The 72089-nt window shown below is 35.0% G+C and overlaps 1 protein-coding gene and 1 non-coding gene across 2 annotated transcripts; both read left to right on the top strand.

Moving 5' to 3' along the window:
• The first annotated feature begins 22313 nt into the window (after positions 1–22313).
• Positions 22314–22420, top strand: LOC141663145 (small nucleolar RNA R71). Its single transcript, XR_012551229.1, has one exon. It is a non-coding gene; the product is annotated as a small nucleolar RNA R71 (small nucleolar RNA).
• Positions 22421–35453: 13033 nt separating this feature from the next.
• Positions 35454–40916, top strand: LOC141724550 (autophagy-related protein 18b). Its single transcript, XM_074526726.1, has 11 exons — positions 35454–35844; positions 35923–35996; positions 36411–36484; positions 36583–36692; positions 37356–37447; positions 38399–38511; positions 38633–38752; positions 39119–39264; positions 39605–39718; positions 40118–40183; positions 40487–40916. Exons 1-11 carry the CDS (start codon positions 35786–35788, stop codon positions 40608–40610), a joined length of 1092 nt encoding a protein of 363 aa, XP_074382827.1. The 5' UTR covers positions 35454–35785; the 3' UTR covers positions 40611–40916.
• The last annotated feature ends 31173 nt before the right edge of the window (positions 40917–72089 follow it).

Here is a 72089-nt window from a genome sequence, read left to right as displayed (position 1 = left end):
CATTGAGCTTCACTTTTCATGAGAGAATACCTTTCATAAACTTTGCATAACTAGGCATCTGTTCAAGAGCTTTAGCGAAAGGTATGTTGATATGAAGTTTCTTGAACACCTCAAGAAACTTAGCAAACTGCTTATCCAACTTTTTCTTTTGCAGCCTCTTAGGAAAAGGAGGTGAAAGATAGACCTATTTCTCCTATTTATTACCCTCGGAAGGAGTGTGTTCCACAGTTTTCTTCCTTGGTTCCACTTCTGCATATCTTCTTTAGCCACATCTTAAGATTCTGGAACTTGAACTTTTTCTTGGCTTCCTTCTTGCTTGTAACTTTTGTATCACTAGGAAGTGTACCAGGTTGTCGATTCAGCAAGGCATTGGTAATTTGCCCAATTTGATTCTCCAAGGTCTTGATAGAAACCTCTTGGCTCTTGCACATGAGCCTCAACTCCTCCAATTCAGTTTTTTCATTAGATTGTTGCAGTTGGAGTTGTTGTCTTGGTTTATATTGTGGTTGTTGAAAACCAGGAGGGTGAATTGCTTTTCTGCATACTGCTGATAAGGCGACTGCACCACACTCTGAGTGTTGCTCCAGCTGAAGTTAGGATGATTGCGGTTGTTGGGATGATTGGTGGCTGGAACTGGTTGCTGCAACCTCTGAAAGTTGCTCACGAACTGAGCTGATTCACTAGAAATAGCACACTGCTCCGTCTCATGCGCACCAGCACAAAGCTCACAGACACTAGTGATCTGATTAACTCCATAATTGGCCAAAGAATCCACCTTCATCATCAAAGCCTTAAGCTGAGCAGCTATAGCAGTAGATGCATCTAGCTCCATAATTCCTGCTACCTTGCCTTGAGTTAGTCTCTGAGAAGGGTTCTGGTATTCATTAGCAACCATCAGTTTAATCAAATCATAAGCTTCATCTTAGCTCTTAGCCCATAAGGCTCCACCTGATGCTGCATCAAGCATGGGTCTAGACTGTGCTCCCAAGCCATTATAAAAGCAGTTAATAATCATCCAGTTAGGCATCCTATGACGAGGACACTTTCTAAGCATCTCCTTATAATGATCCCAAGCTTCACATAAAGACTCTCCCGATTGCTGCGCAAATTGAGTAAGAGAATCCTTATTGCAGCTGTCTTCGCCATAGGGAAGAATTTAGTAAGAAACTTTTAAGGAAGATCTACCCATTTGGTGATAGAGCCTAGTGGTAGAGAATGCAACCAACTCTTAGCTTTATCCCTCAGAGAGAATGGGAAAAGCCTTAGCTTTATAGCATCTTCAAACACGTTGAATTTGAAAGTGTCACAGATCTTGATGAAATCTCTAATATGCATATTGGGATCTTCCGTCGGAGAACCCCAAACTGAACTGAGTTTTGCACCATCTGAATCGTGCTAACCTTGATTTCAAAAGTGTTAGCCGCGATGGCTGGTCTGACAATGCTAGAATGAATATCATTGATCTTCGGTTTAGAGTAATCCATCAAAGACTTCGGATTCGCTTCTGGTTCTCCCATAACAATAAGAGCTTCTTCTTCAACTTCTCCTCAACAAAAACTTCTTCAACTACTTCCTCCGCTTTATCCGGTATTCTCTTACGAGATCGAGAACGCGTTAGCATACATGCTCGCTAGAGTACCTGAAAAAGCAACAAACAAACAAGTAAGTAAAATATCCGAGTCAGTGAACTTTAACGACCACTGATGTCAAGCACATAAATTAAAAATTAACACCGAGTCCCCGGCAGCGGCGCCAAAAACTTGTTGGAATGAAAATACGTGCTAAATTTACATGCAAGTATATGTGTTCACAAGTACTATAGAATTCTTTCTAGTTCATTCCCACAGAGACTGGTTTAGGTTAAGTTCAATTTATGCACTTATGCAACAATGATATGGTTATTATTCAATGCTAAGATGATTAACAAGTTGAGATTGTTTATAACTAAGATATTAACTAACATAAAATTAACTAAGAAAATTGAGGTTGATTTACTATATGAGACAAACATGGGATTCTAACTTAATTACTACTTCATTCAAAGTCACTATTTTTAACCTTAGGATGCAATGATGATGACAACTAATCAGATAACACGAAACTAGTAAACACCAACTTTTGATGTACGAATACTACCAAACATCCAAAAAAGAAATAGAAGCTGAATAGACACCAAATATGTTGAGACCCTATATGTTTATAGAATTTGACAACATAAAGGTTTAATGCACAAATTATCTATCGTGATTATATGGGGCAAGTAAGATGGTTAAAATTACCTATGAATCATACATAACAAATACATGAACCTATGCTAGCATGGCAAGTTCTAAACCCCTATATTCACTTTTGTTTCAATAGAGATTAACACACTATCTTATAAATTCACGACGCTCATAAGACGAATAAGCACAACGAATACTTGGATATCATACAATCACCACACACTAAGATATCGAAACAAATTAACTATTAAAATCCATAAGTAAATCCGTTAGAACCCCATGATAACGATTAGTTCATAACCAAACTCATCATCACCGTGGGTTCCGATGAAAGCATGGTATAATAAAGTAAGTCTTTATAAACTGAATAAAATCATACAGTACGTCAGCAAGAGTAATAGGTTCAACAAACAAGATAACAAGCATCCAAGATTACAACTCAATTAAAGAATCACAAGTAAAAACAAGCTTTTCTTCTCCTTCGTTGTATTTGTGCTCCTAGGTCTTCTCGCGGTCTTCTCCTTAGTCTCCGTTGTGAAAAATGTTTCTTCATTATCTTTAAGTAGTAGCCCAAAACAATCCAGAAGTCTAGCAAATCAAAATTTTAGTAGCAACAGGATTTTGAAAAGCCGACCTGGTGCGGCCGCACGCTATCCCAGCGCGAATGCGCTGACAAACTGTAAACCGAGCGTGACCACTCGATACTTGGGCGCGGCCGCCCTATGTCTCTGGAAAAAATATTTTCTTTGCTTTCTTTTGTTGGTTTCTTCACGCATTCAACCAAGACTTCTTCCCTACACTCTTCCAAGCATAAAAACATTATAAAACCCTTCCTGCTTCCGACTATGCCCTGAAATGCAAAACACTACAAAAACACATCAAATACACAAACAACTTGAGTACAAAACACCAATTAGAGCCTTTATTGAGTGTTCTAAGTGGATATAAATTCCACTTAATAGAACAATCAAGAAAGTAACTTATTTCCCCCATCATACTCATTTCATATTCACTCTACATAAGCTTAGAGAATCTTTGGGAAAACTTTTCATTGGTAGAGCCAAAGATAATATCATCCACATAGATTTGTACTAGGATCATATCATCACCATGCTTCTTGTAGAAGAGAGTTTTGTCAATGGTATCTCTAGTGAATCCATGCTTAATCAAAAATTCTGATATTATGTCATATCAAGCTCTAGGTGCTTGTTTAAGTCCATAGAGAGCCTTGAGTAGCTTGTATACAAAATTTAGAAATTCTGGATCTTCAAAGCCAGGTGGCTGTTGCACATAAACCTCTTCTTTCAACTCACCATTAAGGAATGTACTCTTCACATCCATTTGATATACCTTGAAATTTGAATATGCAGCAAATGCCAGTAAAATCCTTATTGCTTCAAGTCTTGCAACTGGAGCAAAAGTTTCATCAAAATCAATTCCTTCCTCCTGTGAGTAGCCTTTTGCAACAAGTCTTGCTTTATTTCTGGTAAAAATTCCATTTTCATCCATCTTGTTCTTGAACACCCATTTTGTTCCAATTATACTTCTATTCTTTGGTGCAGGAACCAATTTCCTAACTTTGTTTCTTTCAAACTGATTTAGCTCTTCTTGCATTGCAAATATCCAATCAGGATCAAGAAGGGCTTCTTCAGTTTTCTTTGGCTCACTTTATGACATAAAATATGCATGAAGGCATTCATTTGCAGTTGCACTTCTAGCCCTCACTCCAGCAGTTGCATCACTAATAATTGCTTCTCTAGTGTGACTTCTATCCCACTTCCTTGTGTGAGTTTATTGACTTGTGTTTTCTGCTTTTACTTTATCATTGGCATGACTTCCAGAATTTTCTCCTCATTCTCCCCCTGAGTTTGTGCTATCAAATTTAGGTATTTGAGATGAGCTTCTATTTTCATGATTCACTTGTTCAGTAGACTTTTCTTCAATCCTGTGATTCGTGTTGATTTTAGCTTCATCATCAGAATCACTATCAATGTTGAGATTTTCAAACTTAAGGGTTTCAGCTTCATCTTCATCAAGGCATTCCAAGCCTAAATACTTGTCATCATTCAAAAGTGACATATGTGCACTCCATAATTTTCTTATTTTCAATCACATAGACTTTATATGCAGTTCTTTCCAATAAATATCCCAGAAAAATTGCCTAAAAAACTTTAGAGTCAAATTTTCCCACATATTCAGAGTTGTCCTTCAACACATAGCACTTGCTTCCAAACACATGAAGATGCTTCATAGTAGATTTTATTTTAGTCAAGATTGAGTAAGGTGACTTGCTAAGATTCTTGTTAATGAGATATCTATTTTAAGTATAGCATGCAGTGTTCACAGCTTCGTCCCAAAAACTAGTTGGCAATTTTTGATCTTGTAGCATTGTTCTAGCAGCCTCTACTAGTGTTCTATTCTTTCTCTCAACTACCCCATTTTACTGAAGTGTTCTAGCAGTTGAGAACTCTTGAACAATGCCCTTGTCTTTGCAGAATTCAGTTAAGGTTGTATTCTTGAATTCAGTTCCATTATCACTCCTCAACCTTTTCACACAGTTCTGATCTTTAGCCTGCTTCTCAATCTTCTTGATGTGTTCAATTATGATGTGTGAAGTTTCATCTTTAGAGGGCATAAATTCTACCCATGTATATCTTGAGTAGTCATCCACCATCACAAGTACATATCTTTTTCTTGAAATTGATTGGACATTAACTGGTCCAAATAAGTTCATGTGAATAAGTTGCAAAGGTGCACTTATAGAATTCACTGTTTTACTCTTGTGACTTGATCTTTTCATTTTCCCTTTCTGACATGCATCACAGACTTCATCTTGTGCAAACTCCAAATTAGGCATGTCTCTCACTCACTCCCTTTTGACCAGAGTGTTAATTGCCTTGAAATTCAAGTGAGACGATTTCTTATGTCATAGCTTGCTTTGTTCTATAGATGCCTTGGTGTAGAAGTAACAGATTTCATCCTTATTTTCTGAGTCCAAGTCTACAACAAATAAGATTCCTTTCCTTACTCCTTTCAGAGCAATTTCACCAGTTTTCTTGCTGATAAACGTGTATTCTTCATTGTTGAATAAAACTTTAAAACCTTTGTCTGCAAATTGGCTAACACTTAAAAGATTCACTTTAAGACCAGCTACCAGTGCTGCATCATCAATGATAACATTTCCAGAAATCAATTTTCCTTATCCCATTGTGAAGCCTTTACTGTTGTCTCCAAAAGTCACTAATGGACCAGCCTTCTCCTCAAACTGTGATAGCAGGGCCATATCACCTCTCATATGTCTTGAGCATCTAATGTCTATGATCCATATGACTTTCTTCTTTTTTTCCCTGCACATAATGAGTTTAAGTGTATTTAGCAACCCAAGCAGTGTTGGGTACTTTCTTCTTGTTAACAGAGTGAGCAGAATCAGAATGAGTTGTTTCAGATAAAATAGAATTCATTGACTGTTGTGCATTCTCTCTTTTTGATATAGACCCAATTTTTACTTCTTTGAGGTCTACTCTCAGCTTGTGGCAACTTTTCATCACTTTCAAGTTGCAAGGGATGCAATCAAACTTGTCACAGAATGAGTAGGGATCATTTGCATTTGCTCCATTGTACTTGCATGCTCCTTCTACTGGCTTGCTAACAGCCTTTTTACAAAGGTGAGATAGATGATTCACAGAGCCATATTTTTTACATTGTTTCCTTGGAGCATCTGCAACATAAGCAAAATTATTGCTTTTGTTTATCCCAATCTAGCCATTTCTAATTTTATTTTTCTTTCATGCATCTCCGGTTTTCATTTCCTTGACAGGTGTCTTGGAATCTTGGTTGACCATCAGCTTCTTTTCAGTTTTGGAAGTTGGAGTTGTTTCTACATTTTTCTCCTCATTGTCTTCATCAACAATTTCTTGCTTAATGATCAACTCTTTTTCACTGAAATCTATCTCACATGCTTTGAACATAGGTGAATCAACCTTTTTCAGCATAGCTGGAACATCTTCATTTTCTGTTGCTTTTCCTTTTCCACCTATATCTTTCTTCTTGTTATTCAAAGCATCATAATCAAGATCAATAACTATATTAGCACATGGCTTGTTCTTCTCATGGTATTGTCCTACCAACTCAAATGCATTCCCTGAAGGATTTCAACTTAACTTCATTCTTTTCCAACTTTTCCTTTAACACAGTTTCAATCTCATTTGCACATTTCAGCTTGTTTTTCAGATATTCATTTTCTTGCTTGACTGACTCAAGCTCCACAAACAGTAGATCCATCTTTTGCTTTTCACTCTCAAGCTTCTCATTTGCTTTTGTTAGCTTACTGACTTTCTTAGTAGCTACTACTAGGCTAGTGTGTATATGAAACATCTCCAGACTCATTTTTTCCACAGTCTCCTAATATTGACTAGCATTTCAATCAATAGTGGTTAGAGTTGGTACCTTTGTTTTTGAAGTAGATGCTTCTCCATGCTCAAAAGCCACGAGTGCATAGTTTCCAACCTCTTCATCTTCATCATCTATATCTGTGTCATCCCAACTTTTTCCTTCTGCAATATAAGCCTTTCTAGACTGCTTCTTCAAGGGAGCTTCATACTTTGCTTCTAGTTCAAGATATGCCTTGTCTTTCTTCATTGAAAGGATATCTTCGATATATTATTTATTTTGGTATTTGTACGATTAAACATAAAATTAAAAACATGTAGATCCTTTCCATTAGGACATGAATTTAATTGATACAAATCAAAGTCAAAAAATCAAACTAGCAAAATCATTTCTTTCAAACGTATAAAAGAGATATTCCATTCTTGCAAAATATCAAAATTATATCTTTAAGGAATATATCTCTAAGGCAATATGATCAAAGAAGAAACATCAAGATATGATATTTCTTAGATCTGTGTTGCAACAAGAATATGACAACATGCTCGAATAAGGAATATATCAGAAATATTCTTTAGAGGTCTCGTGCTATATCAAAAATATTTTACTCTTCGCTCCAAAATATATCTCTACATATATCAAAAGAGTTTTTATTCAAAGAGTATTAATATTCATGATTGGAATATTAATATCAAGTTCTGCAACTCATTTCTGTATACTTACAGTAATTTTCTCCCATTTCATAAAATCAGCATTTCTCGGAGAAAATTATTCAAAAATACTCAAACACATTTCCTATCATCCAAATATATATTATATATTAGGAAATATATTTTAAGTATTTATTCAAATCAAAACTTTAGTCAAAAGATTCATCTCCTTCATTTCAAGGCCAATGATATTTTTACTCGGAAGAAAAGGTTGATAGAAAAGTTTTATTTTAGATAAAATGCTTCCACATACTAGAATGACTTTAAATTTGGTATGGATAATTTAAATGGTATTTTATAATTATGGTAAAATTTTCGTAACATTTAGAGAATTTTTGTCCATATACAAAAATCGAGGCAGTTGGTCCTATAATTGACCACGTTTGACCTAGCTACCATTGACCAAAGTTGACCAAAACTTGCAGGACATCATTTTATATTATTTAAGTAATTATCATATTATATGGTATTTATTAAGGAGTTTTTAAGGTGGTCATAATTAATGGTGTTTAATCCTTAATTAAGTGATTAAACAATGATTAAAAGAAATATATATATATATATATATTCAAATATATCAGCTGATTTTTTGAACCCATAAATTTGTTTGTCTCATATGACAAGTTGCAAAGAAACACACTTTGCTTTCCATGTCATCAATCCAAGTGACATACATCATCCACCATCCATTTTCCTCAAGTCTCCACCATTCAATCCACCCAACTTCTCCTATAAATAAACCCCTACCACAACCCATTTTCTTCAAGCTAAAGAGCCAAAAAGTTGCTGGGATTTTTTTTAGAAGTGCCTCTCTTTATCTCTTTCAAATTATGTACACACACTTCTTCTCAAAAACCTTCCATCTCTTCTATATACTTACATATATACAAGGTTTTTGAAACCTAAGCTTAGCTTCACCTAACCAAGATTTATCCCACAAAGTGAGCTCATCCACTACCACTTCTCGTCCTCCCGAAGGGCTGCCTAAGTTCGACCAAAGTGCCAAAATCCGGCCGAACCTCCGGCAAATTTTTCCGGCGAACTTTTCCAACCGTTCTTCAAATGTGGTAACTTTTAGCTTCTTATTTGAGTTCTTTTTATTTGAGCTTTGTACTTAATTTCTCTAATTCATCTTAAGCTCTAATACAAGATCTCTTATAAACAAAGTTCTCAATAGAACTAAGATTCGAACTCGGAATTCGAATAAGTACTTGATCTTCGTAAAAATCATTTCAACAAGAAGATCTATAAAGATAAGTACTTAATCTCCAAGGGTGAGATTTTATTTGACACAAGTTCACGAGTTATCCAATTATTTTTACGCTATTTAATTGGATCTTGGCTAACAAATATTCGTGCACATAAAATAATTATCAAGCATAAGTTTAATCCTATCTTACATTTTTAGTGTTCCGGGGGATTATAGCTTGATCTATAAACACTTCGTAATTTGTCAAATATCAAAATAGATTAAGTTCACCAGTTAGCCAATTACTTTCACGTTATTTAATTGGATGTTGGCTAACACATATCTGTGCACATAAAATATTACGAAGCATAGTTTAATCCCTTTTAACATCTTTAGTGTTCCTTGGGATTCTAACTCGATCTATAAACACTTCGTAATCATCTGTTATTTAAAGACGAATCAAATCCACAAGTTAGCCAATTAATTTCACGCTCTTTAATTGGATCTTGGCTAACACGTATCGTGTATATAAATAATTATGAGACATATCGTATAAGCCCCTTCTAACATCTTTAGTGTTCCGTGGGGTTCTTATTCGATATATATAAACTACTCGTAATTATTCGTCTAAACTTTGAAAGCACGATCTTACGCCAATTACTTGAACTTCTCTTATTTGGATCTTGGCTAAGACTCATAAATCTTACAATTGCTTGAAGTTAAAAGTATACTTTGACTACATAATTGTCAAAACATAAGTATATTAAAATCCTTAAGCCTACGAACGTAAAGGATAAGTTACAATTTCGAGATTATAACTAAAGTATTCTTCGATCTATAAATACTTGATCGAAATAAGAAGAATACTAAATAAGTCATAAGCTATAAGTGCTTTATATAAAAGACTTCTCATATTACTCCACAAATTAATTCAATCTATTAAGGAGTAATCATAAAAATACTTGGACTGCTATTTATTATCTTAAGTCAAGTATTCTTATTTAGTTTTAATATTCGTATTTAAATATTATACTATCTTGCGGGCTAGTACCGTAACATACTAGTTCAAAACAAATCTTTCTCTACTTGTTTTGTTTCGTGAACTGTCTTATTAGTTTTGTAGTGAGGTGAAGTGACGTGAGGTGATTCTCGTTCTAAGACCCAAGTCCTTGTTAGGGCGAAAACACGCGCTAATATTCACGCAAGTATACGCGTTCGCAAGTAGTATAAGATATAAATCAGATTCGTTCCCACAGAGGCTGGTTTAGGTTAAGTTCAATTTATGCACCTATGCAACAATGTATGGTTATCGCTCAATGCTAAGACAAATAACAAATTGAGTTTTTATTAAACTAAGAGATTATACTAAATAACATTAACTAAGAGAATTGAAGTTGAATTACTATATATGACAAACATGGGATCCTAACTTCATTAAATACTTCATTCAATAGCCTTATTGTTTTTAACCTTAGCATGTGATGGTGATGACACTAATCAGATAACACGAAACTGATAAACGCCAACTTTCGTTGCACGAGTACCATTCTACCAAACATCCACAAAAGAGATAGAAGCTGAATAGGCACCAATTATATTGAGACTCTATATGTCTATAGAATTTGACAACATAACGGTTTAAGAACAAGTTATCTATCTTGATTACATAGGGCAAGTAAAACGGTTAGAGTTACCTACGAATCATGCATACACGTACATGAACCTATGCTAGCATGGCAAGTTCTAAACCTCTATATTCACTGTCGCTTCAATAGAGATTAACACGCTATCTTATATGTTAGCTACGCACATAAGACGAATAAGCACAACCATACTAGGATATCAATCAATCACCACACACCAAGATATTGAAACAATTAATTATTGAAATCCATAAGTAAATCCGCTAGAATCCCATGACAACGATTAGCCCATAATCGAACTCATCGTCACCATGGGTTCCAATGAAAGCATGGTATAAACAAGGTCTTAATAAACTAAATAATAATCAAAGTACGAATAAACGAGATCTAGGTCCAACAAGAACGAAAACGAGCATCCAAAGTTACAACTAATTCAAAGAATCACAAGTTGAAAACAAGATCTTCTTTTTCGGAGTTGTTCTGTGCTTCTAGGCCTTCTCCTTGGTATCCCAATCTTCCCGGATGATGAAAACCCTTTTTTTTAAGTATATATACGCCCCTAGTGGACCTGGACCCTTAAAATCGTCAAATTCTACTCAAAAAAGGCTTTTTCAGCGAAATCAGCGACCAGCCGCGCCCTGAGCGGCCGCTCAGCTCTCTGAGCGGGCGCTCAGCTCTCTGAGCGGGCGCTCAACTACTGACTGGGAAAAATATTCTGATGAATCTTGTTTTGGCCATAACTTGAGTTCTACTCGTCAGAATTAGGTGATTCAACTGCCCACACGAAGCTATTGAGATTCTCTACAAATTGACAATGGCCTTGGCTTCCAATTCTGATCACTTTTAATAATATTTCCTTTAAAAGCTCTTTTCTTCATTTAACTGATACCTGAAATGCATTAACACAAAAACACATCAAAATACCAACAACTTGAGTCCAAAACACCAATTTAAGCTTGTAATAAAGCATTCCAAGTGGATATAAAATCCACTTATCACACCCCCAAACTTGAATCGATGCTTGTCCTCAAGCATAAACAGACTCAAAACTACAAAATAAACCTAATGCATGAATGCAACTATGTGAATGCAACTAAATGATAATGCAATCGATCCCCTCAGAATAACCATAACCAAATGAATAAGCCAATGCCTCTAAGAATGCAATAACTTGAAACAGAGTTTGAATAAATCCCACAAACCAACTCACAAACCAGAAACGTGCGTGTGTGAATGCTTAACAGAAATACTCTCGATACTAGATCAATAACCCTAACTTATCTATCATTGAAACAATCAAACGTTTATAAACAGAATAGACAATAAACGCATTATGACTCACAACACCTCCTTTCTACTAGAGTTATACAAGGATTCACACTATTATTGAACACATAGCAAAGATGCTTATTTGATCGTGCAATGAATGAGGTCCCAAAAGACTTATACAATAATACCCATGTAGCGAGCATTAGGTTAGCGGATCCCAGACTATAAAAGCCTTAGGTCACTAGGCACAAAGTCCCCTAGAACTTAATAACTCGAGTATTAAAGAGCTCACTCTTGATCAATTGTGCATAAACACATACTTTTTTTCTTTCTTTTTTTTCTTTTTTTCTCTTTTTTCTTTTTTTTTCAACAATTTCTGAATGAGTGCGTTTCGCTCCATCTCATTCAACCCTAGACTACTCATAAAAATATGAGCCGGCTACTAGCCATTTGACACCTAGCCTTACAACAACTAGCAATGAAATCCAAGTTTTTCTCCAGATAAAAAAAATCAGTGTTTTTACGTCATTACGAGAATATCACAAATTATAAATATAACCAAGTGATTAAATCTCAACAACAAACAAGTATGATCATGATCTAGATCAAAAGCAACCCTATAAGACTTTGTGAAAATATTTATTTCTGGCATGCAAATCAATTCATTAAGACTTAAACATCCCTCTATTCCTCATCACCACACTCAAATCAACATCAACTTACAAATATCATAGTTCATCTTAAGGGATCATGCTAAATATGCATGCAAATGCAACTATATGAAATCACATAAAAACAAACAAATATGTCCTAAATGAACAATAATACAAAAATATGAATGAACTACAACTAAACATGCAACATGAATCTATATGAATCTATATGGACACACACTACTAATCCTTACATTATCACCCCCAAACTTAAAATTTTCAATGTCCTCATTGAAGGTAATAATAAGTATTTCAGGCATACCTAGTCGTCGGAAAGATCACCCTCTTCGGGTGGAGGATCAGGTGGCCAATCAACCTCGCCACTAGTGTCCCGAACAACAGTACCGAAAGCATGTGTCAAATCTGCAGCAAAATGACGGTGAATGTCGTGCATGGCCTCCATACGCCTAGTTACTCGCCTGTACTGCTCATCACCAACACCAGTCCTATCAACTGTTGGATTTTTAACGTAGCGGGGCATGGTAAAACACTTTTACACATACAAAATCCAAATAAAAGCATATAAATCATGAATAAAAATTCGAGGGATCGAATCTAACCTTTAAAAATAATTCGGAGACAACGATCAGAGATCCTTAGCAGTTGCTCCTCAAGTGTGAAGCACTCCACCGGTATCCACCAAGAAAACGACTTTTAGGAGGAGGAGGAGGTGGAGAGAATTTGGTTTTCTGAAACTTTTGGGTTCTGGGGTTCGAATAAAATAGGGTCTATAATAGTGTATTTATAGGCAAAATTTTCAGCTGAAATTTTCCCATAAATATTATTATTATTATCCCATTTATTATTCTCATTAATAATTAAAACACCTTTTAATCATTAATCCTTTTTCTAAACACTTTAGAATTAATTCTCTCTCTTGATTTAATTTCCAAAAATTAAATCCTTAATTAATAATATTAAGAACTTTTCTTAATTAATTTATAATCAATTAAATCTCATTTAATCAATTATTAAATTTGCCAATTAATTATTTATTTCACAAATAAATAATTATTAGCCATTATTAATTAATTCCTCCACCATAAAATCATTCTCTTTTTATGGTGTGACCCTGTAGGTTCAATATTAAGCCGGTAGTAGAAATAAATAATAAAAAACTATTTTATCATTATTTATATAAATTCTCTAATTTATTAAATATGATTAATTAATTAATCACATTTATTCTACATCGTGAGTGATGCTTCTCAACATATCGCGACTATCCGGATAATATGAATTCACTGCTTAGAATACCAAGAACCTGTCAGTGAATAGTTACCGTACAATAAACTCCTTCTACCCTACAAAGTCCCGATTAAATACAAGGCATGGATCTCGTGTCAAGCCTATCTAATTCAATCACTTGCTTACCATCTATTATGCGTAGTTCTATGCAAATTAGAAACTCCTTTCTAATTTCATTTACTCTGGCCAGAGATTCCTGAACTAGCATAAGTGGATCAGCCTTGAACATTCGCTTCCTTCACTGGAAGGGGTAGATCCTTTATTAATCATACACTATCTTCGTGTACAAATTCCTATACCCAGAAGAGCCCTAATAATTGTCCCTGGAGACTAAGAACTAAACCAAAGCATAGTTCAGTGTACACAAGATGACTATGATGACCTCAAGTCTAAGGATACTTGTACAACTATCACTAAGCGAACAACTGCTGACACGTGAGTGAACTCCATCAGTTGTTCAGCTGGGCGAGTCATGTTCAGTGAACTTATTCCATAATAAGCACCTACATACTAGCTATAGTGTCACCACATAAATGTCTATGAGAACAGACATCCTTCATAATGAAGCAAGCATAGTATGTACCGATCTTTGCGGATTATTAATTACCAGTTAGTAATCCTATGACCAGGAACTATTTAAGTTTAGAGTTATCATCTTTTTAGGTCTCACTATTATGATCTCATCATAATCCATAAAAAGCTTTACTCTAAACTATGGTATATCTTATTTAAACACTTAAATAGATAAAGCCCGTAATAAAAACAAAACAAGTCTTTATTAATATCAATGAAATTGAAAACAGATTACATAAAAGTTATTCCTAAATCCTAATACATGATTGGACTTAGGACATATTCCTTTCAATCTCCCACTAGTACTAAAGCCAATCACTCTGGTATCTAATACCCATCTTGACGATCAAAGTGACTTTCATAAAATAGCTTTGTGAGTGGGTCTGCTATGTTGTTATGTGTGTCAACTCTAATTCAATACAATATAAGAAATGTTACCGCGCTCCCACTAACCCTTTTGTAGACGCATGGTTCATCTACGTTTTTGATAAAATCAAACTCTTTGATTATCTCATCAAAACGAATGTTCCATCTTTCGAGAAGCTTGCTTTAAACCACATTAATCGCAAGCAAAATCCGAACTGATTTTAACAGGGCTACATGTAAAAGGTTTCATCAAAGTCAATCCATTGCCTTTGTTTGAATCCTTTTCCCAAGAGCCTGGCCTTATAGGTCTCCACCTAGCCATCTGCTATAATCTATATTTTGTATACCGTATACATAGATTCCATTCTGGATTTTATGGCACTATGCCATTTCTCTGAGTCAACACTACTCATAGCCTCATTATAGGTCACAGGGTCGTCATCATCAAATGATTGACAACTCATTGTCATTCTCAATGACAAGGCCATATTTCCTCTCAGGTTGGCGAGACACTCTCCCTGACCTATGAATGGGCTGTTCCACAAAAGGTTGTTCAGTCAGAACAGGTGTTTCCACTTGATCCGTAGTAGTTTGTGCTTCTTGAACTTCATCAAGTTCAATTTTTCTCCCACTGTTTCCTTCAAGGATAAACTCCTTTTCCAAGAAGGTAGCATGTCTGGAGACAAACACCCGATGATCGGTGCAAAAGTAATACCCTAAAGTCTCTTTAGGATATCCCACAAAACTACATTTTACGGATCGATATTCCAGCTTATCTGGGTCAACTTACTTGACATAAGCTGGACATCCCCAAATCTTAACGTGTTTAAGACTCGGTTTCCTTTCTTTCCATATCTCATACGGAGTTTGAGGAACAGATTTGGAAAGCACCTTATTCAGTAAATATGCTGAGGTTTCCAATTCATAACCCCATAGGAATACTGGAAGATTTGCATAGCTCATCATGGACCGAACTATGTCTAACAAAGTTCGATTTCTCCTTTCAGATACCAATCTGAAGGAGTCCAGTGGGAGACTATACCATTTACTTAGAGATAATCTAGAAACACTCCATTAAAGTATTTACCACCTCGATCTGATCGAAGAGTTATAATACTATGTTTGGTTGTTTCTCCACTTCATACTTATATTCTTTGAACTTTTTAAAGGCCTCAGACTTGTGTTTCATCAAACACATATCCGAATCCAGATCTATCATCTATGAAAGTAATGAAGTATGAAAATCCACCCATGGCTTGCGTAGACATTGGTCCACATACATCTGTGTGTACCATTCCTAGCAAATTTGCAGCCCTCTCTCCATGTCCATTAAATGGAGACTGCAGTGCCACAACGAAGTGAGATTTTCATCATCCCTTTTCTTTTATTAGTTTGTTCAATCTGAAGTAAATTATGTCACATATATACAGACCATTATTTAAAGCACCGCGTCCATAAAGAATATTATCTCTAAGAATTACACATTCATTATTCTCAATAATAAATGAAAAATCCACCCAAGTCTAACATGGGAATAATATTCCTCACAATCGAGGGAACAAAATAACAATTATTTCAAACAATAGTCTTGCCCGTAGGCCTATGTAAATGAAATGATTCTACATCTTCAGCAGCAACTCTTGCTCCATTTCACATCAGTAGAATCACCTCCTCTTCCTCAAGAGTCCTACTTCTCCTTGGTCCCTGCAACAAATTGCAGATTTGAGAACCACAGGCGGTATCGAATACCCAAGTAGAAATGACATATTCACTTCTATCATGAACATACCTGAATCAGAAGCGGTAGTCTCACTACCCTTCTTCTTCAATTCTGCAAGGTAAACCTTGCAGTTCCTCTTCCAGTGCCCCACCTTGTTACAGTAAAATCAAACAACTTTGCTCTTGGGGTCTTCAGCTTTTGGTGGAACCGGCGTTTTCTCACCTACTTTCTTCTTCTTGGAAGAGTTCCTCTTCCTTTTCTTAGGATTGGAACCTTCACCAATTAGAAGAACAGAACTCTTCTTAGGGGGAAAATTCGATTCCGCAGTCTTCAACATGTTGTGGAGTTCAGGCAGGCTGACATCCAACTTATTCATGTGAAAGTTCACAACAAACTGCGAGAACGAACTCGGAAGCGATTGCAAGACCAAGTCTTGGCTCAGCTCCCCATCCATGGCAAAACCAAGTTGTCCAAGACGTTCAATCAAATTGATCATCTTAAGTACATGGTCATTCACAGATGATCCCTCAGACATCCTACAACCGAACAACTCCTTTGATATCTCATATCGAGCTGTCCTCCCCGCCACATCATACAACTCTTGTAGATGCATTAGGATAGTGTGGCATCCATATGCTCATGTTGCTTCTGTAGCTCAATGTTCATGGAAGCTAGCATGATGCATTGAGCAACATTTGCATCATCTATCCACTTACGATACACAACGTGTTCATCATTATGTGCATCACTAGCAGGTTCAGTAGGCTTAGGTGAGTCAATCACGTATTTCAGCTTCTCAATCCTGAGAACAATTCTCAAGTTTCAAAGCCAGTCAGCATAATTAGGACCAGTCAATTTGTGAGCATCTAGTATGCTCCTGAGTGATAGTGCAAAAGACATAACGTACAAAGTAAATCTGTAAATGATAAACACATAACAACATTTAGCAAATATTCGATTTCATTTTAAAACACTATATGAATCGGGTCTTTATTCATAAGTGGCTCCCACTAGTTTATCTAATTTATTCAACCCTCTACGTGAAAAATTAAGCATTCATAATGCTAGTGGGAATAGGGATCCTACATTCCATTACACGACCCCGGCTGTAGCATGAACCGCCATGTAATGTTCAATAGGCAGACAACTCTTGTCAATTACATCTCATGTTATTCCCTAATCAAACTTTAGCCTCTTGAATAATTGAGTCTCGGCTGTAGCACGACAAACTCAATATTCTAAGTCAAGTCTAACCCAACATTCCGTACAGTTGAATCAGTCCCCAAAGGCCCACGGCTGTAGCACGTACCGACCTTTAGATTCTTATTCAATGTACACATCTCTATGTAATAGACAAGTATTTCTTATTTCGAAATCAAAGCCCTCGGCTGTAGCACGAACCGACAATGATTCAAAAATAAGAACTACTTTTCTATCATGTTGGAAGGCTATGACCGACACAAGCCCGTTGTGTCATTGGCCAATTACTACTTGATATTATTTAATTTTAGAGGGATTATATTACGTTACAATCATAATCATATTATAAAGAGATTCTTCCTTTTAAATTAAATATTTCAAATCAATAATCAATAATCAGATGATTCCCAGATCGGGTGGAGCATTGTCAAGAGGCGTCACTTAATAACCCTTTCTTACAGATAGAAATCTGTTGTTGACAGAATCATCCTTTCTCTCATATCGAAAATTCATATTCAATTACGTGTTTCATAAACACAAGAATATCATGATTGTATTCATAATATTATTATTTAGGTTATGAAACAATTTCACTATACTAGGTTGTCTAACAAACGCCTTATGTTTATTCAAGTTCACCTAAATCTATCATCGCATGATAAACTAAGCATATATCACATATATAAACATGAATAAACATCAAGGTAGGCAATATACATCTCTATGTATCACATGAAGTATTTAAAAGCAATTTAAACAGTTAAAAAACAACTTTAAAACACTTCATGGAAATATAAACAGTTCAAAACTTTTATATAAACTAAAATTGATCACTCCATTAGATCCGTCTCGAAAAAATAAATCCAACGGTATATTGCACGCCTAAAACGGAGTTACGAAACTCCCAGAAAATCAATTTTAAAATCAACAGAGGGCTGTAACGCATTCCGGTGATGCGTTACACCCCTTTTAAGCCATTAAAGGGTGTAACGCATTCCGTGAATGCGCCACAGGTGTGTAACGCATTCCCGGAATGCGTTACACCCCTATTTTTTTTTATTCAGCAGCCGCCATTCTTCTCGATTAACGTGCGTGACATCTCCTGACAGCCGCCTGACATGTCTGTCTGTGCTTCCCCTTTTTTTTTTGTTTCCGTGCAACAACAAACAGACAATACACAGATGTATATACAAATAGACTAACAATTTATATATATATGTATAATTATTTAATTACGAATTTTAATTGAAACAACTTCAAAAATTCGTAATAAAAAATCTATACATCCTAAAATTATGAAAAAAATACCCAGACGATCTACAACACTTGTAGAACCCAGATCAACATTCAAAAATATTCTGAGAAACGATTTCTCATCAGACAAAATTAATCCATGATATAACTTGTAAAAATCATAATTAATTCATACAAGCACATAAAATTCTGAAATTTTTACCATAGATCTATATGCATACAACCTAGGCTCTGATACCATTGTTCGATTTTTAACACAGCGGGGCATGGTAAAACACTTTTACACATACAAAATCCAAATAAAAGCATATAAATCATGAATAAAAATTCGAGGGATCGAATCTAACCTTTAAAAATAATTCGGAGACAACGATCAGAGATCCTTAGCAGTTGCTCCTCAAGTGTGAAGCACTCCACCGGTATCCACCAAGAAAACGACTTTTAGGAGGAGGAGGAGGTGGAGAGAATTTGGTTTTCTGAAACTTTTGGGTTTCCGGGGTTCGAATAAAATAGGGTCTATAATAGTGTATTTATAGGCAAAATTTTCAGCTGAAATTTTCCCATAAATATTATTATTATCCCATTTATTATTCTCATTAATAATTAAAACACCTTTTAATCATTAATCCTTTTTCTAAACACTTTAGAATTAATTCTCTCTCTTGATTTAATTTCAAAAATTAAATCCTTAATTAATAATATTAAGAACTTTTCTTAATTAATTTATAATCAATTAAATCTCATTTAATCAATTATTAAATTTGCCAATTAATTATTTATTTCACAAATAAATAATTATTAGCCATTATTAATTAATTCCTCCACCATAAAATCATTCTCTTTTTATGGTGTGACCCTGTAGGTTCAATATTAAGCCGGTAGTAGAAATAAATAATAATAAAACTATTTTATCATTATTTATATAAATTCTCTAATTTATTAAATATGATTAATTAATTAATCACATTTATTCTACATCGTGAGTGATGCTTCTCAACATATCGCGACTATCCGGATAATATAAATTCACTGCTTAGAATACCAAGAACCTGTCAGTGAATAGTTACCGTACAATAAACTCCTTCTACCCTACAATGTCCCAATTAAATACAAGGCATGGATCTCGTGTCAAGCCTATCTAATTCAATCACTTGCTTACCATCTATTATGCGTAGTTCTATGCAAATTAGAAACTCCTTTCTAATTTCATTTACTCTGGCCAGAGATTCCTGAACTAACATATGTGGATCAGCCTTGAACATTCGCTTCCTTCACTGGAAGGGGTAGATCCTTTATTGATCATACACTATCTTTGTGTACAAATTCCTATACCCAGAAGAGCCCTAATAATTGTCCCTGGAGACTAAGAACTAAACCAAAGCATAGTTCAGTGTACACAAGATGACTATGATGACCTCAAGTCTAAGGATACTTGTACAACTATCACTAAGCGAACAACTGCTGACACGTGAGTGAACTCCATCAGTTGTTCAGCTGGGCGAGTCATGTTTAGTGAACTTATTCCATAATAAGCACCTACATACTAGCTATAGTGTCACCACACAAATGTCTATGAGAACAGACATCCTTCATAATGAAGCAAGCATAGTATGTACCGATCTTTGCGGATTATTAATTATCAGTTAGTAATCCTATGACCAGGAACTATTTAAGTTTAGAGTTATCATCTTTTTAGGTCTCACTATTATGATCTCATCATAATCCATAAAAAGTTTTACTCTAAACTATGGTATATCTTATTTAAACACTTAAATAGATAAAGCCCGTAATAAAAACAAAACAAGTCTTTATTAATATCAATGAAATTAAAAACAGATTACATAAAAGTTATTCCTAAATCCTAATACATGATTGGACTTAGGACATATTCCTTTCATCAACTACCTGCTGCACATGAGAAGAACCCTCTATAGGCACTGGAGGACCCGTTCGGCTACCCTCTACATCATCAAAGATATATCCCAACCCCTTGTCAGGGGGTGCACCTAAGAATGAATAACTCAAGTGATTTGGCAGTGGGTTGAGCTCAAGTGTAGGAGCATCTTCAATAGACGACTCGAGACGATCCTGAGAAATTTTCAGCTCTGCTAACCCAAGAGAATCGAATGGCACATCCAACTTCCTCTTCCACAGAGGTGCATTCAAAACCTGAATTTGCTCTACTTTAAAGCACTCCTCTTTAGCTGTGGGTAATTTTATTTCCTTGAACACATTGAAAGTGACCTTCTGATCATGAACCTTCATCGTAAGCTCTCCTTTTTGCACATCGATCATAGTTCGGCCTGTAGCCAAGAATGGTCTTCCCAAGATAATGGGAATCTTCTTATCTTCCTCGAAATCAAGAATTACAAAGTCAGCAGGGAAGAAGAGTTTATCCACCTTGACCAAGACATCCTCCACTATACCTCGTGGATAAGCGATGGAACGGTCAGCTAGTTGCAATGACATGTATGTTAGTTTCGGCTCAGGCAGACCAAGCTTCTTGAAGATAGATAAGGGCATCAGATTGATGCTAGCTCCTAAATCACATAAACACTTGTCGAACGACAAGTTTCCGATGGTGCAAGGAATAGTGAAGCTTCCAGGATCTTTAAGCTTCGGAGGCAACTTCTGTTGCAGCACAGCACTGCATTCCTCCGTTAGAGCAACGGTCTCTAAGTCATCGAGCTTCACTTTCCGAGAGAGAATACCTTTCATAAACCTCGCATAGCTAGGCATCTGCTCAAGAGCTTCAGCGAAAGGTATGTTGATATGAAGTTTCTTGAACACCTCCAAAAACTTCTCAAACTGCTTATCCGGATTTTTCTTCTGCAGCCTCTTTGGAAAAGGAGGTGGAGGATAGATCTGTTTCTCCCCTGTATTACCCTCAGGAGGAGTGTGTTCCACAGTAGTCTTCCTTGGTTCCACCTCTACTTCCTTCTGCACATCTTCTTCAGCCACAACTGCATTTTCTGAATCTTGAGATTTTTTAGGCTCTTCGTCTTGCTGAATTTGGGGGCTTGCGACCTTTCGAGACCTTAAGGTGATGGCATTCACATGTTCTTCAACTTCCCTCTTTCCTGGATTGGCTTCTGTATCACTAGGAAGCGTTCCTGGTGGTCGATTCAATAAGGCATTAGCAATTTGCCCTATTTGGTTCTCCAGAGTCTTGATAGAAACAGCTTGGCTTTGGCATATAAGAGCCTGGTTTTTGCACATAAGCCTCAACTCCTCTAATTCAGATTTTTCATTCGAAGATAGACCTGCATCATGAGTTTGTTGTTGAAGTTGGAGTTGTTGCTGAAAACCAAGAGAGTTGAACAGCTTATTTCCAAACGGCTGGAATGGCTGTTGCATCACATTCTGATTGTTGCTCCAGCTGAAGTTGGGATGATTCCAGTTGTCAAGATGATAAGTGTCTGGAACTGGTTGCTGCGATCTCTGAAAGTTGCTCACAAACTGAGCTGAGTCGCTAGATATAGCGCATTGCTCTGTCGCATGCGGACCTGCACACAGCTCACAAACACTAATTATCTGCTTAACACCATAGTTAGCCAGAGAATCGATCTTCATAGACAACGCCTTTAGTTGAGCAATGATAGCCGTAGCTGTATCCACCTCAAGTACTCCTGCTACCTTGCCCTGCGGATATCTCTGGGTTAGATACTGATATTCATTAGCAGCCATCAGTTCAATTAGATCATAAGCTTCCTTATAGCTCTTTGCCCATAATGCTCCGCCTGATGCTGCATCGAGTATGGGTCTGGACTGTGCTCCCAACCCATTGTAAAAATAAGTGATGATCATCCAATCAGGAATTCCATGATGAGGACACTTCCTAAGCATCTCCTTGTAGCACTCCCAAGCTTCACTTAGCGATTCTCCCGTTTGCTGCGCAAATTGAGTAATAGCGTTTCTGATTACAGCTGTCTTCTCCATAGGGAAGAATTTAGTAAGGAATTTCTGAGCAAGATCCTCCCAAGTAGTAATCGAACCAACTGGTAGAGAGTGTAACCAGCTCTTAGCCTTGTCCCTCAGAGAGAATGGGAACAGTCTCAGCTTCACAGCATCTTCAGAAACACCGTTGAACTTGAAGGTGTCACATATTTCAATGAAATCCCTAATGTGTGTATTGGGATCTTCCGTTGGAGAACCCCCAAACTGGACTGAAGTCTGTACCCATTGAATTATGCCAGGCTTGATCTTAAAGGTATTAGCTGTGATAGCTGGCCGGACAATACTAGATTGAATTTCATTGATCTTGGGTTGAGAAAAATCCATCAAGGCTTTCGTTCGTGCTGCTGGATCTCCCATTGTAATGAGTACCTGAAACACAAACAAATAAACTGTGAAAGTAAAAGAATCTGAGTCACTGAACTTTAACGACCACTGATGACAAGCACATAAACTAAAAATTAACACCGAGTCCCCGGCAGCGGCGCCAAAAACTTGTTAGGGCGAAAACACGCGCTAATATTCATGCAAGTATACGCGTTCGCAAGTAGTATAAGATATAAATCAGATTCGTTCCCACAGAGACTGGTTTAGGTTAAGTTCAATTTATGCACCTATGCAACAATGTATGGTTATCGCTCAATGCTAAAACAAATAACAAATTGGGTTTTTATTAAACTAAGAGATTATACTAAATAACATTAACTAAGAGAATTGAAGCTGAATTACTATATATGACAAACATGGGATCCTAACTTCATTAAATACTTCATTCAATAGCCTTATTGTTTTTAACCTTAGCATGTGATGGTGATGACACTAATCAGATAACACGAAACTGATAAACGCCAACTTTCGTTGCACGAGTACCATTCTACCAAACATCCACAAAAGAGATAGAAGCTGAATAGGCACCAATTATATTGAGACCCTATATGTCTATAGAATTTGACAACATAACGGTTTAAGAACAAGTTATCTATCTTGATTACATAGGGCAAGTAAAACGGTTAGAGTTACCTACGAATCATGCATACACGTACATGAACCTATGCTAGCATGGCAAGTTCTAAACCTCTATATTCACTGTCGCTTCAATAGAGATTAACACGCTATCTTATATGTTAGCTACGCACATAAGACGAATAAGCACAACCATACTAGGATATCAATCAATCACCACACACCAAGATATCGAAACAATTAATTATTGAAATCCATAAGTAAATCCGCTAGAATCCCATGACAACGATTAGCCCATAATCGAACTCATCGTCACCATGGGTTCCAATGAAAGCATGGTATAAACAAGGTCTTAATAAACTAAATAATAATCAAAGTACGAATAAACGAGATCTAGGTCCAATAAGAACGAAAACGAGCATCCAAAGTTACAACTAATTCAAAGAATCACAAGTTGAAAACAAGATCTTCTTTTTCGGAGTTGTTCTGTGCTTCTAGGCCTTCTCCTTGGTATCCCAATCTTCCCGGATGATGAAAACCCTTTTTTTTATGTATATATACGCCCCTAGTGGACCTGGACCCTTAAAATCGTCAAATTCTACTCAAAAAAGGCTTTTTCAGCGAAATCAGCGACCAGCCGCGCCCTGAGCGGCCGCTCAGCTCTCCTGAGCGGGCGCTCAGCTCTCTGAGCGGGCGCTCAGCTCTGCTGAGCGGGCGCTCAGCTACTGGATGGGAAAAATATTCTGATGAATCTTGTTTTGGCCATAACTTGAGTTCTACTCGTCAGAATTAGGCGATTCAACTGCCCACGCGAAGCTATTGAGATTCTCTACAACTTGAAAATGGCCTTGGCTTCCAATTCTGATCACTTTTAATCATATTTCCTTTAAAAGCTCTTTTCTTCATTTAACTGATACCTGAAATGCATTAACACAAAAACACATCAAAATACCCACAACTTGAGTCCAAAACACCAATTTAAGCTTGTAATAAAGCATTCCAAGTGGATATAAAATCCACTTATCAGTCCTAGACGTACTAACGGGGAGTTAGTAGTCTTTGCACCGTGAAGAAGAGGAAAGACCCAAGACCGGATCACTAAGATCCAAGACCGACAAAAACTAAGGAAGCCAAGTCCACACAAAGGTTCTACAACAACTTTGAAGATATAGCGGGGAGTTATTGTCTGAGATAAGTTGTGTAGGTATTACATTTATTTTGAGGTGGTGAGCCTTGTGTTACGCACCAAGACAAATACTTGTAAGAGTGTAAAGGCTTCTCCACCTACTAAAGGTGCGAGTTTATTATAAGGGAAAATCCTGAGTCCAGGAGAGGAGCTCGGAGACTGGAGTAGGGGTGAACAAATCTATTAGAGGTTGCGCCGTGTGGTATATTCTTTATTGCACTTTATCTTTCCGCACATATAAACTGCATAACCACTCGATAAAGTTTTAAAAAGGGATAAATTATTTTAAAATGCCATAATAATTTTTAAATTGGTAATTAAGCTATTCAACCCCCCTTCTAGCTTAATGTAGCCCTCTTACGGGACTTAACATTCACCTTTTTAGGCTTTCTGCATTCAGAAGCAAAGTGACCCAACTCATTATAGTTGAAGCACCTTATCTTTGATATGTCCACAGATCCTGTTTTGTAGCCACCTTTGCTAACTGAATTGTACTGAGCTTTCGGTTTCCAATTGTTACTGTTGGAAGACTGTCCCTTGCCTTTGAAAAACCTTGGCTTCTTGACTCTAATATTTAAAAATTTTCTATCCAAGTAAGCCATGGGTTGATCCAGTTGATCTAGTTCATCCAAGGTGTAATATTCATCTTCCTCCAGCTCCAACATAACTTGCTTCTAAGGTCCTTTGTTCTTTTGTTCCATAGATTAAATAACTGGAACTTGATCATCTTCACTTTCTTCTTTGTCATTAACAATCAAAGCACTTGAACCATCAACAACATGACCATGATGTGCTTTTAATGACTTCTTTTGCATCATTTCAAGTTCATAAGTTTTTCAAGATTCCATATAGAACTTCCAAAGTTATTCTGCTTAAATCTCTTCCTTCTCTAATGGCTGAAATTTTCTATTCAAGATGGTCAGGAAGAGCTAGCAAGAATTTTAGGTTAAGCTCCTTAGCTTCATAATATTTATCATGTAGCTGCAAGTCATTTATCAATTTATTGAACCTTTCAAAAACTTCAGTGATTCCTTCTTTTGGTTTTGCCATAAACCCCTCATACTGAGAAACAAGAATCCTTCTTTGGTTTGACCTAACCTCCTCTGTTCCTTCACATAAAATTTTTATTCTCTCCCAGATTTTTTTGGCTGTGTCACAGTTGACAGTGTTGTTGTACATTACATTGTCAAGTGACTCTATCAGAATCAGCTGTAAGCCACTATCTAGAGAAACTTTTCTTTTTCAGGTTCAGTATATTCTGAAGGATCTTTAGGGGCATAATATGCTGGAATCACCATCTCTCCATCTGTAGATTCCTCAACTCTTACCATGGGAGTGAAAGGCCTATTTTCGAGAATCTGAATATATAATGGATTGGCCATCCTGATAAACAACAGCATTTTCTTCTTCCGTAATGTATAGTTAGATCAGTTAAAGGTGGGGATCCTGATACTGCTTAGTTTCTGTGTATTCATTCTTCCAAGATCTTTGATCTGTTTGCTTTCAGATTTTGCTCTAATACCACTTGTTGGGTAATGAATACAACACAGGGGGGTGAATGTGTTTTGGACAATTTTAATGACTTTTTGAACTTTAAGAATGGTGAACAAAGTAATATGTATTGTAGAGATAATGTGCTTTAACAGAATAATTAAATCATGCACATGAACACACTTGTCTTTCAAAACTCACTTAATTTTATATTAGAATCAAGCTAGTGTTTTGCTACAAATTACTGGGTTCTTAGTATGTTAAGAACTCAGCTTCTCTCTTGAAAGTTACAAGATTTTTCAGATCTATTTGTTACAACTTAAAACAAAGCATCCAGTGTTTACTTTATAGAACATTAAACACTGGTTTTTGTACAGCATGTACTAAATCCTACTTTTGGATAACTAAATCTTTCTATTTATGGCTTAATGTATCTTTGTAAATCATGCATGCCTGTGACTTTACTTTTCCAGTTAATCTTGGCCTTTGATCTTGTACTCTTCAAGCTGCTTTTGTAGACTTTTCAAATCAGTGATTGATTTGTTTGTTGATTGATAATCTTGAATATTAAACTGATCTGTATTATGTACTTGAGCTTTACATCGAGATATCTAGTTAGTCATATAGAGAACTCGATATCTCAATAAGTATAATGACTTATCAAGATCTCTTATTACTCTACAGTTGTTTGACTTATCGAAGTCTCTGAGTTCTCTAAAAGAGAATTTGGCTTGCCGAGATCTCTCATCTTCAAGTCTTCATTTTGGCTTATAGTTATCTATGAGTTCTCTAGTGACAAGTTGACTTATCGATATCTCAGAGATCTCTAGTGATATTTTGACTTATCGATATCTCAGAGATCTCTAGTGATATTTTGACCTATCGATATCTCAGAGTTCTCTAGTGAAGAAATGACTTATCGATATCTCCAATCTTCATGTCTTCAATTTGGCTTGTCGATATCTCCGAATTCTCTAGTAGATTTTCTTGACTTCTCCATAAGTCATTCTGGAGTTCTCGAATGACTTCTCTATAACACTTAATCTGTGACTTGTAGACTTCTTGACTTAAAATATATTTCACAAAATAGATTTATTCAACTCCAAGCTTCTTCACACTTTCTCTGAGGCATGATCTTCATGATCTTCTTCCATATCTTATTCTTAGGCTTGAGACTGTTTACAGAAAAATACTCCAGTCTAGTCTATTTATATTTTTACAGACTTAAGTGTTACAATATAAAATGCAAACTTATATTATCATACAACTTACTTAGGGTTATCAATTTTATTTAGTCTTGTTGTAGTACAGGCATGTCTTGCACAACATATATTTATAAAATGGATTTTTAAATATCTTAAGGGCGCCATGAATCTTGGTTTATGGTGTATATCCAAGAGATTCAGACTTTAAGCTGATAGGATACTTAAATGTTGATTATGCAGGATAAAAAATAGACAGGAAAAGCACTTCGGGAAGCTGTCAATTTCTTGGTGGTAGATTAGTTTTTTGGTTTAGCAAGAAATAAAAGTCAATTTCCACTTCAACTATAGAAGATGAGTATATTGTTGCAAAAAGCTGTTGTGCACAGATTCTGTGAATGAAGAATCAATTATTGGATTATGGGTTAGAGTATTCTAAAATTACTATATATTGTGATCATCAAAGTGCTATTGCAATAACAGGAAATCTAGTACAACACTCAATGACAAAGCACATCAACATTAGGTACCGGTTCATAAGGGAACATGTGATGGAAGGTACAGTGGAATTGCACTTTGTGCCTACAGATCAACAATTATCAGATATCTCCACCAAACCACTTTGTGAAGCTACCTTTACAAGACTGATGAATGATTTGAAAATGTTCTCAGGATACTCAAATACTGATGAATCAATTATTTATAGTAACAGGTATATGTGATCAGAGTTTGGGACTTATTTCTTAGTATTAGTATTTCTTAAATTCTGATGACTGTATTAAACACCGATGCCATATATTCATGCTATCTGCTTTATAAAAGTTAAATATAGTGTTAAATTCTAATAGTTTACTCTCTACTTAGTTGCATCAATAAACTCTGATAATGTGATTAAATACCGATAAAAGTCAAACATTGATTGAATATTAAACACTGATCATTTTTAAATATATTCAAAATAGATTAAGTCAGTATTATAATTGATTTCGTGGTTTGTGTTTATATCATAAATTATTTTTAAAATAATTACAGTTGTGTGATTAGTGGCAAGATAAAAGGAAAAACTGTTCAGTACAATATAAACACCTCTTTGTGTAATCGTGCACACATTAAATGTTCATGTTTATTTGGTACATTAGTAATTTGTTGCACACACGATCATGCCACATATCCCACTAATTCGAACCGTTTGTCAGTAAAAAAGTGTAGAGATATACAAAATCAATTGTTGATTTTGTTTTTCACTTTATTTCTAATTTATCTTTGTCTCACCTCTTTTACTCTCTCTCTTTTCTCTATGATAAACTTTGAAACCCTAATCAGAGTTTAAGTTTTTCTTTGACAAACAGTAAACATGGCTTCACTAGTTGCAAGAAAAGATTTTATTCACAATGGGGCTAAATTTGTGCCCAACAACTATGTTGTTTTTCTTGAGCAGACTGGTGTAAATCCTTATTTTCACATCTTTCAGGATTTACTTTCTGCTAGTAAGGTGATATATGCTCTTACAAATTCCAAAGTTGATTCTGGCAGTAATGTTCTTGATTTTTGGAGAACTGGAGTATTTGATGATGGAGATCTCAACGGTTGAACCCCAAGCATAACTTTTGAGCACAATGGAGAAACAAAGGTAGTGACTCGTGAAATTGTCATGGAAGCTCTTCATATTCCAACCCATGGCTTTTATCCTGTCCCTGTAGATGATGGGGAGATGAGGCCATTTCTTACTCAAATTGGGGATGAAAAGGAATTAAAGTATTTAGGCCAACTAAAGAGGCCTGGGCTCAAGAAGGAGTGGAACTTCTACTTTGATTCTATCACAAGAGCATTCAATAACAAATGCATAAATTTTGATGCTCTACATATGATGTTGAAGGGTTTCGAGCATATAAACGCAACGAAAACAGTAATTAAAATCGTGAAAATCCAGAATTTTCGAAACCCACCGCAAGATCCATGCGAAAAATAGATATTTAATTTGTAGATCGGATTTTTTTACCTTAAGAAGCTTTACAAATTGGTTGAATAATGGAGATCCGAAGATTGTTCAATCACCACGCATCCCGCTCTCGCGATCTACGCTCTATCGATATCCACGCGAATGCTTGAACTCAAAGATTGGATGTGTACTACCACAAACTCGTTTCTTCTTGCTCTCTCCATCTTCTCTCTTGGTGGCTAGGGTTTTAATAAAAGTCTTATCTTAAAAATCAGCCACAAGAGATATTATATAGAGAGTAAAAAAAATAAATTATAACTCTTAACTAATTAGGAGTTATTATTAATTCAAAATTCCAATTTGTATAATAATTAAGTCATACTTAATTATTTAACAACTAAATTTCATAATTGATAATAGTAAATTCAAATATCATTATTTATCTAATTAATTAAGTCATACTTAATTAATATTATAAATAATTTGAATTATGTTAATATAATTTAAATCCAATTTAAATTAAATAATCCTTCAAGCATTTTTTGTGTGTGACCATATAGGTTATTATTACGTTAGAAACGAATTTTAAATCTAATTTAAAATTGTAAACAATGAGTGGCATCTAGTAATACATCATTGCTACCCAAGTAATGATAATTCAATCGGTGATCGATTTAACCTTTTGTGAATAATGTACAATGTAATATAATCTCTTTAACCACATATTATAGATTAAACTAGAGGAATGTAATGTGTCATCCTCATCAATGTTTAATCCAGGTTTCCTTGATCAATGAGTAGACTATCATATCAAATCAACATTTGAGTGTGGCCATGCATTTCATAGTCTAGCTCACACAAGAGGCCAATAATATTACTCTTAAAATTAGGAGGGTTAAATTATTTTTAGATCATTCATATTTCTCATACGATTCATAATATACCCAAAATACCTTTTTATCATACCCGGTCAAAGGTAACTTTTAATGTAATCAAAGTACATTAATTCTCGTTTTCAAGTTTAAGGACCATTACATCATTATCACAGTGAGAATTACTTATGACAGAATATACATGTAGAATCTCACATTGGGTCTGTCCAGCACCACGTACATTTACATATGTCTGTGCTTTTGACTTTAATATCACTATACCTATGATCAATGAGATGTGATCATCAGTCAACAAACACACCAGTCTTAATGCATTATTATTGTCCTTTAATAATAATACTTGACTAGGGACCTTTAGGAATATTGATACTATTCTCATAATCTCATTTCTAAGTCACGTACTTAGAGATATAGAATTCATATCATATTCTAAGGACATTTATTAATCTAACATTTATGTCGCAGTAAATTATGAATTAATAAATTATAAAAAGGAATAATCAATAAAACATAAATATTAATAATCCAAATGTCTTAAACTAAAGATCATAGTGTTGTCTCTAGGGCACAAACACTAACAATCTTCCACTTGCACTAGAGCCAATCACCCATGTATCTAATACTCATTGAACTAGTATGACCATCGTGCTTCTGCTGTGACAAAGCCTTAGTCAGTGGGTCTGCAACACTATCATTACTATGCACTTAACATTTATATCTCCTTGATCATTAATCTCATTAATAAGGTGATATCGCTTAAGGACATGCCTAAAAAGTCTCCTTGGTTGTTTCGAAAGCATCAATATATTCAGCTTCCATTATAGAATCATCAATGTTCTTGCTATGAACTATTCCAGCTAACATAACTTATATTTAGACAAAATACAAAATATACATAAACACATAATCATCCTTTTCTATCCAAAAATTAGGTTCAGAAACTAGCATAAGTGTAACCCTTTACAACTAGTTCCTTATCTTCTCTATACACCAAAAATAAATCTTTAGTCCTCTTTAGGTACCTAAGAATATTCTTGAAAACTATCCAGTGACCCTCACCTGGATTAGACTGGTATCTGCTCGTCATGCTCAAAGCATACGAAACATCAGGATAAATACATATTATTGTACGCATTCTCAATCTAATTACTGACGCATCTGAAATTTTCTCAAACGACCCTTATCATCTAATGATTTAGGGGCAATTATCTTTTGTGATCACTATCCCATGAGACATTGAAGCATGTCATTTCTTTGTCTCTTGCATCATAAAATGATGCAATACTTTATCTATGAATGTATTCCGACTAGGTCGATTAATCTCTTCAATCTATCTCTATAGATCTTGATCCCTAATATATAGGTAACATCGCCTAAGTCATTCATTGAGAAACTATTTCTCAACCAAGTCTTAACAATTTGTAGAGAAGGTATGTCATTCCATATATGTTTTATGTCATCTACATATAATACTAGGAATGTCACATGGCTCCCACTAACCTTCTTGCAAACACATGTTTCATCTTCATTTTGAATAAAGCCAAACTCTTTGACCGTTTCATCAAAATGAATATTCATTCTCCTTGGGGCTTGCTTCAATCTATAAATAGATAGAAGCAACTTACAAACCATCTTAGCAAACTTTGGATCGACAAAACCCTCAGGTTGTATCATATATACATCCTCTTCAAGGCTATCATATAAGAAAGAGGTTTTGACATCCATTTGCCAAATCTCATAGTCAAAGTAAGCAACTATTGCTAACAAAATCCTGATAGACTTGACCATAGCAACTGGTGAAAAATTCTCATCATAATGTATACCATGAATTTGTATTATGATTCCTTATTCATTTATAACATATAAACTAGATTGATTGTGTAGTTGTGCAGTATATAAGCACAAATTAGGTTAACACTATATGTGTCGTGCGTTATTTTATTATACACATAACCTAGCAGCTTTCAAGGATATTTGTTCACCTTTTGAGACAGTTGTGTAATCAATTTTTATTTATCAATATAAAAACCGTTCTTCATTGTTGAGTATTTATTTTGAATTGATTGTTAATACTGTATTCAACCCCCCTTCTACGGTATACTTAAAGTCCTAACAAGCTTTTAAGCTAATATTTTACAGAGGACTTCCTCACTGTATAATTCAGCTACAGACCAAGTTTCATAATTTTAAATAATATGTAAGAGCCTCATTTTGACTCTCAAATTCAGTACTATGTAGCACTTTTGGCTATATCGACTACTTTTACTAAATCAGACTTTTCTTTTAAACCGTAAATCGTCTCAGCATGATCTTGTATATGGTTACAAACTAGAAAACAAGCTCTTTACATTCATGGTCATTGGTGTTTAAAAATACCCATAGTTTGAAAAATTTCTTAAAAAAAGTCCTAAATGCGAGCGGACATTATAAAGGCTATACGCATAACGATTCCTGAATTTAACTACATTAAATCCATTAATCAACAACCCAATAATCAAATCAACCAAGTTTCTCTCAAGGCCAGTTTATAAACTCTTTTAAAACTTCATAAACATTAACTAATAACAATTAACAATTAACCATCAAGATTTAACAATCGAAACTCCATTCTCCAAGAATCATGTTATACTTGAACACATCTTGTAACTATGCTTAAAATTTAAGAAAATATAAAGGGTGGAGGAGGTTTATACCTTTCTTGAATCCTTAAACATACTAACAAGATCTTGTAAGCCTTGACTGTTAGGAGGTGTCCCATACCGTTTGTGGAAGGGGTAGTTTGCTAGTATATAAGTAGCCAGATAACTCCATTAGTATGAGGACTTTTGGGAGTTACCCAAAACCAAATTCATGCGGGCTCGGCTTAAAGTGGACAATATCATAATAATGAGAAGTTAGGCCTGATTAGCAAGCCCAACAAGTAGTATCAGAGTCGGGTTGTAACGGTCAATAACAATCTCTATGGACTCCCAGATGGATCTAGGGACCTAGGAAGAGGCAGATGGGCTAGCCAGTATGGGCTCAAGAAAAAGGCATGTGGGCCTTCCAATATGGGCCTAGGGGAGTCGGAAATCCACAAGGATTCCAGTATGGATCCAGGGGAACAAATCACACAATCAGATGGCAGATTCGGCATGTGTCGAGTCCGATGTGTGAAAGGGGAGATTGTTAGGAGTTGTCCCACATCATTTACGAGAGCAAATTGCTAGAATATATGCACCTAGATAACTTCATTAGTATGAGGTCTTTTGAAATATGCTCAAAAACAAATATGTGCAGCTCGGCCTAGAGCGGACAATATCATACTAATATGAAGTTAGGTCTGCTTAGTAAACCCAAGAAGTGGTATCAGAGCTATGGTTGAAATGGTCAGAAATAATCTTTAACGGGCTACCAGAATGGACCTAAGAAGCGGCAGATGGGCTACCCCAGGATGGGTTTAAGGGGAAGACATGTAGGTCATCCAGTATGGGCCTAGGAAGAGTTAGAAAGCCAGAAGGATCCCTGAATGGGTCAAAGGGGAGCTATATCACACAATCAGTAGGCAGATCCGACAAGTGTCGAGCCCGATGTGTGAAGGTGGGATTGTTAGGAGGTGTCTCACATCATTTGTGGGAGGGGCAGTTTGCCAGCATATAAGTAGTCAAATAACTCTATTAGTATGAGGGTTTTTGGAAGTGACCCAAAAATAAAATCGTGCGGACTTAACCCAGAGCGGACAATATCATATTAATGTGGAGTTAGACTTGCTTAGCCAACCCCAACATTGACTTATATTTATCTTTCTTAAACTTGCAAAAGAATTCAAGAAACTAATTAGTAATTTTCGAAGCCACTATTCACCCTCAGCGTTAAACATTTTTCAAAAATTAAACATTTCATGGATAAGCTTGAAATTTGATACGTACCTTATATATGATATGAAGGAGCTATGGTTCAAATTTGGTGATTTATGAATAAGAAGAACATGAGTTTTGAATTTTTCTTTCCTTGATGTTCTTGAATGGCTAAAGGGAAGAAAATGGACGGGGAGAGTTTCTTGCTTGGCTTCCGTTGTAAGTTTGGTGCATTTGTGTTTGTATATAGATATATGATTAGATTATTGGCTGGTTTTTTTTTATCGTAGGTAACCCGCAGCCGCTACCCTTCGGGTGCGCACTGGGTAAACCCTACGGGCTCACGCAATAGCCTGCAAACCACGTGAACCAAGGTAAACCGCATTTAAGCGACAAGCTCTGACTCAGGAGGCATAATCATAAATTCTTCTCTCGGGGGATCCGAAACTATGACCAAAAGGACAATTTTCCTCTCTTTAACCAACTGGAGCCAACCCTTTACAAGCTATAACCATACTTTACACTATTCACTCACTATTCCATGTACTATTTTAATAACTAGTATAGTTTAACTTTTAAACTTCACATTTGTCTTCCTAATTGCATCGGTTAACTTCCAAGGTTCTAATTGCATAGTGTGCATTGATTTAAACTTGTCAACGTATGTATAATACTTAATTCCTTTATTCTAAGCTCGATTAATTCTCGTAAACGATTTTTATTAGCACTTTTTACCCTTACGTGAAATTCACTTTTATCTCCGCAATTGAACTTTATTTTTCACCTATCTTTTAAATAACCAAGAACACTCGACTTATTACGTCCCACCAAATTTGGTAAATCAAGGTACGTGGTATATCCATCTACTTCCGCCATCTAGAGGACATGACAAATATAATTTCTTGTTTCCTGAGACAGATTTGTGCTGAAAAAGATTGACGAGTTATAGGATCATAATTTATCCATTTTTTAATTTGTGAGACTTAAAAATTACATTTTAATTAAATTTAGTATTTTTAATAAAATATAATGTACTTTTACAAAAAAAACTATGATTAAATAATTATATTATCATAAATGTAAAAGGGTTTGTCTAATGTGGGCATACTAATCACTAAAATCTATGAATTTAGAGAATTTTGATTGGTAAAGTTGTCGTGAATTTCGGGCCTTCACCACTATTAGTAAGTGAAAGCCCATCAAAACAAGTCAAAATTATAAATATTTGTATTTACTGTATGTCTATCGGCACATTATAGAAAAACCGAATATAAAATTGTTAAAAGTCTGAAATTTGCTTATTTCGGGTCATATTCGGTTCAGATAATATATTATTCGGTTTTGATAGTTCCAATTTATGATCAGTTCTAATATTTTGAATCATTTTTTATTAAATTTCCGGTTTGGGTAATTTTTGTATCGATTTAAATTGATTTTCAGATAATTATCAAATTATATGATTCGAATCACCGTTTGAATCTCGATTTTTGATTATTTGGATTCAAGCTCATTTTGCGGAGTCCAGCCGTGAGCATAAAATTGTACCGGAATGGAAACGGAATGGAAGTGACAAAGCCCAATAATATTTGCAGCGAAAGCAACCTACTTTGCCCAAGATCAAATCTGGCAGTATATAACATCGATGTTTTTTAAACACGAAGCATATGTAAAGACTTGGATTCGCAAAACCTCTATTCATTCTTTGTGAATTTCCTTCCTCTTGTCATCATCTCATTGACTTCTTAGACTTTTACATACATACGAACTACAGCTGCTTGTGTAAATATATATTTTGATTGAAGTGGGGTTTGCTTGCAATTCAGCCATGGCAAATTCTTCAACTTCCAACCCTATTTTATGTGCTTCCTTCAATCAAGATAACAGGTTCTCTCTCTCTCTCTCTCGTTTGATAAAATTGTAAATAGTTAGTCGTGTTAATAAAGTTTTGATATTTTGTTGAAGCTGCTTTGCAATTGGAACAAGTGATGGCTTCAGATTATTTGACGCAAATACAGGCCGCCTTCTTTTTGAAAGAGGTTCAATCAATTTCCTTTAAGCACTACATTTTAAGTTATGTATTTGGTATGCCACATGACGTACTTGTTGATGCATTGGATATCTAACCACCCTGGTGGGGAGTGGGATTGGAGTGATCGAGAGAGGATTCGAAACCCTGACTTTTAACTATACGGGGAGGGTGATCGCCACTTAATTCATGCTGTTTGTATTAAAAGTTATCATTGTCGAGTCAACAAGAACAAATCAAGTTTGATCATTGAAAACTTGCAATGTGTTTATTTATATTTTTTTAAGCTTACAAGTTTCGTAAAACGGATGTTTTCCCACTATCTTGGGATCACTTATGTTGACTTTTGATTTTTTAAAGAATTTGAATAAGTTCACGAGTTCATTTTAAAAAAAAATCATACTTTTTTATTTTTCTGTTTTAGCCATTGGAGCCTTTAGAATTGTCGAGATGCTTTTCAGCACAAGTCTTCTTGCTATTGTTGGAGCTGGTGAACAGGTATGCTACTTTTTTCTCTGAGATCATGCAACTCCAGCTTTGTGCTTTTAGTGAACTATTTGCATTCGTCACTTATTCTTTGTATTTGGATATTGCAGCCCTCTTTATCTCCACGCCGTTTATGTTTGTTTAATACTACTACTGGAATGGCACTCAGAGAACTAAATTTCTTAACTTCAATTGTTTCTGTTCATGTTAATAGGAAAAGGTAAGATTTTATTTATTAGCTCCATTGAATTAAATAAAGGTAATTGTTTGGTTCACTAATTATAATGATGTTAAAGTAAATATCCATTGTGGTGTACCTGCATATGCGAGATGTTGAACTATCAGAAATATTGTCTTTGTAGCTATTTTATTAGGATTTGAGTGTCTTCATTGTTTGAAGTATTGTACTTTGGTTCTAGCTTATCAACTGTTTGGTTTATGCATTGCTTGCTTCTTCTTCTCTCCTCATGCGAGCTCAAGTAAATAGTGGGTGAATCTTACCATGCTTGTGATTTAGGTAGGGAAAATGTATGCCTTGTCATTCAGTGAAGCTTACCCCGCTACTAGATGTCTGTTATGTTACGTTTCACTAATCCTGTTACTCTACGATTCTTGTTTTGATGCTTTACCAAAAATTTTGAAAAGCACACTTTTGGAAGATGCAGTTTGTGGCATTAGCATCAAATAAAAGAAATTGTAGGGCTTTAATGCAGATTATTGACATTATAATATTAATCGATTATCGTTCTGTAATCTTAGAAGGGTAGTCTACATTTTCCATTAAAAAAGGAATGTGCTTAGTAAACATGCTAGACCTATCTACAAAGAAAAGGCGTTTGTCAATTTTCAAATATTACTTATTAGTGTATTCTGATTTATGCAGGCTTATTGTAGTTCTACAGGAGAACACTTACATATATGACATAAACAGTCTAGCTATCCTGGACACAATTGATACAGTACCAAATATAAAAGGTAAATTTGCAACTATTTTGTTTACAGTTTACTTAAATGCTTATTGCATGGCCAAGATACTCTTTACTGGAACTATCTATACTCTTTACTGGAACTATCTAATATGTATTTGTCTTTCTGTTGTGTGTCATGTTGATCACTGTTTAGCTTTTATTGTCTATTTTATTCTCCACAATAATAAAGAGAGACCACTTGGTCAAATCTTGACAACTTTCTAAAGGATTCACACATAAGTTTACCTCTGATAACTTGATACATTTTCTATTCTGTGATCTCTTAACTAGAACTACTTTTCCAGTCCGATATTAAGCTTACTCATACTGGATGTGACCTGTCAGGCAATGGAGAAAGAGAAAAGATACATGAAACATGTAAATAGTGAAATCTGATGAACCACTAAAAGATTAGCAGACATAAGCTAACTGATCAGAAGGCATGTATGAAGTCTAAGTACATAGCTCAAAAGAATAATTGGACTTTGTAGATAATGGAATAACAATATAAGATATAATCCATTGTACGAGAGTCTTTAATTAAACAAACAAATTTGCCAAAGCTCATGAAAGTAGTAAAATTTTCAACTACTGCGATGATGATGGCATTTCCAGGCCTGATACTCTGCTGAAATTTTTCATTTTTATCAGCATAATTACAACTGGAATGAGCTTCTATTGCTGTACGTTTAAACCAAGTTATTTCTCCGAATCAAATTGTGTAGCAGTTAGCCAGTACCCTATTCCCCTTTAAAATTACAATATATACCTATTTACCTTGCATTGTTACTTACAAGCATATATGTTAAAAATGATACGATAGCATAAGAATTGCTTATATAATCGTTATAATACAACATGCAATACTGTTGCCAATGAATTAAACAAAGTTGTGGTTAGAGTTTACTGGTTCTAAGATGTACTAATTTTTTTGCCACTACAAATTATTTGTTGGCAGGACTGTCTGCATTTTCCCCTAGTCTGGATGGTTGCTTTTTGGCTCTTCCTGCAAATGCAACCAAAGGATCGGTGTTAGTCTACAATGTCATGGACCTCCAGTCCCACTGTGAGGTTATGCTTCATATATATATGTTGCTAGATAGATGTGGATGGGATTGTGTATCTTTACACTGTTACAATTTAATATCTCCTCAATCCAATGCTCACTTTCTTTACTTAATTTAACATACAGATAGATGCTCACAAATCGCCATTGTCTGCATTAGTTCTCTCTTCAAATGGAATGTACTTGGCAACTGCATCTGAACAGGGGACCATAATCAGAGTTCATCTTGTTGCAGAGGCTACTAAGGTGATGCTGCCAACTTGTTACTTTTAGACAAGAAACTACCATTATAAAATTTTCAGTTACCTAATTATAGATGTTTTCACATACTGCTGGACTTGCAATCCCAAATTATATAAAGATCATTGTGTTACTTTTACATTAAAGAGTTGGACACAAATGGTAGACTGCATTCATTAACCCAGCCTCCTCCCTCCTGAATTCCCACCCTAATTAATGTTCCCTTGCATTAAATCAGTAACATATTCTAACTCATAATATGAGTTTTTGTCTTTACATTTAATCGTTACCTCGTAATTTTTTTTAAATGTCAAAGATGTAGATTCTCTCTTTCCATTGTCGCGTGATTCTCAACTACTTTGTATTTAGCAGTCTTATAGCTTCCGAAGGGGTACATACCCATCAACTATATATTCCTTGTCATTTGGTCCAGCCACCGAACTCCCAGACATACTTGCAGCCACAAGTTCTTCAGGCTCCCTACATGTTTTCTCACTTGGGTTTGCTATAAATCAAAGGTGATACCTTTATAGTCCAATCTTCTTTCTTGTAGAAAGTTAATTTTTATATGAGAATAATGTTCTTGGTTGTAATCTCTCTTACTATTATAGGCAATTATGTCTGCAGCATAGCAATTATAATTGACATTCGTCATTCTATCTCAGTCTCTCTTTTAAACTTTGTATAACAGTGTAATCCCCTTGTTTGGATTGTAGTTATTTACTCCACTTTAAACCTGGAATCACTATTTGGATGCATATTTATAACCACATTTAACTAGCATATATAGCTCTTCGGATAGATTCAAAAGTACACCTATTCAAATTTCTCTGACATACTTCAGTTTAATCTAACCAGAGGCAGAAGATCAAATAGCTTTCTCGGGTCGTTACTACCTAATTCTGTCAGTGATTCGCTGGATCCAGCTCATCACCGTATTCTTCACAACGCTGTTCCAGCTGGAATTAGAAGGTGAATTGATTTTTGCAAAACACCAAATAGTTAATATATGATTGTGGTGGATGAGTGACCGTGTGTGTGTGTGTAGGAGTCCTAATCAAGCTGACATAATATCTTCTTAAATAATATCATGGAAATTTTTTCATCATGGAACCATTTACGTTAATGATTAACATAGTGGTAATGTTTTAAATTTTTTTCTGAATAGTATTATATTTTAAGGATATTCTCCTTGACTCTGCCAAATTTTAAGTTTACTAATATAATTGCTATTCTTGGCTGGGATTCTGCCCCTGATTTAAAAAATTAAAAATGGCTATTCTTGTGGGAATACACATATAGAATAATGTTGTTCCCTTGTTTGTTATCTTTGTTTAATAAATACCTAACGAGGACTCCATGTATCTGTAGTTATGCAGTGATACGGAAGGTAGAGAAAGTTGCAGACAAAAGTCCATCTGAGGCCTTGGTTTGTAGGTAAGTTCAGTCGACAATCTGCTCATGTCTTAGTGTTTTCTTTCGCTTTATGCTCCATATTGTCATTTTGCAACTACTCCTTGTTCATTTCATTACATTAGTATATTATCTGGTTGCAATTTGAATCATCATTAAGAGGCCTATGGCTCAAACAGATTCCTACTTGGAAGGCTTCTTATATAGCTTCTTACCATTGTCCTTTGGTCATTCAGTTTGTTATTTATTTGTGACTCACGAATTGTTCAGTTCAAACTATATGTATCTAATATGTTTATATTATCTTCTAATTTTCTAATCTCTCAGAGCCACTATATCTTTGATAACGTACAACGGATACTTTCTGGAGTACATCTCAAATATCAACCAACACGGCGAATGTTCATGGAATTTGGAACGTGAATTCAATTTATTGACAGTTGTACAGTAGAAGTTCACCAGCTAACTTGATATGTACCCGCCTATTTGGGATGCCTCTTACACCTCTGGGTTGGAGAAGTGACACAATTGCATGTTAACAGGGGGTTATCATTTTTTTCTGTTGGTTGTATAATATTGTAATTTGTAAATAGAATTTTTCTAGTTTATATATTCTGTGTAAATATCAGTTACAAGTTGTCCGTAAATCAATTTTCCCCACCTAATCAAATTTTATATTATGGAGTCATTTGAAAAGTGGATTAGTGGTGAAATTTGTGTAGAAGCCGTTTTTTTAATGTAAAACCGGTTTAGATTTTCTTTTACTTCAATATAACTAACTTTATGTTTAAGCCATCAATACTTTCCGCTAGGCTTGTCACTGATCGAGGAGGTGGGGTCCGTTCTGGTCCAAACCCGAGTCTTAATAGGTGATTAAGGTGGATATGAATTGTATTAAAATGAAACGATCTGATAATAGTCCGATACAATAGGGATCTGATCCATTTAAAAGTGGATAGGATTTTCACTCGTCCAATTCCAATAAAGACCCGATCCGAACTATTAAATTTATATATTTATAAATTATAAATTATATATATATATATTACTATTATATAAAAGACAAAATATTGAAAGTTTTAGTACGGTACCTGTTTTTTGGTACACGTTGAATTTAGTGAATTATTATTATTTTACTTAAAGTTTTATTAGCCTTAGTAATCGAATTATAATAGAAAAAGAAATAAAAATTGTTTTCAACTATAACACGTTACCTTTTTTATTCCTTTCAATTAAAAGACCTTTTAAATATCACGGACAAGTTTATTTAATAAAATAAAATAATTATATTATAACCACCAATAACTAATAAATTACATTTTTCAGCTACTTAATTGTTTATTTTATTTAAATATTGTTTTACTTATGACTTTGTTGAACTCCTTGACTTTAACAATCCTTAAATTTTTAACTGATTTATAAGAACAAATTAACATCATCATCCTTATTCCTCGACAACAACAATCTCATTTAATCGTTTAAAACAATGCAAAACCCCTCTGTTCTTAAAACAATGCAAAAGTCAATACCATTTGGACCTCTAACTAATAGTTGTCGCAGATATATTTTGTGCAGATCCACGGTAAAAAATATTTATTTTATATAATTTTTACTATTAATGTAAAGAAAAATATATCTAAAGTAAGTATTATCATTACAATTCAATTACATAAACAAAATAAAAAAAATTATTTGATTTTTGAAATCGAATTACTTATCTATCTATATTATTATATTAAATACGAAACTTTACGGTTCTTCCTTCAATTACATTATTTCCCTTTCTTAAAAAAAATTAATATCTTACTAAATTGCCCTTACTTAATTAATATCAAACCAATTACCTTTATAAGTAAAATACGTTGCTATTTTTATTTTCACCAACTAAAACAACTCTTTTTCTACAAATATTTTAGACAATTCCTTCTAATTTCTACCTTTTTTAAGTAAATATTGTCTTTTTTATTTTCTCCAATTAAAATAAATCTTCCTCTAAAAATATAATGGACAATTCTTTTTAATATATATTGATTATCTATCAATCAATCTATCTATCTTATATACAATTTATCTATTTATACTATTATATTAAAGACGAAATAATGAAAGTTTTGTTAGTAGTCGGTCTGGTCATCGTAATTATAATAATATTTAAAATAAAACACTCTCATAAATAGATTACTATTCACAGTATAATTATATAAATACATATAAAATTGTAATATGTCTAATGGTTTTGATTTAAATAAAATAATTTATAATATTAAATAAAATTATACTACTGATCTGATCCTAAATAAACTACCTACAATAAGTTGGATTTGCAGCCTCACATTAAAATAAAATAAAAAATACTAATAAAAATTTGAAAGCAAATTTTTTTGGCCGATATAATGTCATCAAGCTAAAACAAAAAAAATAAACGAGTTAAAATAAAATAAATTGTAAGTAAATTCTTTTGGCAGATATCATATCATCAGACTAAAATAAAATTATACATATTAGCAATTTGGTCTAAAACATTATAATATTCATTCTGGACTAAAATGAAATTAAACAAAAAACTAAATATAATTAGCTGCATTTGGTTGACATAACGGGTCTGAGACTAAAATCAACATTTGCTATCTCAGGCTAAAACAATATAATAAATACGATTGATCTAGCTAAAAAGTATTTTATCAAACCATCCTACAACATAACGCGTAGTTCGATATAATATCATCAGAACAAAACAAAATATGTTATCTACTCGACTTAAAATAAAATAATATTTAACCAGACTAAAATAAAATTAAAAACAATGAAATTTTGGTTGTTAGTCGGTTTGGTCACCGTAATTATATTAATGTTTAAAATAAAACACTCTCATAAATAGATTACCATTCACAATATAATTATATAAATACAAATAGAATTGTAATATGTCTAATGGTTTTGATTTAAACAAAACGATATATATTTTTAAAAAAAATTATACTATTGATCTGATCCTAAATAAAAATATAAAAATAAATTACGTACAATTAGTGAGATTTGCAGCCTCAGATTACTCAGATTAAAGACTGCTTAAAATTTTAAAACAAATTCCTTTCGTCGATATAATGTCACGCTAAAATAAAAAAATGAACGAGATAAAATAAACTAAATTGAAAGTAAATTCGTTTGGCAGATATAATATCATCTGACTAAAATAAAATTATATTGATAATCAATTTGGTCTAAAACATAATAATATTCATTCTGGGCTGCTAAATTGTAATTAAACAAAAAAAACTAAATATAATTAGTTGAATTTGGTTGACATAACGGGTCTGAGACTAAAACCAAGATTTGCTACCTCAGGATAAAACAATATAATAAATACTACCGATCTAGATAAAAATATATTATCAAACCGGGCTACAACATAATGTGTTGGTCGTTATAAAGTCATCTGAATAAAACAAAATATGTTATCTATTCGGCCTAGAACAAAATAATATTTAACCAGAGTTAAAATAAAATTAAAAACAAAATAAATATAATTAGATGGTTGATATAACAGGACCAAGGCTAAAACAAAATAATCCATATTACTGACCTACGCTAAAACTAAAATTAAATTTAAACTAAATGTAACTTTTATATTATTGATCAGTGTTAAGATAAAATTTAAGTCAACCTAATTTTTCTTGAACTTTTCCTTGACCTCTACTCTTATCAGAGTTTCCCTGATCATCACCTTTATCATCCTTTTTCTTCAGTATTTGAGTAGGTGAGCATTTGGACTTAACTACCTTCTCCCCCTTTTTAGCATCATCAGGAAGTAAGAGAGATAGAAGAAGTTCTACTGAAGATTGAATTTCTTCTAATTGAGCTTTCTGAGAAACTTGGTTAGCCAGGACCTCAGTAATTTGGGCTTGTTGCTTCTCTTGAATCTTCTCAATGGCTTCAATTTTCTCAAGAGTAGGTCTGACATACCTGTTCTTGTCAAGCTTGATCTATAGATCTAGCTTATCAGCTTTTTCCTTTAGTGTATCAACCTTCTCATGAGTAGAAGAATGTAGACGTTGAAGATGTTTGGTAGATAGAGCAGTGATCTTGAGTTGTGTCTTTAAATTAGCATTTGTGAGCAACTCATCAGCTTTAGCAATATGCTCTGTCAAAATATTAGAACTTGGAATGAAATCAGTGTCATTCCACTTCTTGGTCCACTCCACACCTCTGTGAGTATCCTCCCAAGGAATAGGTGCATCCTGTTCAACAAATTTCTTCACCAATTCTTCCTTGCCCAGAATGGGAACTGGAGTTTCAACAGAAATATTATCTTTAGAACTTGAGGAAGACTCATTATGTTCTGACAGCACAAGAGTGTGTGAAGCAACTGGAGATTCAGAAATAACATTATCTAAATTCTGAACATCAGAATTTATCTACAGAGCTCGTGTGGTTGGTGTAGATGGTATCTCAGCATTTAAAATTGAAAAATGAGTTGGAGATTGCTGAGCTTCTTTAGATGGAGCTTCCAGATAAAGAACATTTGGTATATTCAAATTATGAATATCTATTTCAGAATTTGTAGTTTGTTCTTCAGCATCATCTGTAGCTTTAATAGGAGAGACAGGAGGTGTTGACACAGTATTCTGAGCTTGAGTAGGTGTTAGGTCCCAATTTATTTGTAGAAGGGGGGGTTGAATGCAAACAATACCGTTTAGTCGAATAAAATGCGGAATAAAATTGTGAAACAAAATTCAAGTTAAATAAAACTTTTATTAAACTTGAAAGGTGTTACAACTACGGTATCGGTTACAAGGGATTAATCTCAAATCAATTATTACAAATCTAGAATAAATTCGACATGAACTTTTTCTATTTTTGTAATTAAAAGATCAAATGCTAAATGCGATTTGAGATTAAGTTCTAGGGATTTTAATCCGCTAGATTGATACACAAGAACAAGATAAGTATTTCTAGTTGATTGGATTTAACTTTACAATCTAGAAATTGATCTTGAAGTTGCAGATGAGATGAAATATTTTTCTGCTCCTTTTTCTTTTGTTCTTGAGTTTGTGTTCTGTTTTTTTCGATAGTGAAATAATAGACTTCTGCTCCTTTTTATCAAACAGCCGAATGTAAACATGTACTGGCATGACAATCTCTTTGGCCAGCAAGACTTTCGGTATGACAAAATTTACAACTAGCAAGACAATTAAAATGAGCTAGCAAGACTTTCGGTATGACTATTGATTGTCATACCGATTGTCATATTAGTTCAAATAAATTGTCTTGCTGAATTAATAACAGATTTTAATTTAAACAGAAATTCTAATAAGACAATTAAATGTATTGGCATGACTTTCGGTATGACTATCAATTGTCATACCGATTGTCATACTAGTTCAAATGAATTGTCTTGCTGAATTTAAGCAGATTTTAAACCAATTAAAATCTTGTAAATCCTTAATATTAATTCTAAATTAATTAATCAATTTAATTCAATTAATCAATAAATTAATCTTTGCAGATATAATTTATTTTCTTAATTAAATTATATGACTTAATTAATTAATAGAGAATTAATACTAACCCTGAGCAGCATCCATTCTTCTGACAATCTTCTGAAAGTCACTGAGACTTATGAATCAATTCCGCCACTTCAATGCTGACACTCGATGTACTGTCTGGTTCATGAGTGACTAACTTCCGTGACGTTTCTTCATGTCTTGACTTTGATATTCTGATTGAATCCTTGTAATAAATGATACCCTGACGAGATCTCTGTCACTTGATTAAATCCACAATCTTGATTTATATCACTGAGGCATGATCAAATTCTTGAACTTCTTCCAGTGAATCTTCAAGTCTGCAGATGAACAATGTTTCTTTATTCTTTGACAGATGTTACTTTGTGAGATCTCTCTGATGATAGATCCACTATTTACTTATTACATTCTTATTTGAGTTGAGTTAAATACTCGAATAAACGAGTAGGCTATGACATATGCCTTTCAATCTCCCCCTATTTGCTTGTTAGACAATAACAACAAATACCTAGAGGATAACTTAACTAACAAATAAGAAAAAGATATAAACAGTAATGTAAAGTAAATAGCAGAAAAGTTATGGATTATATTTAACATTTTCCAGATTCCAAATGAAATTTACAAGTGAATACAAGATATATGTTCCTCTAGCCTGAACATATAACTACATTAGACTATCTTGATTCATAAAGCTCTAATCATATTACATTGAGTTTTGAGCTAATTGACTTCAGTTGTCTTCTCTTCTGACTTCACCTTCTTCTAAATCTTGAAGCAATTCCTTGTCAAAGACACGATCCTTTTCTGAAGTGAAGCTTGCTGGTCTGACTGGTTGAACTCCAACTGACTTCAGCTTATTCTTGAGTTGATTGTACCTTTTAACATTCTTTTCATAATAAGCTTGAATCAAGTCAGCAGCTTGAGTCTTCAACATGGATGAATATCCAGCAGTTCTCAAATGATGTTCCATCCAGACCAGATGCTTAGCTGAGTAGTCTTTAAGAGATTGTACATCTAGCTGACAGATTTGAAGACAATCAGACTTAAAGAATCTCACCTGATGAGGATTGTTGACCACTTGAGGACTAGCCCTGCTGGCAAACTCTTTAAGCCTTTCTCGAAGAACTTCATTCAATTCTGAGCTTCTTTTGACTTTGTTTAAAAGAACCCAAATCTCTGACAAAGAACGATTCTCAAATAGATGAAGTGACACCTTGAATGATCCTTCACTCTGACAATATACAAAAATGCTCATCTCATTTAGGGATCTATCAAAAGCAGCTGTGATCCTTGAGACTTCAGTCTTGATAGCATTCATGTACATGTCATTGTTAGGATTTGAGATTTCCAGCTTGTCAAGAAGATGTAAGAACTGCCTATCATTGTTAGTGCTCAGCTGAGGCATATCAAGTACTCTCCTAGCTTCATCCCATTTTTCACCAATCTTTAGTCTGACATCTCTTCTCCTTTCTTGAGCCTTAATGTCATGAAGACGTTGCTTTTGAAGAGTTTCTGTTCTTTGAATGTCTTTTCTCATGTCAATGATCTGAGAGACCTTCTTGAGTTCAGCTTCTTTTCTTTTCATCTCTGACTGCTCCTTCTGAAATTCTTTCTCAAACATAGGATCCACTTGAGCTTCTTCTTCCCATTCTCCAAAATCACTTTCCTCTTCAGCTTCAAATAACCCATCTTTATCTTCCTGAACTGGTTCAGTGGGAATGTCAAAAATATCAAAGTCATCCTGTTCTCCACTGTAGTAGACATCATCAGCCTTTCCTTTGTTTCCAGCAGAGGTATCTTTTTCTTTCCCTTTGGCACTACTCCCTTTCTTCTCCCCCTTAGTTGAGGGATCCTCTACTGACTTTCCTTTGGAACCTCCATCACCTCCAGAACCTGATCCTCCACCAGACGGTCCTTCAAAATAAGTTCTTTGTTCTTCATTAGGGCAATGAGAATTCTTGATCATGAAATATAGGTGCTTCATCCCTTCATTGAGATGTTCCATGCCCGTCTCTATCTTTAGAAATCTTGAGGAGTCCAGTGAATGATTCATCTCAACGAGGTCTTCAAGAGAAGTCATTCTTGTGTGTAGAGAGCAGAAGTTGGATATGTCATCAGCTGATAAAGTTGGAGTGTCCTGAATAGAATTGAGCTTTGGTATTACAGTGGTCTTTAGATCTGAGATGTCATTCCTTATGATTGCAAGCTGATTGTTGACAGAGGTGGAAGAAGAAGACCGTTCAACCACTTGTGCTTTGAATGCTTGAGCTTCAGCTTGGCTTTTAGCAAGTTCTTCTTTTAGGGCAGCAATCTGAGCTAACAGGTTTACAGTATCAGTGTATGTGTGTGCTCTCACCTGAATTTCACTCCTGTTTGGTTCACTCACCTCACGTGCATGTGTTTCTCTCAATATAATTGCTCGTGAGGAGTCTTCCTGTTGCTGTTCTTCTATACCTGCATTAAAAATCACCCTAGCCTCTTCAAGAGAGGTCAGTGGTGGTGCAATGGGAATTCGCGAGTCCCGATCCTCAGTCAATACTATCAAATCTTTTGGAATAGATGTCTGAATTGCTTCAGGGATAGATTGACCGAGTTGCCCTCCACTTTCTCCAGATAAATCTGCGAGTGGAGAATCCCATAAGGGAGCCAGAGGTGTTGGATCTGGGAGGGGAGAAAATGACTCTATTAAAGATGGCGGAGAGTCAGATTTTCCCTCTGAAGCATGTGACTGCTCTTCTGCCGTAACTATGGCAGGCACTGTAACCGACTCTACGTGCACTCCTCGCTGTGTGTCCTGAGTATGATCTGGGGAAGTGTATGGTTCCATTGTGAGTAATGGAATTGTGCTTGACTCAGTACAAGATGTCATGGCCCTATGGCGAATTTCAATAGATGCATCCTGTTGAGAGAATGCCTCTAGTAACTGTTCATTGGCCATTTCAAAGTCCATGTCCTGTTGGGAGGACAAGGATGGGCTTTCAGATGCCTCAGAATATGTTCTTCTTTTCTTAGGAGGAGGCAGAGCTGAGGGTTCACTCATATTTAACAATGTACTACTTCCTAGTAATCTTCTGGGTAACATTTTAGACAGTGGGGGAGAGGTTGAGATAGAATGTGACTCTGTGTTTGGCTCTATGACCTGGGATTGAAGCTGTGGTTCTACAACTTCATGGTCAGCCCTATCAACCACTGGGGGTCTTTCAACAGAAGTAGGAAGGGAGTGAGAGTGAGGAATTACTACCTGTAATGGAAGAGCATCTGATGTTTGAGGAGCCTGGGTGGCTTGAACCACTGGAGGTTGAGGTTGCTGTTCATGGCCGGGAAGATTGAAAATAGGTAAAGGAATATAAGTGGCCATGAAAGCAGATACAAGTACTGGAACTTGCATGAATTTGAAGGTTGTGTCTTGGCGAGTGTAAATCTTTTTGCTAACTGGAGGGGGTTCGGTTACTGCAGAGTTAGCAAAAAGGGCTTTGTGTTCAGGTGTGAGAAGATGATCTGCTATAAGCATGAGAAAACGAGCATAGTAACATGATAACCTACGATTTGTAGAATGATCACGTAAAGTAGAAGTTAGACGTCTCAAGAGAATGGGAAAAAGTAGTTTGCCAAAATTGATCCTTTGATTGAAAACAACCGCCAGACCAATATACTGCAGAGTGGAAGTGATGTTATGAAAATTGGATTTTGTGCAGTTGGCAAACACTTTGGAAAGTGTATCGAAGAAAATATCCCATTCAGACACCAAATTTGATTTAGAAAGTTTGGTTAAATTGATCACCTCCTGATAGTGAATAGCATTGAAAAAATTTGTGATATCATTTTCAGAGGGTAAATTACAGAAATTGTCTAGTGGAAAATTTAACGCACGATTGACGACTGTTTCATCAACTACATACTGTGTGTTTGCGACGGTGAATGAAAAAGATTTTGAATCATCGGCCACAGTAGAGGTTGTGCAAATCAGTCTATGTAGATCGACGTTTAAAATCACATTTGATTTAATAGCAGAGCTAACAATCCAATGGTCATTTAAAAATCTAATCCATGGCTTAAATTTTTCAACATCACATTTTTCCGGATTAAAATAACCAACCTGATTATGCGCGACAATTTGGAAATTGAGAGCCATTTAAAATAATAATAAGACACACGCTTTTCAGAATTTTAAGAATAATATTAAGAAAATTTGAATTAATTAAATTAATTTAATAATTCGAATTAAATTAATTATAATCGAAAAATTTAGACAGAAATGTATCTCGTTAAAATTCTTAACTCACAAACGCAGTTTTGAAAAACCAAAAGACACAAATCAGAAATTAAAATAAAAATAAAAAGTTCAAAATCAACAAACACAAATTGAATTTGAAGGGGCAAACTGATATATATAAAAAAAATTTGAAAATTTTGACAGCACTCCTGTATGTATATATATGTAAGTATATATCACAGGAGTGAAGATTCAGTTTGCTGAGTAAAAACTCGAGCAAGGAAGGAAGCAGTTCGAAGAGAGAGAAGAGAGAAACTGAAGACAAAAAAACTGTTCGAATTTTTGAGAAGAAATGAACTGTTGAAAATGGTTTAAAACAAAACAAACAAACTCCTTTATATGACAGCTGGTATGACAATCCTGGATTGTCATACCGATTGTCATACCAGGCAAAAGAAGGAAAAGAAAAAATCAACAGAAATAAAGGAAATAACAAAATAAACACTGAGTATATATAACTGGTATGACAATCTGATAATCATACCGATTGTCATACCAGTATAAAATAAAAGAAAATATATATATATTGTTTATAACTGGCAAGACAATTGATAGTCATACCGATTGTCTTGCCAGTATAAACTATACTGAAAAACACTAATATGACAATTATATAGCGAAATGACTTTCAGCAAGACAATTTCAATTGTCTTGCCGATTGTCATTTTAGTAGAAATACAATCAAATATGTACAGACTCTATAAATGTACTGAAATTATATTACAAAATGGTAAAACTGAAATACAGACCTATAATATTTACAGAAACAAAGACAATATATCAGAATTTATTATTTTTTATTCCAAAAATAGATTTCTATTGAATTTTAGCAAATAAAATTCATAGTAAAATATTTTTAGAGGAAATAAAATATTCTGAGATATTTTAAATTAACAAGTAGGGAAAATAAAAATAGATAAGATAATATATATTACATAGAAATAAGCAAGAAATATGATAAAATGATAAAATAAATTTGCAAATGAATTTTTCATTTATGAAAAATTCATTTGTAAATTCATTCAAGAATAGATCACAGATATTAACTAAATTAATCACTAAAACTATTCAACATGCCCAATTTACCAACTAATCTGGTAAATGTGGATTCGTCAAGTGGTTTAGTGAAAATATCTGCTATTTGTTCTTCTGTTGGAACAAAAAATAGTTCAACAGTACCATTCATGACGTGCTCTCTAATAAAATGATACCTGATGTCAATGTGCTTTATCCTCGAGTGCTGCACAGGGTTGTTGGTGATGGCTATTGCACTTGTATTGTCACATAAAATAGGAATCTTGTTCAATACAGAGCCATAGTCTCGTAGTTGGTTCCTAATCCACAAGATCTGAGCACAGCAGCTTCCAGCAGCAATATATTCAGCCTCGGCCATTGAGTTAGAAACTGTTTGCTGTTTCTTGCTGTACCATGAGACTAGCCTGCTTCCTAGGAATTGACAACTTCCTGAGGTGCTTTTCCTATCAACAACACTTCCTGCGTAATCTGAATCTGTATATCCAACAAGGTTAAAACCAGATTCTTTAGGGTACCAAATACCTAGATTTGGTGTTCCCTTAAGATATCTTAAGATTCGTTTAACAGCAACGAGATGAATATCTCTAGGATCCGCTTGGAACCTTGCACATAAACATGTAGCATACATAATATCTGGTCTACTTGCAGTAAGATAGAGTAACGAGCCAATCATACCTCTGTAGCTTGTGACATCTACCTTAATGGAGTTTTCACATGGTCCAAGCTTGACAGCTGTAGTTGATGGAGTCCTTGCTGATGCAGAATCCTCTAGATTGTACTTTTTGAGGAGTTCCTTGAGATACTTGGATTGACAAATAAATGTTCCATCTAACCTTTGATTTACTTGTAATCCAAGAAAGAACTTCAGCTCTCCCATCATGCTCATTTCAAACTTGCTGTGTATTAACTTAGCAAATCTCTTACAGAGATTATCATTAGTAGACCCAAATATTATATCATCCACATAGACTTGGACTAATATAGTATCCTTCTTATGTGTTTTAGAAAAGAGAGTTTTGTCTATGACACCTCTAATAAAGCTATTTTCAATAAGAAATTCAGAGAGAGTGTCATACCATTTTCTTGGAGACTGTTTTAGCCCATAGATAGCCTTGAAAAGAAAGAAGACAAAATCCAAATGATCTGGATCTTCAAAACCAGGAGGTTGCTCTACATATACCTCTTCATCCAGCTTTCCATTCAGAAAGGCGCTCTTGACATCCATTTTATAAACTTTAAAGTTTGAAAATGCTGCGAATGCCAGAAATATCCTGATGGCCTCAAGTCTAGCCACTGGAGCATAGGTTTCATCATAATCAATGCCTTCAGCTTGAGAATACCCTTTAGCTACCAGTCTTGCCCTGTTTCTTGTAACCACACCATCTTCATCTAGTTTATTCCTGAATACCCACCTAGTACCAACAGCTTTCTTGTGTACATGCCTAGGTACCAGTTTCCAGACTTGTTGACTTTCAAACTGATTGAGTTCATCTTGCATAGCAATCACCCAATCTGGATCAGTCAGTGCTTCTTCAATTTTCTTAGGTTCCATCTCAGAAAGAAATCCTGAGAACAGACACTCATTTTTAGTAGCACGTCTAGTTCTGACTCCAACATCTGGATCACCAATAATCAACTCAAAAGGGTGAGCTTTATTCCAGACAGTCTGTCTTGGAAGATTTGATCTTGATGATTCGCCTTGAAATTCATTGTGATGTTGTGTCCTACTAGATGATCCTTCAGCATCTCCCCCTGAGTTGTTGCCATGTTGACTTGAAGATTCTCCGTCAGTAGCAATGGTATCTCCATTGTTGCCAAAGTTTCCATTACTATTACCTTGAGTATCATCAGGATTAACAGGTTCTTCACCAGCAACAACCTCAGGTACTTGACCATGTTCTGATTCTGAATCTGACGTATCATCAAACTTCAGTTTCTCAGAAGGATCTTCAGTTTGGATACTAGGGAGTTTAGTGTCATCAAATGTAACATTGACACTTTCAGTTACTTTGTGTTGATCAATGATATACACTCTATATGATCTTCTTCCATATCCAACAAAAATACCCTCATATGCCTTTGCCTCAAACTTACCACGACGATCATCTCCATCCTTGAGCACGAAACATCTGGCACCAAATACATGAAAGTATTTGATAGAAGGTTTCTGTTCATTCAAAATCTCATAAGGAGTTTTAATGAAGTCTTTGTTGATTAGAGTTCGATTCTGAGTATAACATGCAGTATTGACAGCTTCAGCCCAAAAGTACATTGGAAGACCTGATTCACTTAACATCGTTCTTGCAGCTTCAATCAATGTACGATTCTTCCTTTCTACCACTCCATTTTGCTGAGGGGTTCTAGGAGCTGAAAATTATCTGGTAATCCCTTTGTCTGTACAGAATCCATTGAGAAGTGCATTCTTGAATTCTGTCCCATTATCTAACCTTATTGCTCTAACAGGGACGTTAGAATCTAACTCAATCATCTTGATATGATCAATCACAACTTGTGGTGTTTCATCCTTAGAGTGAAGAAATAAAACCCATGTATACTTGGAATACTCATCAACTATCACAAGACAGTAACACTTCTTTGACATAGAAAGGATATTAACTGGACCAAATAAATCCATGTGCAATAATTGCAGAACACCAGTTATGGAAGATGTGTCAGTGCCTTTGTGACTTGCTTTCTTTGACTTTCCTTTCTGGCAAGCCTCACATAGTCCTTCTGGAGAGAATTCCAGCTGAGGCAGACCTCTTACCAATTCTCTTTTGACAAGAGAATTCATTGTTTTGAAATTGAGATGAGAAAGTCTCTTGTGCCATAGCCAACTCTCATCTGACGATGCCTTTGCATAGAAACAATTGACTTCAAGATTGCTTTTAGAGTTCATGTCAGCTACGAACAGATTTCCTTTCCGGATTCCCATTAAGGAGGGTTTTTCACTTTTCTTGTGCAGAATCTGACACTTCAGCTTGTCGAATAAAACATTGTAGCCGTTGTCACAGAACTGACTAATGCTAAGCAGATTGTGTTCAAGTCCTTGCACAACATATACATTTTCAATGATAACATTTCCAGCTAGCAAACAGCCATATCCCTCCGTTAAACCTTTGCTGTTATCTCCAAAGGTAACCACTGGGCCAGCTTTCTCAACCACATTTGATAGCAGGGCTCTATCTCCGGTCATATGTCTTGACGATCCGCTGTCAAGAATCCACACTACCGGTTGTACCTGTTTAATGCCCTGCAATACAAATGGATTAGACCTTCTTCGGAATCCAAGCTTGGCTGGGTCCGGCATACTTGTAAAATTGGCCTTTATCAGGCAAAACAACATTCTTAATTTCAATATTCTCAACGTTCTCAATGACTGAACATTTGACCTTGTGAACAGCCTTGACAAATTTCTGTTTAGGCTTAGGCACAAATGTCTCCTTTCTAGATTTAGGAGGACTAGCAGTCTTAGACCTATCATGCTTTCTATTATTCACATGCTGACGAGGAGTTGTCTTATCATTAGAAACATGCTTACCATTAAAATAAGCAAACAACAGATTAAAAGCACAAGACATACAATCAGGAACACCACATGCTTTATGAGAAGGATTAACAATAGGCAACTTATGCATGGTAGACATGGCACTTGTGTTATCCAACTCATGTGTGTCTGAGTTAGTCTCAGTTGCTTTCACAACCTTGACTGGAACTTTTGACACACTTGACTTGGAGACAGCTTTCCCATTAGCATTATCTTCAGCACGGATTTCTTCTTGAATAATAAAAGAGGTCTCATCAAATGGTTCAGCAATTGATTCTTTATAGAGGGATTCATCAACACCCTTAAGCACATGTGGTACTTCCCTGCCTTTAGCACATACATGAGGAGGGGAGTTTATGCCTAATTTTCTAATAGCAGCATTGTAATCATAACCTATTCCATGTGTTTGATTAACAGCTTGCTTATTGTAAAACTCTTTGGACTTCGAACAAGAATTAAAGTAAGCTTTAACCTTAGCCTCAAGACCGGTGATCTTGTCTTTGAGAATAGTTTCGAGTTGTCTATAACAGTCAACTCTATTCTCTAGAAAAGATACTTGTTCTTTTAGTTTATCTTGATTAATGTGCACAAGTCTTAATTCATTGACCTCTTTCTCAAGGTCTTTGATTTGTTGATTTAACAATTCATTATCACGACGAGCACAATCTAAGGAACCTCCTAGATGATAAACTAATTCAGCATCAGTAAATTTTACCTCTTTTCTTGACGATGAGGTGCTTGCATTACTAGCCATGAGAGCAAGATTCCCAACTTCTTCATCTTCACTGTCAGTATCATCCCAGCTTCTTCCCTTTGCCAGGTACGCCCTTTCAGATTTACTCTTCTGATTAGAATCGTAAGAGTTCTTCCTAGCTTGTTTTGGCTTCCTGCATTCTGTGGCAAAGTGTCCCAACTCATTACAGTTGAAGCATCGAATGGTGCTTCGATCAACCATCCCTGTTTTATACCCACCACTGCTGGTGTTAGAGGATGAAGATCCACCTTTCAGGAATCTGTTGTAGTTGGACTTGTACTTGAACTTGGGATTCCTTTTGAATCTGACATTTGAGAATCTCTTGACAATCAGGGCCATTGACTCATCCTCCAATTGCTCCAGTTCTTCCAAGGAATAATAATCATCTCCTGATTGATTTGTAGTAGGAGAATCAAATTCTGCTACTATCACATTATCTTCAACCTTGGAAGACTGTACCATTCTTTCTGACTGTTGAGATTGTTGTTGATATTGTGGTTGTTGTTGTTGTTCATCAGCTACTAGAGCAGTAGACGTGCTGACCACTCTTCCTTTCCCGTAAACTTCCTTCTACTGAATCTGCTCCAACTCATAAGTCTTTAACACACCATAGAGCCTTTCCAAAGAAATCTTACTCAGATCTCTTGCTTCTCTTATGGCAGTGATTCTATGTTCGAGATGAGTTGACAGTGTTAAAAGAAACTTTTTGTTGACCTCCCTGATGGAATAGTATTTACCATTAATGTTCAGGTTGTTGATCAATGCATTGTACCTCTCAAACACTTCAGTGATTCCTTCTCCTGGATTGAATTTAAAGTATTCATACTCAGAGGTTAGGATTTCTAGTTTGTTCTCCCTAACTTCCTCTGTGCCTTCATTAATAATCTCAATAGTTTCCCAGATATGTTTGGAATCTTTACAATTCATCACATGTCTATTCATCAGGGGATTAAGGGAATCTACTAAGATTAATTGAAGGCTAGCATCCAGAGAAGCTTCTTCTATTTCAGCAGGAGAGAAGTCCTCAGGATCCTTCACATAAGTTCTCGCTTTGGTGATCACCACATCATTTTCTATTACCTCTGGTTCCATAACCATAGGAATTTTTGGACCCTTCTTCAACACTTGCAAATATTTGGGATTAGCAACCTGTAAAAACAGTAGCATCTTCTTCTTCCACATAACATAATTTTCTTTATCGAAAAGTGGAATTTTAACGGTTCCAACTTTTTGTGTAGTCATTATGAATTTTTTGAGTGAATAAAAAATTCAAGAAGTGAAAGAAACACAAAAGTCTAGGATCTAGATTTGTACGTTAATCAGAAGGCTCTGATACCAATTGTTAGGTCCCAATTTGTTTGTAGAAGGGGGGGTTGAATGCAAACAATACCGTTTAGTCGAATAAAATGCGGAATAAAATTGTGAAACAAAATTCAAGTTAAATAAAACTTTTATTAAACTTGAAAGGTGTTACAACTACGGTATCGGTTACAAGGGATTAATCTCAAATCAATTATTATAAATCTAGAATAAATTCGACATGAACTTTTTCTATTTTTGTAATTAAAAGATCAAATGCTAAATGCGATTTGAGATTAAGTTCTAGGGATTTTAATCCGCTAGATTGATACACAAGAACAAGATAAGTATTTCTAGTTGATTGGATTTAACTTTACAATCTAGAAATTGATCTTGAAGTTGCAGATGAGATGAAATATTTTTCTGCTCCTTTTTCTTTTGTTCTTGAGTTTGTGTTCTGTTTTTTTCGATAGTGAAATAATAGACTTCTGCTCCTTTTTATCAAACAGCCGAATGTAAACATGTACTGGCATGACAATCTCTTTGGCCAGCAAGACTTTCGGTATGACAAAATTTACAACTAGCAAGACAATTAAAATGAGCTAGCAAGACTTTCGGTATGACTATTGATTGTCATACCGATTGTCATATTAGTTCAAATAAATTGTCTTGCTGAATTAATAACAGATTTTAATCTAAACAGAAATTCTAATAAGACAATAAATGTATTGGCATGACTTTCGGTATGACTATCAATTGTCATACCGATTGTCATACTAGTTCAAATGAATTGTCTTGCTGAATTTAAGCAGATTTTAAACCAATTAAAATCTTGTAAATCCTTAATATTAATTCTAAATTAATTAATCAATTTAATTCAATTAATCAATAAATTAATCTTTGCAGATATAATTTATTTTCTTAATTAAATTATATGACTTAATTAATTAATAGAGAATTAATACTAACCCTGAGCAGCATCCATTCTTCTGACAATCTTCTGAAAGTCACTGAGACTTATGAATCAATTCCGCCACTTCAATGCTGACACTCGATGTACTGTCTGGTTCATGAGTGACTAACTTCCGTGACGTTTCTTCATGTCTTGACTTTGATATTCTGATTGAATCCTTGTAATAAATGATACCCTGACGAGATCTCTGTCACTTGATTAAATCCACAATCTTGATTTATATCACTGAGGCATGATCAAATTCTTGAACTTCTTCCAGTGAATCTTCAAGTCTGCAGATGAACAATGTTTCTTTATTCTTTGACAGATGTTACTTTGTGAGATCTCTCTGATGATAGATCCATTATTTACTTATTACATTCTTATTTGAGTTGAGTTAAATACTCGAATAAACGAGTAGGCTATGACATATGCCTTTCAGTAGGGAATGGCAGAGCTTCAATTACCACAGGTTCTGATGAGATCAGAGATTCCTGATCCCCTTCCTCAGCTTCAGTTGAATCCTCAGATATAGGCTTGGCCTTGTACCTTTCTGCCCTCATTTTCTTTAGTCTCCTTGCCAGTGAAGGATTTGCTTTAGCAGCTTCAGAACTTACAGACTTCCTCTTCAAAGTATCAGAACTTTGAGCTACAGTTTCTTTCTGAGAAGTAATATTCTCAGCTCCAACTGTCACAGGTTCTGATGCATGAACCCGTGCTTCAACTATTTCTCAAATCAACACAATTTATTATTGACCATAATTTTAATCAAAACATTCATCAAAAGATATAGTTCAAATAGATGAAGTAAAGATTAACAAATTACAATTAGAACATTCACAGTCACATAATATGAGAGAAACAGAGACTAAATCTTACAATTAAAGGAAATTTCATTAATATATCAAACGAATACATTTCATGAAATTTATAGATTACATGCAAAAATTACAAGATAGTCCTGTAAGAATACGCTTTAGAGAATATTAGAGAGAGAGAGAGAATAAAAGAGATTAAGAATAGAAAAGTAAGTAAAAGATTAGAAAATCTTTTAACTCCCATATATATACTCTCTCCACTCAACAGTTATATTTTTGAAGCAAGGGATACACTTTACACCTGGAAACGTGTGAACAGTCAGTAAAAAGTTAAAGCATGAGTTAATGGGCACGTAAAATAAGCAATAATTACCGTGCACATGCAGTTTTTCAGGACAAACACGTTTACCACTAACCCATAATGATTATGACTATTTTTATCTTACCCTAATATATTATGATTTAAATATAATTGTTTCAGTTTTTACCACAAATAAGTCAAATAAAGAATAATGCCACGTAAGCATCAAGGATTCCATCAGGATTTAATATTAGAACTTAAACTTATATCAGATTTTAACAGTCATCAGAATATGGCTTCTGAACTCAAAAAGTGAATATCTTTTTCTGTGATTCTTCATACAAATACTGACTTGATTCTTCAAAGTTTAATCATCAGAACTTTCATCAGAACTTGTCCTCAGAATTTATGCAAATGACACTTAACTGTTTGTCAAGAACAACTTAATCACCACAGTAATTTTCATCATTCATTTGGAGTGAAAGTGTGTGCATTCAGCAGAATTTCAGATAAAGATTAAAGTCTGATAAACTTCAGTACATCTTAGAAATAAGGCATAACTAAGAAAACTGCTTAAAATCTGTCATCAATCACAAAGTCTACTCAAGAACAAATTTATGCAAAAATCCACCTCAACTGTTTGTGCTCATTTTATGCATCTTTTGAAATTCTTTTTTACAGTGGCTTCTCAGTGTAAGTGAGTCACGACTGCTTATCAGAATTTATGCTGTTGTCGGATTATTTCTCCAGTAATCAGAGAATGTGAAAAGTCACCTAGAAAATTTATTTGCTTTTCTAATGCATATTACTTAATACCAGCAATGTACTTGGGTCTTCGCTTCCATATATTTACTCTAGATCTCAAAGGAGTACCTGACTTTTCTTTTCTTTTCTTTTGATAAGTGAGGCTTATCAGCATTTAGTTCATCCTTAAGATTTATTGACATCAGAATTTGACAGATAAGAAGCAAGAATCTAGTTTGTGACTTAGTAATAAGATACACAAAGTAAACTTGACTAAGTTCAAAATCAGAATTTGCTTGTGTTAATGAGTTTCCACATACACAACTAATTCAAACATGGGATTTCTAGTATGTTAAAGACTACTAGGTCAGCATCTGACACAGTTATCCTCATTGGATTGAATAGTCACAGAACATTCAAAACACTATCAGAGTTTAAAGATCCACATCAGATAAAAATAAGCATTTAATGAATTCTCAATTTTAGAACATATTATATGACAATAAAATAATCTGTAAACACTGATCATAAAGTCTGATGCATGAGAACAAAAACTAAGCAGATTTAGAGAAAGAACCTGAAACCATTCCAAGTTCATTTACCAGTCTTGTAAAAGTAGCTTCACGTAGTGGTTTTGTGAAGATATCTGCTAGTTGTTGATCTGTTGGAACAAAATGCAGTTCCACTGTACCTTCCATCACATGTTCCCTTATGAAATGGTACCTAATCCTGATGTGCTTTGTCATTGAGTGTTGAATTAGATTACCTGTCATAGCAATAGCACTTTGATTATCACAGTAAATAGAGATTTTAGAAAATTCTAACCCATAATCCAGTAACTGATTCTTCATCCAAAGAATATGTGCACAACAGCTTCCTGTAGCAATATATTCTGCTTCTGCAGTTGATGTGGAAATTGACTTCTGTTTCTTACTAAACCAAGAAACCAATCTGCCTCCAAGAAATTGGCAGCTTCCAATTCTCCATTAAGAAAAGCACTTTTCACATCCATTTGAAAGACTTTAAACTTTTTGTGAGCAGCATAAGCCAAAAAGATTCTTATGGCTTCTAATCTAGCAACTGGTGCAAATATTTCATCATAATCAATACCCTCCTGTTGAGAGTAGCCTTTACCAACCAGCCTTGCTTTGTTTCTTATAATTATGCCATCACTGTCAGTTTTGTTTCTGAACACCCATTTTGTGCCAACAATGGATCTGTTCTTTGGTCTTGGCACTAGGGTCCAGACTTTATTTCTTTCAAATTCATTTAACTCTTCCTGCATTGCTTGCACCCAATCAGCATCTTGAAGGGCTTCTTCCACTTTCTTTGGTTCAGTCTGAGATAGAAAAGAATTATAGAGACATACATTTGATGTTGCAGTTCTAGTTCTGACACCTGCTTCAGGATCTCCAATAATTAAGTCAAGTGTATGTGATTTGGTCCACTTCCTTGCAGATTGAAGTTGACTTCTAGAACTGGATCCTCCCCCATGATCCATGTTGTCTCCATCAGCATTTTATGATGCTCCCCCTGTAGTTATGCTCTCTGAGACTTCATAATTTGACTTGGATCCTACAGGATTTGAAGTATCAGAGTTTCTAGAATTATCAGAATTTGGCTCATCAGAACTAGATGAATCAGAACTTGAAGAGCTAGTGTCAGGTTCTGATGCTTCTTGAGAGTCTTGAGATGTGGTAGGATCTTCAGCTTGCTCCCCCTGGACAGGTGCGTTTTCCTTTGGAGTTGTTACCACAGATTCAATAACATCAGTACTTACAGGATCAGAGTTTAGGTCATCAGAATTTACAGAATCAGAATTTAAGTCTTCATTTTCAAATCTCAGCTGATCATGATCATTGAAATCTTCAAGTCCAGTAATCTTTTTATCATCAAAAGATACATTGATAGATTCCATGACAACCCTTGTTATTAAATTGTAGACTCTGAAGGCTTTTATGGAAAGTGGATATCCAACAAAGATTCATTCATTAGCTTTTAGATCAAATTTTGACAGCTGTTCAGGATGAGTCTTAAGAACAAAACACTTGCATCCAAATACATGAAAGTATTTCAGATTTAGCTTCTTTTTCTTCACCATCTCATATGGTGTTTTTCCATGCTTGTTTATGAATGTTGCATTCTGTGTAAAACTAGCAGTCTGCACAGCTTCAGCCCAAAAGTAGGTTAGCAGCTTTGCTTCATCAAGCATAGTTCGTGCAGCTTCAATGAGAGTCCTGTTCTTTCTTTCTAAAACTTCATTTTGCTGTGGAGTTCCAGGTGCAAAAAATTCTTGTTTGATTCCATGCTCTTTGCAGAACTCTTCCATGATTAAATTCTTGAACTCAGTGCCATTATCACTTCTTATAATTTTAACAGAATCTTTGACCAACTTATCCAGCTGTCTGACATGATTAGTTAGAGTAGATGCAGTTTCATTCTTCTTGTGCAAGAAGTACACCCAAGTGTACCTTGTGAACTCATCCACTATAACCATAACATATTTCTTCTTTGCAATAGACATGACATTGACTGGACAAATAGATCAACATGCAGTAGGTGATAAAGCTCAAGAATTGATGACTCAGTTTTGCTCTTAAAAGATGATTTTCTTTGTTTTGCCTTTTGACATGAATCACAAAGGCCATCAGGAGAAAATACTGATTTTGGCAGTCCTCTCGCAAGATCTTTCTTTACAAGCTCATTTATGTTATTGAAGTTTAAATGAGACAGTCTTTTGTACCAATTCCAGCTTTCTTCAATTGATGCTCTACTCAACAGACATATTGCAGAACCATCAGAACTTGTTGAAATTATAGCTTCATAAATGTTACCATGCCTGTAACCTTTCAGAACCACTTTGCCTGTAGAATTGCTTACAACTTCACAGTGTTTTTAAAAGAAATCCACATGATAACCTCTGTCACAGATTTGACTCACACTCAGCAGATTGTGTTTAAGTCCTGAGACAAGAGCTACTGATTCAATGATGACATTCCCAAGATTAATATTGCCATATCCCAGAGTTTTTCCCATGTTGCCATCTCCATAAGAAACTCCTGGGCCAGCTTTCTCCACAAAATCATAGAGCAGGGCTTTATTTCCAGTCATATGTCCTGAGCATCCACTATCTAGTACTAGGATGTTTTTTCGGTTGCCCTGCAATCACAAAGACCACTAATGGTTAGTTTTAAGGACCCAGACTTGCTTAGATCCTTTGGCCTTTTTAAGTTTGTTAGCATTTGCAGCGGATTAATATCAGAATTTATGCCAACATGCTTTTTATCAGAACTTATATCAGACTTTGCATCAGACTTTATACTAGAAGGAATTAAAGCAACTTTCTTCAAAGAAAGTTTTATTTGATAATAATCATAGTATAAACTATGATATTCCTTACAAGTATAAATGGAATGCCATAAACTACCACAATAAAAACAAGGATTTTGTGGCTTAAACCTAACAGACTGACTCTTAACTCCTGACTTAGGAGGTAAAGAGTTTATATTCTCATTCTTCCTGCAAGAAGAAGCAAGATGGTTAGAGTTTCCACAATTATAACATTTCTTTCTAGGAGTATTAGGAATAGGCATATAATTATTGTTTTTATTCACACCTTCCTTTCCATTCCTTTTTTTCCTAGCTGCCTTAACCTTGTTGACATTCCTTATTTCTTTCAGCTTATGCTTAAGCTGCTTCTTTGTCATTAAGCCTATGTTGACTTCAGCTGGTTTATCCTGTTCTAATTTGTCAGAAGTTGACTTCTCCTGAACTTCTGTCACAGACTCTTTCATCTTTTCAGAATAAGACTTTACAGTTTTAGCTACAAACTTAACAAGATTTACCTTTAGCTTAGCAGTTTGTTTAACAACAATTGTCTCAATTTGTTCAGTTCCTTTTTCACTTTTATCATCTCTATAATCTAAGCCCTCTTTCCAGTTTCCACTACTTAATAAATTCTGAGTTGTTCTGTCAGAGTTAGTCCAAGTCCTGATAATCTCTTTTTCTTTTTCTAACTCAATTTTGAGAGATTTATTCAATTTTAGCAATTCATCTCTAACATAAAAAGCATCATCTCTCTCTTTCTGAGTTTGATGGAACATAACTAACTTTTTTTCTAAATAATCATTCCTCTTCTTAAAAGCAAGATTTTCATAAGTTAATCTTTCAAATGTTAAAGTTTGATCTCTGTAGCTAATAAACATGGTTTTAAGATATAATCTCAACTCAGTAATATCATCAGTATGAAAAGCATAAGTTGTTTGAGGTACCTTTAATTCAGCAATTTCAGGGCTGCCATCAGCATTTTCCATCAAGGCATAGTTCACCTCATCTTCAGAATTTGAAGTGTTTGTCCACCTTTTCTTCTTTGTGACAAGTGCCTTGCCTTTGTCACTCTTTCCTTTCTTGTAGTCAGGAGATATGTGGCCTCTTTCACCACAATTGTAGCATTTGACATTTGAGTTGTCTCCTCTGTCAGACTTTGCACTTTTGCCTTCATACTTTTTGAACCCTTTCTTGGAAAACTTCTTTCCCCTTCTGAATTTCCTGTAGGCTATCTTTGTGATACCCTTCACCATAAGAGCACACAATTTCATCATCTCTTCATCAGCATCTATTTCAGGTAAACTTTTAGTTTCTGAATCATCATCATCAGAACTTGATGATTCTGAATCAGACTTTGTGATGAGAGCCTTTCATTTGCCTTTCTTTGAGACAACCACTTTAGGGAATTCCTCCTCAGCCTTAAGAGCAACTGTCCTTGACTTTATCCCATGTCTCTTGCTTCTTTGATCTATCTCAAGTTCATAAGTCTTGAGCATACCATAAATTTCATCAAGAGTAGTTTCATCAAGAGCATAGTTGTCTCTTATAGTAGTAGCTTTCAAATCCCAACTTTCAAGAAGAGCTAAAAGGAATTTTAGATTTGAATCTTCAAGATCATATTCCTTGTCCATCAGTGACAGATCATTCAAGAGTTTGACAAACCTATCATATAAGTCAGTTAATGACTCATCACCTTTTGAGTTAGAGTGCTCATACTCTTGAGTGAGTATAGTCCTCCTGTTCTTCTTGATTGCATCAGTTCCCTGGCATCTTGTCTCCAAAGCATCCCATATCTCCTTTGCAGTCTTGTAATGAATTACACTGTTTGACATGACATTATCAATGGCACTATGCAGCAAATGCCTTACCTTTGCATCCTTAGCAATGGATGAGATATCTTCAGCTGTATACTCACTTTTCTCCTTTGGCATGGTCTTTGCTGGCTGATCTGCAACTACAACAGTGAGCTTGGTTAGCTTATGTGGTCCTTCATTAATTCTGTCAAGATATTCTGGATCTGTAGCTTCCAGAAACATAGCCATCTTCACTTTCCATATGGGATACTCAGAAGGTCTCAGTATGGAAACCCTAATAGTCTCATATCGACTGTGGATTTGAGTGTTTTTAGTTTCTTCAGTTTCGGTTGGCTTGGTTGGATTTTCTGCTTCTTCAGACATGATTGTTTTGGATCTTTACTGTATATGTCTTAACAGATAAGCTCTGATACCAATTGTTAGGTCACACAACACTGTAGAAGGGGGTTGAATACAATGTAGAATACAATCAAATCGATTTCGAACACAAGTAACAGTAAACAGATATATTCAATATAATAAACTCTGTTACAATGGAACTGTTCTCTCTCAGTGATGAACAAATATCACGAGAGCTGCTAGGTTACAATGTATGATTTTCTCGATAATGATAACACCTATAGTGTAAACCTATATCTGTGTTTATATAGTACACAGTTACAAGATAACTTCTAATTGATATAGAATATAACTCTGTCTCCTAAAATATATCAATCAGATATCTTATACAATTATTCCAGTCCTCTAACTCTTTCCATGCATACCTTCTTTTGTATTAGTCTCGATCTTCTTTCCTGTAAATCAGCTTCCTTCCTTAACTATAAGTCCTCCCGTACTTAAGTTTTGATATACATCTTCTGATATTTATCTTCTGATAATTTAAGTTCCGATATCCTTAAGTTCTGACTTCCAATAAGTACTGATTCCAGTAAGTACTGATATTTCCTGTTTGTTAAGATCTTGAAAACTAAACATGAAATATATTAGACATGACATCTCAAATATATCTAACAATATATATATATATATATGTGGCAATCCATGAATGGTTCTCTTAGATAGAGGTCCGTAGAGAACCATTATTTAAAAAAATATAAATACATAATTAATTTCATTTTTCATCATATATAGTTACAAATTTTAATTATCAAATTAAAAACGAAGTTGTACAATTCTTTTTAATTAAAAAAATCATTGAAATTTGATAAAAAATAGTTTATAGTGATTCTATAGTCGAATCACATTAAATTCACACTTATCCAAAATTACTTCACAGTAAAATCAAATTTATAATATATTTTTTCCAAATTTTAATTGTTAAACGTTTTATTATATTTAAATATAATTATTATTTTACATTAGCAACAAATTTGATGAAGTTCTATAATAGAATCAAGGGTTCTCTACGGTTCTCTATATAAAAGAGTTCTTTCTTGAAGAAACGCCTATATGAATAAAATTTAACTGTAATAAATCAATATAATATACTACTATATGTATCAATATTCTTATTTTAAAAGTTATTTTATTGTATTTTCATACAAACTATTATTTTATCATATTATATTATAATTTCTTATACACACCATAAAGTATTATATTCTAATGAGTAAATTATGTATATCGAAAATTATTTTCAAACACAACATTTTATTCTCAATTCACAAAGTTTCTCTATTTTAATTTTTGAAATTGACATATACGATTAATTTTCATATTTTTCTCAAATTACATTATTATATTTTTATTATTTATTTCATAACTATTTTAAACTCAAAAACTTTAACATATTTTCAAATATTATTGCAGCCAAGGATGTGTTAGCTTCGTTAGAGGAAGAACCTTTGTAGCTTTTTGAGGAAGGGTATTGTGAGTGTTGGAAGCGTTTGGAGGCTCGAGGTGTTGATGTAACGAAGGACCGCTGGGAGGACTATCTCAAAGACGAGCAGGGACGTATTCGCCAGGCTGTGAAAGCATCTTCGTGTGCTCCTGGAACTGAAACGCAGAAGGAATGACTTATATTAGAGTTAAGACATTGACCTAGGTATGCTCAGTGGAGATTTGATGTAACTTATTTCTTAGTTAAAACATTTGAGTTTTATGGAGACTTTTGGTATTATTTTGGTGCTCTATGCCTTATCAATATTGAATGCGAGATTAAGCTTTAATGTTTTGTCAATTGGTTTGGAGATTGTTTATTTGCTTGTTTCCTCATGACTCTGGTGTCTTTTTTTTGTTACTTTACGTTTCATATTGGAGATGTTCTTTCTTTTATGCCTTTAATTTTTTTGTGCTTTTATTGTGTCGATAATCAACTTGATTTGTATTTTTAGTTGAGATACTTCGAGATATCTTTGAAGAAACAACTTGTTTTACTCTTAAAAAAAGAGGGAATTTTTTTTTGCCAGATGTAGTTGGAGATTTAGTTTAGTTGCTAAAAGTTTTAAATTTGGAGAGGTATATTTGTAGATCACCCATCTTGTACCTTAGATATAGGAGGTCTTGAATCGAATCAGAAATAATCGTAAAGACGTTTGAAATTGGAAATGGCGTAGTAATGCCTTTTGGAAATATGGATCCCCGAAGACTCACATCATGACGAGCTCTCGTGGATCTTTTTAGGTTTAGAATCTAAGGGGGAACAAAACTTATCACAAATTAACTTGGTTAAAAAACCTTCGACGATAGGGGGTGGAGCCGTGATGTCGTGGCCTTATGCTCTGCGAGGCCTTCAGGGGTAGTATTTTTTGAGATGAATTACATTCCAAGTTTTTAGGACTGGAGAACCATCGAGGTGGGCGAGGAGGAAAGTTCCTAGTCTAACGACTTTCATGATCTTGTATGGGCCTTCCCAAGGAGGAGAAAGCTTGGTTATCTTTGTGGGCATCGAGACTATAGCTTCTCGAAGAACGAGGCCATCGACGCCCAAGTTTTTTGGTTTGAATTTATGTTTGAAGTACTTTATCGTCCTTTCCTGGTATATGGAGAGTTTTAGATGGGTTAAGTCCATGAGTTCTTCGACAAGATCGCTGTTGAGGCATAAACCGGCTGCTGAGCTCTCGGGATTGAACTGCTAAAGCCTAAAGGAGTTTATGATGACTCCTATTAGAAAGACAGCTTCTGTTCCATGGGCCATCTTAAATGAGTTTTGACCCGTCGAAGTCCTTAGAGTCGTTCGGTAGCTCCATAGGATGTTTGGAAGCTCGTCGACCCATACTCTATCAGCCTCTGCTGGTCTTTTTTAATCTCTTAGAGAATTGCTTTATTTGTTATCTCTACATGCCCACTGCATTAAGGGTACGCTACCAATGCCTTGGCATGTTGAATCTTGAGTTGCTTGAAGGTTTTTTCAATTTCACTTCCCACAAATTGGGTTCCATTATCTGTAACAACAATACGCAGGACTCCAAATTTAAAATGATATTCTTCATTAAGAAGCCGATAACATCGGTTTCTCTAATTCAAGCTAACGGCTTGGCTTCAACCCATTCAGTGTTGTAGTCAATTTCCACAATAATGAACTTCTTTTGTCCCGTGCTTCTTAGCATAGGACCCACGAGATCCATTCCCCACGTGAAGAAGGGATAAGGTGTGGTTATCGGGCAGATCAAAGTGGGTGGTCTGTGGCCAACGGAATTATATAGCTGACATGGTCTGCACCTTTTAGTAAAGTCTTCACAGTCTTGCCTCATAGAGGGCCAGTAAAAACCATATCTCATGCTCTTTAAGGAGAGGTTTTTCCCAGCCAAGTGCTCTCCACAAATACCTGTGTGGACTTTAATCATATCCAATTCTGCCCCGTCTTTACCCAAACATTTAAGCAGTGATTCTGTAAGCAATCTTCTGTACAGCTGATTATTTTTAAAGCAATAGTTTATTGCTTTGTAGGCTATCTTTCTTTTGCTATTCTTGTCCATTTCTTGTAAATTTTCTTGGATGTACTGGATTAATGGGGTTCGCCAACCTTGAGGAGGAAAAATGCAGATTATATATATGGAAGTTATCGTAATTGACAAAGTGGCGACATTCGTAATGTACACGGGGTTGAAAGACAGGTTGGCGTTAGAGGTTGCGAGCTTAGACAGAGCGTTTGCCCAATGATTTACAGACCTATCGATGAAACTTAAAGTCCACGAGGTGAAAGGCTGTAACAAGCCTTTTACAACTATTGCGTACGCAGCCATCCTCTCGTTATTAAATTTGTACTCTCCCAGAATTTGCTTGACTACAAGTTGAGAGTCAATGAATATTTCAATAACATAGACCTCGGGGTGGCGAGCGAGTTGGAGGCCTGCTATGAGGGCTTCGTATTCCGCCTCGTTGTTTGTGACATTGGACAAGAATTTGACTGTTTGCTGAATTTTGAAGCCTTCGGGACTTGTGAGGATGACATTAGCTCCACCTGAATTTTTCGTCAAAGACCCATCTGTAGAAAGGACCCGGATCATTCTTTTTGTGTTGGGGAGAATTCTCCTTCTTCTAAGGTTGTGAAGTTGAACTCGACGATGAAGTCTGATAAGGCTTGCGACCTCATCGATGTTCTCGGGCGAAGTCGATGTTGAACTGGTTGAGCTCAACAGTCCATGTGGCCAATCTTCCTGACATGTCAGGCTTATACAGTATTTTTTGAAGGGGCTGGTTAGTCATGACATTAATAAGTCATCCCTGAAAATAATGCATGATCTTTTTGCTTATGATTATAAGAGAGAAAATAAGCTTTTCAATTTTCGAATATCACATCTCTGCATCTTTTAGCATATGGTTTACCTAGTAAACGGGTCGCTGCTCCGAGGGCATTTCTTTTACCAGAACAAAGGCTATCATGGAGTCTGACGTAGATAGGTAAAGTTTGAGAGGTTCACAAGGTGTAGCTTTTGCCAAGATAGGGGGCCGAAGCCAAGAAATTCTTGACACCTTGAAGACTTCCTTCACATTGCTCATCCCAACAAAATTTATTTGATTTTGATGCTTTCTTGATGATGTCAAATATTGGTAAGTATCATTTGGAAGATTGTGGAATGAAACGTCGTAATGCAGCTATCGAGCCAGTGAGGCTATGGAGGTCTTTTAGAGAATTAGGAGATGGTATCTCTTGAATGGCCTTAATTTGGGCTGGATCTGCTTCAATGCTGTGACGGGATAGGAGATATCCTCGAAACCCCCCTTCCCCGTTACCCCAAAGGAACATTTAGTTGGGTTGAGGTGCACCTTGTGAGCTCTGATCCTCACGTAGGTCTCCACAAGGTCGATGATGCGATTTGAGGCCTTGAATGACTTAAAGATCATATCATTTACATATATCTGCATATTTCAGCTGAGTTGTGGAGCGTGTAACACCCCCAAATCCGGGGTCAGGGATCCGGGTTGTCACGAGTTCCATTTCCCTTAATAACACCCAATCTTAATAAATAATCAACTACTCTGTACTGTGACCCCACAATAAACACACACACCACAAGTTATAGTCTCAGAGATGAATATCCAAAAATAATCACAAGTCATTTTATTCCACAATTATATGCCAATACACCTTAAAAGGGTTTCTGAATAAATTTACATTTCTTTGCCATTATTACAATTCATAAATATATATAAATCTGGTACATCAAAAGTTGAAGCCTAGCCTATTGGTAGTTCTTACCTCAGCTACAGCGACATCAACGCCTATAGGAAACTGCGGAACGTTTCCTATCCGCTCGCGAATTGGGAGCTTGGTCCTGTTCATCTTTTCTATCTGTTGTTGTGTGATGAAAGAAGAAGGCAAGGGTGAGCAGCAAGCCCACCAAAATAATATGTATAATGATTTACAATATATGAGCCTTCTCATAGTACTCATGAAAGTCTTGGTCAAAAGAAATGAACCAAGTTTGATATCTTAATGCGATGAAGTCGCAAAATATTCAGTATATATACATATATACTTTTCAAAATCTTGGAAGTCCTCTTCCATGCATAATATACACAGAGTTCCAGTTTATGACTGTATAAAACTATCGTTGCAATGTGATCTCATATATCTAACCTTGTCTCAACATTTTTCTAAAAATCTTTAACATGCATAAGATAATCATTTACTAGATATAAGTTTAAAAGATGAAGTTACAAGATACTCCAATATACTTATATCTTTTCCAAATACTACTTGAACTACCACCGTTCAAGTTATAATTAGTTCAAAAGTTCATCACATAGATGAGACTACAAGATAATACTTGAATAGATTCAATCTTTAAAATGTCATCAAAATAAAATGAAGTTATAAGATACTTCATTTGATGCAAACATCATTTTGAAAACTTGACCCTGCCAACACTCAACAATCGTCCAACCGTAGCCTTTCTATCGAAGTGCTCTGGGTAGTGTTGCAGAAATATCCAATTGGATGATGAACTCATTACGGGAGTTTACCACGCCAGGAAGATCACTTACGATGATCAGTCGTAGTAGTGCAACCCCACCATTTTCTACATGTAGAGGAGAACCTGTCGGATTTACTTGTCAACCGAACACTGGACTCCTAAGGAATGGACCGTCTTAGCGGAACTTCCGGGCCATTTGGGCCAATATAATAAGGCTGGGCCGGCGCTACTCGACCACTTACGCCACTCCTAGTTCAGATGAAATCCATGACTCTGAAACGTAAAGCTCGTCCCCCCTTTCCCCAAGTAGAAACTTGTTGATACGGCTCCACCCAGAAGTCGTATCTAGTTGGAAAGGAAAACTCACCAATATTTCCCAGGCGATGCCTGTTAATGGATTAACTTGTTCCAAGAATTTTACTTCCCGAGTGTTGGGTAAGTAATCAAAAACTCTTTTATCAGAATAGCAACCTTGTTGCGAATATAAAATACACCACATAGCCGGATCCCTCAGGTTTTGAGCGAGTATTTAAATTCCCTTCGAAAGGAGGATCTTAAATATAAAAATGAGTTTTGGGATCCGCCCTAACCTTTAAAAATCATTTTGAAGACTCGAAAACATTTTTAAGAATGTTTGGAGTGATGCTGATTTAATAAAATAAATCGGTCCCAATATATTAGAAAATATCTGAATATTATTATTTAAATAATATTCCCATAAAGAATAATCTTTATAAAAATAATTGAAGTAGAAGTTTTAAAACTTATACTTTAAATGAATATCAAATAACCAAAGATATACTTATACGAAAGTACTATCTTTAATTGAATAATCAAAAATAAGTTTGATTATCGACACATTATTCTTTAATAAAATAAAGAATATTAATTAGTAAATAATCGGAGTCATAAGTCCTCGAATGAATATTCAAAATAATATTCATTAATAAAATAAACGGAGTCATATGTCCTTGAATGAATATTCAAAATAATATTCAATAAATAAAATAAGCGGAGTCATATGTCCTCGAATGAATATTCAAAATAATATTCATTAATAAAATAAAGTTATCGAATAAACCTTATTTGATTCATAGTTTAAAAAAAAACTATTCATATATATATATAAATATATATATATTATACTCGGGAGCCTCGACTCCCGGTTTTAGAAAAAGTTCA

The sequence above is a fragment of the Apium graveolens genome, chromosome 5 (assembly GCF_009905375.1).
Source record: "Apium graveolens cultivar Ventura chromosome 5, ASM990537v1, whole genome shotgun sequence".
Lineage (NCBI taxonomy): Eukaryota > Viridiplantae > Streptophyta > Magnoliopsida > Apiales > Apiaceae > Apium > Apium graveolens.
The sequence above is the reverse complement of the archived record's forward strand: the minus strand, read 5'-3'. Positions and strand labels throughout refer to the sequence as shown.

What these genes read in the sequence shown, in the direction of transcription:
- LOC141724550 (XM_074526726.1), top strand. Translation starts at nt 35,786, where the DNA reads ATGGCAAATTCTTCAACTTCCAACCCTATTTTATGTGCTTCCTTCAAT. An exon ending in TACAGTACCAAATATAAAAG is followed by an intron (nt 37,448 to 38,398) that starts GTAAATTTGCAA and finishes ATTTGTTGGCAG; the next exon opens with GACTGTCTGCATTTTCCCCT. An exon ending in GTTCCAGCTGGAATTAGAAG is followed by an intron (nt 39,719 to 40,117) that starts GTGAATTGATTT and finishes ATGTATCTGTAG; the next exon opens with TTATGCAGTGATACGGAAGG.